The sequence below is a fragment of the Triturus cristatus genome, chromosome 8 (genome assembly GCF_964204655.1).
Source record: "Triturus cristatus chromosome 8, aTriCri1.1, whole genome shotgun sequence".
NCBI classification, from domain to species: domain Eukaryota; kingdom Metazoa; phylum Chordata; class Amphibia; order Caudata; family Salamandridae; genus Triturus; species Triturus cristatus.
This window is the reverse complement of record NC_140591.1, coordinates 659,624,981-659,697,069: the sequence shown is the minus strand read 5'-3', so window position 1 is coordinate 659,697,069 and position 72,089 is coordinate 659,624,981. Positions and strand designations below refer to the sequence as shown.

Here is a 72,089-nt window from a genome sequence, read left to right as displayed (position 1 = left end):
CATTTTGCCACTCAATTTGGTTAATTTTCATCAAACAATCCCCAGTATCTCTTATGAATGAAGGCAAATTGAACTTGTGTGGTTGGAGAAAGTAGTCTACATATCTAGACACAGCCTCTAAAACATTGTTTCGGGCTGAGATGATCGGTCTACTTAGGACAGGGTATACCCCCTTATGTACCTTAGGAATGAAGTACATAATGGGGACAGTAGGAAAATCATTTTTCAAAAAGAGATATTCTTTTTTCGTTAAAAACTCCTTCCATAATAGTAAACTCTTCGTCACAGTATCTTTTACCTGATTCAAATCTGCCGTGCTCGATTTTGCATAGCAATTGGTATCTGCTAGGTGGTGATCTGCCTCTTTTAAATAGTCGGCCCTTGGCCACACAACCATATTGCCACCTTTATCAGCATTCATCACAACAATATATTTCTTATTGCGTAATTTATTGATCAGAGCCCAATAATTTCTAGCACGATAATTACATCTTTCATGCCTGGGTTTAACAGAAATGTGCAGTTTCTTCAAGTCTTCCACAACCATGTCACTGAAAACATCCAAACAAACTTTGGGCATTGGTGGACAAAATGTTGATCGAGGGCCAAAGGGACTGGCAGCCACCATTCCTGCATTAACCCCCAATCCAAAAGTCATAATTATGTTATCAGTTGAATCAACATCATCATTATTAGCCAGGGACTGTAGAACACTTAAAGTTGGAAGGTCTCCAGCTGCAACATTTGATGTAACAGCAATGTTGGTTTGTGCTGTGGTGGGAGATTTATTTAATTGGAAGAACTTTTTGAGTTTGATCTTGCGAATACATTTGTAAATGTCCACTCGAGATTGCTTTTATGAGAAATTCGATTCAGGGCAATAAGACAGGCCCAAAGTTAGCAACTGTGTTTCTGCATTAGTTAGAGTGGTATTTGTGAGATTGATAATAGTATTATCTTGTTGTGCTAGCGGTTGCGCCTCCACCATCCTCTGCCCCTGTTTGATGCGGTGGAGCCGCCACTTGCACCTCTCCCTCCAGGATTGACTGGGGCTACGGACGTGGTATTCTGTTTGTTCCTTGGGCGTAGTATGGCTCGCCGGTCCATTGTTAAAAAACTCAGTTGTTCCCCCAACGTGTGTTTTATGGACTCCAATGCATTCGCTTGCAGAGGTGTGCTACTGGCACCTTCCTCCGAGTCATAGCTAGTCAGAGAATCAGAATCCCCTTGGACAGAATTATTTCCGCTCTCACCGGGTGCTGATTGTGCTGATGTCTGATCAGTCAGGGCATTCTTTTTAACATTATCAAATTTACGTGAAAATGTAAATACTCTTCCGGACATGTAGTCATCCCGATCCCGGGCAAATTTGAAAGCTTTTCGGGTTTTTATTGTAGCTCCAAGATTTTTCAATCTTGACAAGATATCCGCTCGGCCTTTAGCAATTAGTTCTTTTTGTTCACTCGCCTCAAGAATCACAATTAATTCATCAACCTCTTTAACAATCATATCTCTATCAATCTCTGCATATTTAATTAATATATTTACCTTATTCATGGATGCCTCGAGATTGTTTGTGGCCCATTCCGCTAGCATATCTGGGTGCGGATTTTCAAATGTCGGAGTTATCATAACCCGCAAACCCCGCGGCACTCTCCCAACATCCCGATACTTTTCAAGGGATTTTTCCTCCCACCATTTTGTAATTTCGTTTCGCTGGAGTTTTTCAAGTTTTGTTAATAAATCTCTAATGTCATTTATAATATTGTCATCTAATTTTTTGTTGGTTGCCCGATCTATGACCGGCAAATTCACAAAGAGCTCCTCTGCTGCAGCCTTCCGTTCACGCAGCGTGTCTTGCTTTGACATAATGTGTGGTGAAGATTAGAATGTAGCTGTAACCGTCCCCAATGTTACAGACTTGTCTTGGATAATGTTCATAACCAGAATATCTCCCAACCCGTCAGTGTATTTAGCAGGAACGTGTCTCCTTACCACAGAGTGAGGCCGATGTACGGGGTCCTCTGACGCCACAACTACCGCCGACAGACTGCTGCTATATATATGTACACACACACAAACACACACATATATATAGACTTTGAGACATTTTCCATACCCACTGTGGTGTTTTATTTTAATGAAAACTGACATTGCATTTGAGCAGCTCACTGTAGCGTTATTGTGGCACTTCAAAGACCAGCAGGCTCTGGGTGAGCCAACGCCCACTGGGGCAGGTGATAATCATTATAAAATGCCGGTGCTCTTTGCAATGTTAAAAGAAGCCTCTGAAGAAATGCTCGTGGAGCATGAAACGCGTCAGGCAACAAATTCTTTGGACTCTGTTTTCATTGCCCTGCGCTGTTTTCCTGCACATTAAAACGAAGATTTACCTACCTGTAAGCTGGCTCTTCTAAGTGGGAAACTTTTGATGTTGGATATATTACGGCTGATCCCGGTCGGGGAAGAGCCCTGCCACAGAGGTGTGGACCGAGCTGCAGGTATTATGCAAGCAGCACTGAGGGCAGGAAGGTCGTGATGCAGGTCAGAGGGCAGCGCAGAGACTTTGAGACATTTTCCATACCCACTGTGGTGTTTTATTTTAATGAAAACTGACATTGCATTTGAGCAGCTCACTGTAGCGTTATTGTGGCACTTCAAAGACCAGCAGGCTCTGGGTGAGCCAACGCCCACTGGGGCAGGTGATAATCATTATAAAATGCCGGTGCTCTTTGCAATGTTAAAAGAAGCCTCTGAAGAAATGCTCGTGGAGCATGAAACGCGTCAGGCAACAAATTCTTTTGGACTCTGTTTTCATTGCCCTGCGCTGTTTTCCTGCACATTAAAACGAAGATTTACCTACCTGTAAGCTGGCTCTTCTAAGTGGGAAACTTTTGATGTTGGATATATTACGGCTGATCCCGGTCGGGGAAGAGCCCTGCCACAGAGGTGTGGACCGAGCTGCAGGTATTATGCAAGCAGCACTGAGGGCAGGAAGGTCGTGATGCAGGTCAGAGGGCAGCGCAGAGACTTTGAGACATTTTCCATACCCACTGTGGTGTTTTATTTTAATGAAAACTGACATTGCATTTGAGCAGCTCACTGTAGCGTTATTGTGGCACTTCAAAGACCAGCAGGCTCTGGGTGAGCCAACGCCCACTGGGGCAGGTGATAATCATTATAAAATGCCGGTGCTCTTTGCAATGTTAAAAGAAGCCTCTGAAGAAATGCTCGTGGAGCATGAAACGCGTCAGGCAACAAATTCTTTTGGACTCTGTTTTCATTGCCCTGCGCTGTTTTCCTGCACATTAAAACGAAGATTTACCTACCTGTAAGCTGGCTCTTCTAAGTGGGAAACTTTTGATGTTGGATGTATATATATATATATATATATATATATATATATATATATATATATATATATATATATATATATATATATATATATCATGCTCCACCTCCACTTTCACCTCTTGCGGAGCACTCGCGGACGGGTGCGGTTTGCGGTAGTGGACACCGCTAAATATCCAAAGCTCAATTTCCCCTTGTTTCTCGAAGAAATACCGCACTCCGGGTGGACAATCACAGTTGTTGTTTATTCAACGGTAACGGCAAACAAACAAACGCGTATGTAATGTGAGTGGCATGGGATGGTTATAATTTATAACTGATGGTGTTTTCATTGTTTAATATGTAATGACGCTTTGAATTGCATTAACGTCGATTTTCTGTAAGCCGATACACGGCGGGAAGTAATAAGTGTAACCATTCCAAAATGGCACTGCCATTTAGTTAAAAATGTTTGTCCTTTCTTTATATTTGAAGCACTAAGCAAACCTTTTTAAACATGCCTCCTCGGAAGTGTAATGAACACCGAAGAAGGCCTACGCCGAAACGCATTTGTTTGTTTACCGTTACCGTTGAATAAACAACAACTGTGATTGTCCCCCCAGAGTGCGGTATTTCTTCGAGAAACAAGGGGAAATTGAGCTTTGGATATATATATATATATATATAAATTCACTTAAAAAACCATAGGTTTCACACATGTTATAGTTAGCTGGACATTTCACTCGTGAAAAACCATTGAAATTCCCCCGTTATAGTTAGTGCAGGCAACTATAACTCACGCGACCGCAATCCTCTGCTGATGACGTCAGATATTACATCACTGTATTAAGACACTTATTTACCCATGTCTTCTTCCATTAATTTTTAGCTATACATATATTACAAATATTTTTTTTCAGAAAGACACATATGTCATCAGTGATGTAATATCTGACGTCATCAGCAGAGGATTGCGGTCGCGTGAGTGATAGTTGCCTGCACTAACTATAACGGGGGAATTTCAATGGTTTTTCACGAGTGTAATGTCCAGCTAACTATAACATGTGTGAAACCTATGGTTTTTAAGTGAATTTGCAAGGTTTTTTAAATGCTAATTCCTAACTATAACGTGTGTGAAACCTATGGTTTTTTAAGTGAATTTGTACGGTTTTTTAAATGCTAAGTTATGTATTTATTAATATTTTAATTTTTTCTGGTTTTTCACTGTGCGCGCACCGTTCGCGCACCGTGCGCGCGCTGTGGGCGCTTGGTGCGCTCCACGATGCGTTGTTCGTGCCGTGCGAGTACGGTGCGCGCACCCCGCGATTTATCGCAAAAAATTTGTTTTTTATTTTTTACCCTTGGGGATCCTTCAGTGACCCCCCGACAAAGGCTAGGGGGTCAGGACCTGTCCATCCTGCCCCCTTCTCACGTTTTCCCCCTTTGTTTTTCATTGCCTCAGACTGCGAGAGACAAAATGGCGGCCGATACTTCCTGATTTCGACCGATTCGAATGCTTACTGACATCTAACAATCAATCAGAATTGCGCTCGCGCACGTCACCGTGCGCGTACGGTATGCTTACCGAACGCGCACGGTGAGCGCTTATAGATATATATATGCTTTTAACTGCAATTTTCTCAGGAACTAATGAACAGATTTACACCAGACCTGCAAAAGGCACATCCCTGAACTGAGGACTACCTCTCTGCCAAATTTCAAGTAATTCTGTTCAGCCGTTCGGGCTGTAGCTTGGACTAAAGGTCCTATGGAAAAATGCATGGGGAAAACGCGTTTTGGGACCCCCACTTTTTCTCAGCCCCTGCTTGACGAATCCCCCCGAGACTTTCAGGGAAGGAGCGGAGCGGAGCGCCCCACCTATTTTGAAAATTTCGCGAGCATTCGTCAATCGGTGCCAAAGTTATTCCAAATAGAATGTTGCGGATTTCCTATGGAAACACGATCCTAACTATAACTATCTACTGGCGACCGCCAGTAGATAATATATATACATATATATATATATATATTCACTGAAAAAACCATAGGTTTCAGGGGCGTTATAGTTAGCTGGACTTTTCATTCGTACAAAACCATTGAAAAACCCCCGCTATAGTTAGTTCAGCTAACTATAAATCGCGCGCCCGCAATGCACTGCTGATGACGTCACATATTACATCACTCATGACATGGTCAGTGACATCACTCATGACATCACAGATGACATCTCAAATGACATCACTGATGACATCACTGATGACATCATCCAGTGAATGTGTGGTTTTCTGAAAATTACATATGTTTTATATATGTATATCTCAAGGTCGATGGAAGAATAAATGGGTATATAAGTGTCTAAATGGATGATTTGTTTTTGAAAAATTGATTGTATAACTGACTGATTAAGTGTATCTTAGTGAATACATGGCTTAGTGAGTAATGTTTAATTATGTAAATATCTGTATCAGTCTCTCACTTTGTGTATAAGTGGCTGCATGGGTTGGTGAGTAGCTACATGAGTGTCTATATAGGTTATTAGTTGGTTTTTTGAGTATCAGTATGAGTGTCTGAGTGTCTGTATGGTTCGGTGGGGGGTATTACGTAGTGCATAGGTGCATGAATGAGTGACTCACTGTTTGTATGTGTTGAAGACAGCATGTGTGCAGGACTGTATGGGTGGATGAGTGTGTGCATCGGTGTGTTAGTGAGTGAATGACTGTCTCAATAGTGTCTTTATGAGTAACTACATATGTTTTAAGCTAGTATATGTGACTATTGGTGTATATAAGTGAGTATATGTGAGACTGAGAGATTGAAAGAGTTCCTGTATGAATAAGTATGTGTTTCTATAAGTGATTGTTTAAAAGACTAAGTATGTGTAATTTTCTGTAGAAGTAAGTGTGGTGGTGTATGTATAACTGTATATGCAAGTAAATGGGTGTTTGATTCTTTATTAGCATTAGTGACTGTGTGTGTGAGTAACTCTATGGATGAGTGGCGTTGTGTAACAGGATGTATAGGTGTATGAGTACATATGATGAGTGAGTACATGTATGAGTGACTGTATAGGGCTGTTGGTGAATGAGTGGATGTGTATGTGGATCCTAGAATTACTGAATAGGTTGTTGTAACTGGTATTGGTATGTCCATTGTTTTGAAAATTTTATTTTTTATTTTTGAATGTGTGTATCAAAGGTTATATTAGGGGGAGAGGAGGTCTGCCACTCTATCACAAGGATGATGTCATGAGTGATGTCATCAGTGATGTCATTTCAGATGTCATCAGTGATGTCATGAGTGATGTCACTGACCATGTCATGAGTGATGTAATATGTGACGTCATCAGCAGTGCATTGCGGGCCCGCAAGTTATAGTTAGCTGAACTAACTATAACGGGGGAATTTCAATGGTTTTGTACGAATGAAAAGACCAGCTAACTATAACGCTCCTGAAACCTATCGTTTTTTCAGTGAATTTCAAAGGTTTTTTAAATGCTAATTTCTAACTATGCCTACAGAGATAGGACATGTGAAGAAAGAAGAAAAAACGCACAGAAAGAAAAAAAGAAATGCAGAAAGAAGCAACAGAAGTCCTCAAAGACGAAGAAAAGAGCAGGAAGAAGGATAACGTGCAGAAAGAACAAACAGAAGAGCAGAAAGAAGCCTTGTTGCAAAATCATCCTGTACCCTCAACTTTTTCAGACGGATACTGGTGGTTACTGAGTCTGACTAACCAGTCCTAGAGCCAGTGCTATGTTAAAAGACACTCAGAATACAGTGAAAACACCTACATACACTGGGGATCACTATGCTTTGGGGTCCACCTGTGATTAGCATGACCTCCTCTGTAAGCCCCTAGTATATAATAGGGCAGGGGATTAAAACTACCTCTTAAAACGAGCCACAGGGCGTGTTTGCACATGTCACCTCAGGCCCCGTCCCCTCCCTTCACCACTGTGTCAACACGCCCTGTGGCCGTTTTAAGTTGGGAGATTAAGTTCATTTGAATCCTGAGGGTCCCAAGCCCACTAGGTACCTCCAGGAAGCGCCACAGAGCTGCGTTGCAGAGAGGTGTAAAAAGTGGCACGGCCTGGACCACCTCTCTGCAACGCAGCTTAGTGGTGCTTTCTGGAAGCACCTGGTGGGCTAGTTAGCCCCCCGGGGCCATCAGGATTGAAGGGGAATTATTCCTCCAACTTAAAACGCGCCATAGGGCGTGTTTGCACACCTCGCCTCAGGCCCCGTCCCCTTCCTTCCCCACTGTGTAAACACGCCCTGTCGCCGTTTTTGAAGTTGGGAGATTAAGTCCCCTTGAATCCTGAGGGTCCCTAGGGGCAAAATAGCCCACTAGGTATGTCCAGTAAGCGCCATTGCAGAGAGGTGTAAAAAGGGGCATGGCCTGCACCACCTCTCTGCAACGCAGAGCAGTGGCGCTTACTGGAAGCACCTGGTGGGCTAGTTGGCCCCCAGGGTCCCTCAGAATTGAAAGGGATTTATTTCCCCAACTTAAAACACGCCACAGGGCGTGTTTGCACACGTCACCTCAGGCCCGTCTCCTCCCATCACTACTGTGTAAACGAGCCCTGTGGCCGTTCTAAGTTGAGAGATTAAGTCCCCTTGAATGCTAAGGGTCCCTAGGGTCAAACTAGCCCACTAGGTACCTCCAGTAAGCACCACAGAGCTGCGTTGCATAGAGGTGTAAAAAGGGGCGTGGCCTCAGAACACCTGTCTGCAACACAGCTCCCTGGCGCATACTGGAGATACCTGTTGGGCTAGGTGGCCCTCAGGGACCCTCAGTATTGAAGGGGAATTAATTCCCCAACTTACAACTGGCCAGAGGCGCGTTTGCAGAGTGCTGCAAGGAGGGGGCGTGGCCTCTGGCGCGATGCCAGTCTTTTATTTTATTTTTATTTTTTTAAGAAGGAGGGCTGTGTGGCCCCCCTTCTTTTTCTAATTTATTGGCCCTGGGGACGCCATTCCCCAGGGCCTGCACCCTAATTTTTTTTGTTGAAAAAAATAAATTTGGCCCTCCCAACGCCTTAATTGGTCCCGGGGACACCAACCCCCAGGCCATGGCCTTTTTTTAAATTAAATTCTTTAGGAGGGGGGCTGCATTGCCCCCCTCCTCAGGTCACTTATGGCCCCGGGGACCCCATCCCCCGGGGCCGGCCTTTGTTTTTTATTATTTTAAAAATAAATATATTTAGAGAAAAACACCTAGGATATGCTGGACAAACCGTATGTACCTATCACCATGACGATTTGCGTGATATTCATTAAAAGGTGACTATGCATACAATGAATCCACGTGGAATGTATTTACACCGCTAGTGAAGCTCTGACGTGTCTGACGCCCTACCGTGCCTAATCCCAGCGCCCCCGCCGGTGGGTACTCTCCAAGTAGACATCCTTGTCGTTTATTTATACAAACATGGGTAGCTATTGACGGGCACATTTAATACACACGCTCACCAAGCCATTCAAAGGGGATTCGACAAAAATTCAACCAAACTATGCAAGAAACCCCCCTCACGGTTAATAAAACACACATCCACCGCCAGATGTGTAATACTTTTTATTTTACTCTCTGGAAAGGAGACAAACCTCTTTGAGAGTCACAGCGTGCTCCTGGCTGAGCCCAATGCTGTGTTACACCCACCAGCGCCCACAGAGTGCCACACACCTCTGTGTTGTATTCCACCAGCTAGTGCGTGTGCTATGACACTCTCTAGCCCATGTGCACTGTAACACCACCCCGTGAATATATCATGCCACACTTGCGTTCGCACGGGTTATATTGCCCCAGCTAACGTGCCTTCCTCGATGCCTATGTTATAACGCACAGCGCTATCCCATACATATTACAATCTGGGATCCATATCTTTGTCACAGTGCATATGCAACGTTACACTCCACAGCACATATTTTATATTACAACTTTATAGACTAGTTAGTTACACAACACTGCCCTGTGCATATTACACTCCAAGGCGCGTATCGCATAGCACGCGCTAGTGCCTGTGCTATCTCGCGCTCTCCAATGAACCTGTCATTGCGCAAAATGTATTGCATCTTATATTTCATGCCCGGTTCATCTTATATCACACTTTTTGGTGCATAGTTTATACCATATACTATATCTAGTTTTCATTTTCAATCGTGCTCTCAGGACTATGTTCTATATAACACTGCGTCCACCTACCCTTTTCACGGACATTACATTTTGCGATGGGGGGTGGAGGGTCAGGGCATGTTTCTGCCAAGTGAGCCCAGAGTCACAATCACAAACGTCCTCTTCTTCCTGAATAAAAGTGAGATTATGCTGCATACTTGTTCATATTTTATGTAGTTCGCACAGACACACATTTTAAAAACAATAAAGTTCCTAATACCCACCATCTCTGAACAGTTAGCTTGCTGCCCCATCCACCTCCTCCTATACTCTGTTGTCTGAATCCATGGACAAGCCTCCTCCCTCATGCCATGCATGGTCTGATGTGCTGCCACTGCCCTCCATTTAGCATGATGTACCAGTCCACTCCTCCTGCCCTCCATTGTCCAATTCTATTGCCCATCATTGACCTCCTGCTTAGCCTCTGTGCTTAGCTTGCTGCCCCTATTCTCCTTCCCCCTGCCCTCCGATGTCTTTGTGCATGCCCCAGCTCCATCCTTTTTGCCCACCATGTTCCATGGACCTGCCACTCCTATCTACTCTGAGTGTTCTGTTGAGCTGCAACTCCCCTATCACCTGCCTAGCATTGTCAGATGACTGTAACCTGTCCCTGTGACCTCCACCCTGCCTGTTTACATGCCATGCCCCTATCCCCTTCCTCCTGTCCTCCATGGTCCATTTTACTGCCACATACTTCTGCCCTCCCTGGTCTGTTGTGCTGCAACTGCTCCTCCTGCCTGCCCCGCACGGTCTGTTGTGAGGCCCCTTCCCCTGAACTCTCTTTTCTGTGCCCAGGTCCTGACCCTCCCTTCTATCCTCCATGGTCCTTTGTGCATGCCCCTGCACCTTCCTTCTTGCCCATCATAGCCATCGTGCTGCCACTAACCCTCCTGCTTGCCATGCATGGTCTTCTGTGCTGCCATGGCCCCTCCCACCTTCCCTGTGTGGTCAGCTAGCTGCCCCTGGCCCCCTCCCACCTTTCCTCCATGGTCTGTGTGTATGCCATCATAGTCTCACTGTTGCTCTCCATGGTGTGTCTTGTTTCTAGTGCCCATCCTGCCTGACCTCCATGGTCATTTTGCTGCTCCTGCCCTGCCCCCTTGCCCCCATCCCTCTGTTTCCATGTGCAGGCCCCTATTCCCTCCCTCCTGGCTTGTCTGTTCCATTTTAATGCCCCTGATCCGTCCCTCCTGCCCTTTATGGTCTGTAATGCTGCAGCTTTCTCTCCTGTCTGTCCATTATGGTCAGCTAGCTACCATTGCCTCTTTCCCCTCTGTTCTCTGTTGTCCATGTGCATGGTCCTGTCCCCTCCCTATTGCTTTCTATGGATGTTGTGCTGCACTCCTGTGCCCTGTGTGGTGTATTATGCTGCTGCAAACCCCGATGCCTGCCCTGTAGGGTCAGTTTGGTGCACCTCTCCATGTCCCTCCTGTCCTCTGTTATCCGAGTCCATGTCCCTACCCCAATTCCTCCTGCCTACCATGATCCAATGTACCATACTTGTGAACATTTTGAACTTGGTAAGAGGGAGATTTTGAAAAAAAAACTGGGGTATTGATTTTCTCCTTTGAGTTACATTGAAAAAGAGGAGATTGTAGACAGGAGACAGATCAAATAAAGCCCATTTGAGCTTAAAAACATTGGACGTTTCCTGGCTGAAATTGGTCTGTTGGCATGTATGGTTGTACTACCAATGCCTCTTCCTTCTGCCCACAATGGTCTATTATATTGCCACTGCCTCTCTTGCCAGTCCTGTATTGTTGGTTTGTTGCCCCTACCCCCCTTTCAACTGCCCTCCATAGTCTGTTGTGCTGCCACTGCCCTTCCTGCCTGCGCAGTGTGGTCAAATTGTTGCCTCTGCACTCGCCTACCTGCCTTCAATTTTCAGAGTCCGTGTCCCTGGCCTCTGCCTCTCAACAGTATCCCAATGAACAACTAGATTGCTAACATTCTATGGGGCAGATTTATGAAGCCCTTGCGCCTCATTTACGCCGCAGTTGCGTCACTTTTGTGACCCAGCAGCGGCGCAAATCCTGCGCCATGGTGCGGGGTATTTATAACGTGACGCATCTGGGAGATGCGTCACGTTGTAAAGCCCTGCGCCACATGTAGGCGTTCCAGTGCAGGTGGGGGCGTTCCGGCGCAGGAACGCCTCCTAAAAGTGGCTGAGTGAAATCTACAAGATTCACTTTTGAGCCCATGCTGCGTCAAAACCCTACGCCTGCTTGAAGCAGGCGTAAGGATTGACGCAGCATTGTGCAGATAGGGCACCCCCGAGCCTTGCTGGAGCTGCGTCGCGCTTGCGACGCAACTCCAGCAATGCGCCACTTTTACGGCACAGATGCGTGACGCATCTGTGCCGTTTTTGCCCCATGGTGCGCCGCATTATAAATGCGGCGCATCCATGATGGCGGTGCTGGGGCGCAAAATAACTGGCACATCCCTGCTGATATGCAGGGATGCGTCAGTTATTATAAATATGCCCCTATATTTATTACAAAAGTGTGGAACGCCTGACGTCATCTTGATGTAATCAAAACTCTAATACCTAGAGCATTTTCTTTAGAAATTACATATATCAGAGAGTCTTATTTGCATCAAAATTATGGTTAGTGCTCTAAAAAACTAAAATGAGGACATATTTTCTGAGTTTTCAAATAGCGACAAATAACTTTTAAATTATTTGTGATCTTTATGTTTTTTTATCCCGTTGACCACTTGAATAAATGTTGCACCTAGGGGAGAGGATGTGGTGTTACTTCCAGAGCTGCAGACTTTGCAACTGGGGAACCAGGTTGGAGTTTCTGCTTCAGCTCAACATTCTGTGATTCTGGTCAAATCACTTACTCTCCCCATGTCTACAACCAAAATGAATGTGATCTTGTGTGATGTAACCAATGCTCATGTAAAGCACTCCAATACCTGACAAGTCTGCACTATATAAAACTGCAAATACACAAAAAAATAAGTGTTTTGCACACTTCTGTCATTGGGCTACATGTGGGCTACATCTGGGTGATATTTGTGCTACAATTCGGCTCTTTTGTCTCTGGTGGCCATCTTGGGAGATTTATTTGTTATGAAGTTTCCTGATTTCCTCATTTACTGCAGTCTCATCAGTAGGAAATACTTTCAGTTTTTTACTTTGGTTCCATCAAGAAGGCATTCAGATGTGTCACACATATGCCATAAATTCTGAATGTTAGCACTCTAGTTGCTCATTAGATCACTGTAGTAAAGCTACTGCTCACCAGGGAAGTCTGCTGCTGATATTCAAAGTGCATGTTTCAGTCTGCATGTCAGAATTTATTTATGAAATAGAAGAGGTTTTGAGAAGTCACTCAAAATGTGCCCTAATTTTTTTTTCTGCAGCACTAATCATACTTTGTATGGCAAAATAAACCCCCTCATTGTGTTCCTTTTTAAATTAAATGTTTTAAGAGTTACCACTTTATTCCAATCAAGATGGCTTCAGGTGTGCAATACGTTTGTCATAAGTAGGACTGTTAGCGCTCTAGTTGTTCTTTAGAACACTCTGGGAAGCTGCAGTAGAACACAAAGGAATCAACTGACAGTCTCTGCCCTTGTTGGATGTACATGTTTTACTGAGAATGTCAGACTTCCTTCTCCCATGACTGAGAAAGATAATGTGAATTTACAGAAAATATGCTCTCAGTTTAGCTTATAGATCACCTTCCAAACCTCTGTGGGAAAAGCATGAGAGAATAGTTTTCTCTCAAACATGATTCATGATATCACAGCAGAAGGCTTTTTCACATGGTAAAATCACCTTAGAACACACCACAATTCCTAAAATGAGTATGGTACCATCAACAAATGATTTATAATGTAACTAAAGTCTTAAAACCTTCTATTAACTTCAATGCTTTTTAATGAGGTGCTATCATGTATATTGGTCCCAAGATGGTTGCCAACACTTCTTGGATGAAGTACTGACAGCCAATCAGATCTCACGATGAGATTTGTGGTTAGGCTCCGCCCAGATATATCTATCTTTTTAACTCTAATTTTCTCAGGGACTACTGAACGGATTTACAGCATTTAAGCAAAAGGCACGAGTCTGAACTAATGAATACCTCTTTGCCAAATTTGGTGTAATTCCGTTTAGCAGTTCGGGCTGTAGCTGCGTCAACAGGTCCTATGGGAAAATGCATGGGGAAAACGTGTTTTGGGACCCCCCTTTTTTCTCGGCCCGCCTGACGAATCACCGTGAAGTTTTCAGGATAGGAGCGGACCAGAGCTGGCAAAAAGTTTGGAAAATTTCGTAAAGATTCGTCAATCGGTGCCAACGTTATTCCAAATAGAATGTTGCAGATTTCCTATGGAAAATAGGTCCTAACTATAACTACCTACTGGCGACTGCCAGTAGGTAATATATATATATATATATTACCTACCTATATATATATATATATATATATATATATATATATATATATATATATATATATATATATATATATATATATATATATATATATATTATCTACTGGCGGTCGCCAGTAGATAGTTATAGTTAGGACCCTGTTTCCATAGGAAATCCGCAACATTCTATTTGGAATAACTTTGGCACCGGTCGATGAATCCTCGCGAAATTTTCAAAATAGGTGGGGCGCTACGCTCCGCTCCTACCCTGAAAGTCTCGGGGGGATTCGTCAAGCGGGGGCTGAGAAAAAAGGGGGGTCCCAAAACGCGTTTTTCCCATGCATTTTTCCATAGGACCTTTAGACACAGCTACAGCCCGAACGGCTGAACAGAGTTACTTGAAATTTGGCAGAGAGGTAGTCCTCAGGTCAAGGAAGTGCCTTTTGTAGGTCTGGTGTAAATCTGTTCAGTAGTTCCTGAGAAAATAGCATTTAAATCAATATATATATGTGGGCGGAGCCTAACCACACATCTCATCCTGAGATCTGATTGGCTGTCAGCACTTCATCCAAGAAGTGTTGGCAGCCATCTTGGGACCAATATACATGATAGCACCTCATTAAAAAGCATTGCAGTTAATAGAAGGTTTTAAGACTTTAGTTACATTATAAATCATTTGTTGATGGTACCATACTCATTTTAGGAATTGTGGTATGTTCTAAGGTGATTTCACCATGTGAAAAAGCCTTCTGCTGGGATATCATGATTGAGAGAAAGATATTTTCTCATGCTTTTACCACAGAGGTTTGGAAGGTGATCTATAAGCTAAACTGAGAGCTTATTTTCTGTAAATTCACATTATCTTTCTCAGTCATGTGAGAATGAAGTCTGACATTCTCAGTAAAACATGTACATCCAACAAGGGCAGAGACTGTCAGTTGATTCCTTTGTGTTCTACTGCAGCTTTCCAGAGTGTTCCAAAGAACTACTAGAGCGCTAACCGTCCTACTTATGATAAATGTATGGCACACCTGAAGCCATCTTGCTTGGATTAAAGTGGTAACTCTTAAAACATTTAATTTAAAAAGGAACAAAATGAGGGGGTTCATTTTTCCATAAAAAGTATGATTAGTGCTGCAGAAAGAAAAATTAGGGCACATTTTGAGTGACTTCTCAAATCCTCTTCTATTTCATTAAAAAATTCTGACATGCAGACTGAAACATGCACTTTCAATACCAGCAGCAGTTTTCCCTGGTGAGCAGTAGCTTTACTACAGTGATCTAATGAGCAAAAAGAGTGCTAACAATCTGATTTTATGGCAAATGTGTGACACATTTGAATGCCTTCTTGATGGAATCAAAGTAAAAAACTGAAAGTATTTCCTACTGAGGAGACTGCAGTAAATGAGGAAATTAGGAAACTTCATAACAAATAAGTCTCCCAAGATGGCCACCAGAGACAAAAGAGCCCAAATGTAGCCCAAATATCACCCAGATGTAGCCCAAGTATAGCCCAATGACAGAATGTCCAAGAATGTTCTTAAAAACAACTAGAGCACTTACTGTCTTCATTATGACAAAAGTATGGCACACCTGAAGCCATCTTGATTGGAATAAACTGGTAACACTTAAAACATTTAATTTAAAAAGGAACACAATGAGGGGGTTCATTTTGCCATAGAAATTATGATTAATGCTGAAGAAAGAAAATGAGGGCACATTTTGAGTGACTTCTCAAATCCTCTTCTATTTCATTAAAAAATTCTGACATGCAGACTGAAACATGCACTTTTAATACCAGGAGCAGACTTCCATGGTGAACAGTAGTTTTACTACAGTGATCTAATGAGCAACTAGAGTGCTAACATTCAGAATTTATGGCAAATGTGTGACATATCTGAATACCTTCATGATGGAATCAAAGTAAAAAACTGAAAGCATTTCCGACTGAGGAGACTGCAGTACATGAGGAAATTAGGAAACTTCATAACAAATAAATCTCCCAAGATGGCCACCGGAGACAAAAGAGCCCAAATGTAGCCCAAAATCACCCAGATATAGCCCAAATATAGCCCAATGACAGAAGTGTGCAAAACACTTATTATTTTGTGTTTTTGCAGTGTTATATAGTGCAGACTTGTCAGGTATTGGAGTGCTTTACATGAGCATTGGTTACATCACACAAGAACAAATTCATTTTGGTTGTAGACATGGGGAGACTAAGTGATTTGACCAGAATCACAGAATGTCGAGCTGAAGCAGAAACTTCAACCTGGTTCCCCAGTTGCAAAGTCTGCAGTTCTGGAAGTAACACCACATCCTCTCCCCTAAGTGCAACATTTAATCAAGTTGTCAACTAGATAAAAAAACATAAAGATAACAAATAATTTAAAAGTGCTTTGTCGCTATTTGAAAACTCAGAAAATATGTCCTTATTTTAGTCTTTTAGAGCACTAACCATAATTTTGATGCCAATAAGACCCTCTCATATATGTAATTTCTAAAGGAATGCTCTAGGTATTACAGTTTTGATTACATCAAGATGATGTCAGGCGTTCCACACTTTTGTAATAAATATAGAATGTTAGCAATCTAGTTGTTCATTAGGATACTGTTGAGAGGCAGAGGCCAGGGGCACGGACTCTGAAAATTGAAGGCAGGTAGGAGGGTGCAAAGGCAACAATTTAACCACACTGAGCAGGCAGGAAGGGCCGTGGAAGCACAACAGACTATGGAGGGCAGTGGAAAGGGGGGCAGGGGCAACAAACCAACAATACAGGACTTGCAAGAGAGGCTGTTGGAGGGAAGATCTATTACGGGTCAAGGAAGCTAGGGGTGGTCCCCAGAGCCCCGGGAGCCACCACAGAACTGAGCAGGAGAGTGAGTTAGGGACAAAAGGGGCACCTTAATTTGAGCCGGGGTGCCTAGGAACGCTTGCTCCAAAAATGAAGAAAACAGACATATGAGACATGGAATTGGAGGCAGAATACAATGGCAGTTTAATGAGAAGATGCAACTTCAAAGAAACCGCAGAATAGAGACATAAAGTACAAAATACAGAATCCAGATAATCATACAGCTGTCATGATATTCTCTGTATCTCAATTAATGGACTGACAGAGAGAGAGAGAAAACACATCTATAAATGCATCATGAGAAACAAGTTACACCAAGGAAAATGTTACCTAGGGACACTCACATTTACTCTTAGAGCAAGCATTCCTGCAATTACAATACAACATCTTTTAAATGCAAAAGTAAAGAGAACAATGGTTAAACATAACATGACATTTCATATAGGTAAAATAGAATAAGATACTTCAAGCAAAGCAGAGCAAGACATTTTAAGCAAAGGAAGACAAGAGCTCCCAGTTCTTGGGGAAAACCTGCACAGCCTGTTAACCTACATACAGACGGCGAGGTTGTCCGTCGATATCTGTGGGTGCTCCCTTTTTATATCATTTTGTGGGCTCCTTTGCACGCTACATCTACCTACGTATGCTACCCAAAAGCTTCGTCTGCAGATTTTACCAGACATTTCGTCATTTACCCACTTAATGCTGACTATGGACTGGGTGAAAAGGTCAGTCTCTCAGGCCAATCGCTTATCGTAAGTTCCATAGAGCAAGCAGAAAATAATGGGTATTGTACAGGAATTCAATATATTCATGTATAAAATCTCCTCAGTTCTCCTAACTTGACGCTCTGCGGTTGCCACTTCCTTAAAAGCGGGAAACCTGCCCAGGAAGCAAGTACCAGTCCAGGATGCAGCCTACTGTATGTCGACAGCTTCAGGGGGATGTTGAACTTTGATACCGAGCACGGAGCACTCGGGTAGGGTGGGGGCTACTAGTTTGGAGCAGAAGGCCTCGCAGACCTGCCTTCAGAGTGCTATACACTAAAATTGCAGAGCTATGGTCAATTTAACAAAGAGGCCTACATATTGAACAGAAGGGCCTACACAGGGGTTTTATGCTGGCTGAGTGGTAAGGATGTCTCAGGATAATTATATAGCAACACAGGACCCGCTGGTCAATTTAATATGGCCTACAAATGCGGCTGGCAGGGCAAGGACAAGGGTCTCATACTTCAGGTGTGGACAGAACGGGCCAGGGGCCCCCTGTGATACAAAATCTACCCTCCTTCAAGGCTGTGGCAATGTAATAGACCATTGTGGGCAGAAGGAAGAGGCAATGGTAGTACAACCATACATGCCAACAGACCCGATTCAGCCAGGAAACGTCCAATGTTTTTAAGCTCAAATGGGCTTTATTTGATCTGTCTCCTGTCTACAATATCCTCTTTTTCAATGTAACTCAAAGGGGAAAATCAATACCCCAGTTTTTTTTCAAAATCTCCCTCTTACCAAGTTCAAAATGTTCGCAAGTATGGTACATTGGATCATGGAAGGAAATGGGATAGGGACATGGACTTGGATAACAGAGGACAGGAGAGACATGGAGAGGTGCACCAAACTGACCCTGCAGGGCAGGCATCAGGGTTTGCAGCAGCACAATACACCACACAGGGCATGCAGGACGGGAGTGCAGCACAACAATCCATAGAAAGCAAGAGGGAGGGGACAGGACCATGCACATGGACAACAGAGAACAGAGGGGCAAGAGGCAATGGTAGCTAGCTGACCATAATGGACAGACAGGAGAGAAGGCTGCAGCATAACAGACCATAAAGGGCAGGAGGGACGGATCAGGGGCATTACAATGGAACAGACAAGCCAGGAGGGAGGGAGTAGGGCTCTGCACATGTAAACAGAGGGCTGGGGGCAAGGGGGCAGGGCAGGAGCAGCAAGATAGCCATGGAGGTCAGGCAGGATGGGCACTAGAAGCAAGACACAACATGAAGAGCAACAGTGAGACTGTGATGGCATACACACAGACCATGGAGGGAAGGTGGGAGGGGGTCAGGGGCAGCTAACTGACCACACAGGGAAGGTGGGAGGGGCCATGGCAGCACAGAAGACCATGCATGGCAAGTGGGAGAGTTAGTGGCAGCACAATGGCTATGATGGGCAAGAAGGAGGGTGCAGGGGCATGCACAAAGGACGATGGAGGATAGAAGGGAGGGTCAGGACCTGTGCACAGACAAGAAAGTTCAGGGGAAGGGGCCTCACAACAGACCACACGGGGCAGGCAGGAGGAGCAGTTGCAGCACAACAGACCAGGGAGGGCAGAAGGGTGTGGCAGTACAATGGACCATGTAGGACAGGAGCAAGAGGATAGAGGCATGGCATGTGGACAGGCAGGGTGGAGGTGGCAGGGACAGGTTACAGTCATCTGACAATGCTAGGCAGGTGGGAGGGGAGTGGCAGCTCAACAGAACACTCAGAGTAGATAGGAGTGGCAGGTCCATGGGACATGGTGGGCAAAAAGGATGGAGCAGGGGCATGCACAAAGACATCGGAGGGCAGGGGGAAGGAGAATAGGGGCAGCAAGCTAAGCACAGAGTTTAAGCAGGAGGTCAATGATGGGGCATAGAATTGGGCAATGGAGGGCAGGAGGAGTGGACTGGTACATCATACTAAATTGAGGGCAGTGGCAGCACATCAGACCATGCATGGCAGGAGGGAGGAGGCTAGTCCATGGATTCACACAACAGAGGATAGGGAGGAGGGGGATGGGGCAGCAAGCTAACTGTTCAGAGAAGGCGGGTATTAGAAACTTTATTGTTTTTAAAACATTTTGTCTGTGCAAACTACTTAAAATATGAACAAGTATGCAGCATAATCTCACTTTTATTCAGGAAGAAGAAGACGTTAGTGACTGTGACTCCGGGCTCACTTGGCAAAAACACCCCCTGACCCTCCACCCCCTATCGCAAAATGTAATGCCCGTGAAAAGGGTAGGTGAACACAGTGTTATATAGAACATAGTCCTGAGAGCACGATTGAAAATGAAAACTAGATATAGTGTATGGTATAAACTATGCACCAAAAAGTGTGATATAAGATGAACCAGGCGTGAAATATAATATGCAATACATTGTGCGCAATGACAGATTCATTGGAGAGCGCGAGATAGCACAGGCACTAGCGCGTGCTATGCGATATGCGCCTTGGAGTGTAATATGCACAGGGCAGTGTTGTGTAACCTAACTAGTCTCTAAAGTTGTAATATAAAATATGTGCTGGGGAGTGTAACGTTGCATATGCACTGTGACAAAGATATGGATCCCAGATTGTAATATGTATGGCATAGCACTGTGCGTTATAACATAGGCATCGAGGAAGGCACGTTAGATGGGGCAATATAACCCGTGCGAAGACAAGTGTGGCATGACATTTTCACGGGGTGGTGTTACAGTGCACATGGGCTAGAGAGTGTCATAGCATATGCACTAGCTAGTGGAATACAATACAGAGGTGTGTGGCACTCGGCAGGCAATGGTGGGTGTAACACAGCATTGGGCTCTGTCAGGAGCGCGCTGTGACTCGCAAGTGATGTTCGTCCCCTTTCCAGAGAGTAAAATAAAAAGTATTACACATCCGGCAGTGGATGTGTGTTTTATTAACTGTGAGGGGGGTTTCTTGCATAGTTTTGGTCGAATTTTTGTCGAATCCCCTTTGAATGGCTTGGTGTGCATGTGTATTAAATGTGCCCGTCAATAGCTACCCATGTTTGTATAAATAAACGACAAGGGTGTCTACCGGGATTAGGCACGGTAGAGCATCAGACATGTCAGAGCTTCACTAGTGGTGTAAATACATTCCACGTGGATTAATTGCATGCATAGTCGCCTTTTAATGAATATCACGCAAATCGTCATGGTGATAGGTACGTACGGTTTGTCCAGCATGTCCTAGGTGTGTCTATAAATATATATTTTTAAAAAATATTAAAAAACAGTGGCCGGCCCTGGGGATTGGGGTCAAAAAAATATAATTAGGAGACAGGCCCTGGGGGATGGGGTCATCAGGGCCAATAAATTAGAATAAGAAGGGGAACCACAAAGCCCCCCTTCTTAAAAAAATAAAATAAATAAAAGACTGGCATCGTGCCGGAGGCCATGCCCCCTCCATGCAGCACTCTGCAAATGCGCCCCCAACAGGCATCTCCAGTATGCGCCAGGGAGCTGCGCTGCAGACAGGTGTTCTGAGGCCAAGCCCCTTTTGACACCTCTCTGCAACGCAGCTCTGTGGCGCTTACTGGAGGTACCTAGTGGTCTAGTGTGACCCTAGGGACCCTTAGGATTCAAGGGGACTTAATCTCTCAACTTAGAACAGCCACAGGGCGCGTTTACACAGTGGTGAAGGGAGGGGACGGGGCCTGAGGTGACGTGTGCAAACACGCACCATGGCACGTTTTAAATTGGGGATATAATTTCCCTTCAATACTGAGGGCCCCTGGGGGCTAACTAGCCCACCAAGTGCTTCCAGTAAGCGCCACTGAGCTGCATTGCAGAGAGGTGGTCCAGGCCGTGCCACTTTTTACACCTCTCTGCAACGCAGCTCTGTGGCACTTACTGGAGGTACCTAGTGGGCTAGTTGGACCCTAGGGACCCTCAGGACTCAAATGAACTTAATCTCCCAACTAAAAACGGACACAGGGCGTGTTTACACAATGGTGAAAGGAGGGGACGGGGCCTGAGTTAACGTGTGCAAAAACGCCCTGTGACCTGTTTTAAGAGGTAGTTTTAATCCCCATGCCCTATTATATACTAGGGGCTTATAGAGGAGGTAAGGCTAATCACAGGGGGACCCCAACGCATAATGTTCCCTAGTGTATGTAGGTGTTTTCACTGTATTCTAAGTGTCTTTTAACATAGCACTGGCTCTAGGACTGGTTAGTCAGACTCAGTTACCACCAGTATCCGTCTGAAAAAGTTGAGGGTACAGGATGATTTTGCAACAAGGCTTCTTTCTGCTCTTCTTTTTGTTCTTTCTGCACGTTATCCTTCTTCCTGCACTTATCTTCCTATATGAGGACTTCTGTTGCTTCTTTCTGCACTTCTTTTGTTTCTTTCTGTGCATTTTTTCTTCTTTCTTCACATGTCCTATCTCTGTAGGCATAGTTAGAAATTAGCATTTAAAAAACCTTTGAAATTAACAGAAAAAACCATAGGTTTCAGGCACGTTATAGTTAGGAATTAGCATTTAAAAAACCTCAGAAATTCACTGAAAAAACCATAGGTTTCAGGGGTGTTATAGTTAGCTGGACTTTTCACTTGTACAAAACCATTGAAATTGCCCCGTTATAGTTAGTTCAGCTAACTATAACTCGCGCGCCCGCAATGCACTGCTGATGACGTCACATATTACATCACTCATGACATGGTCAGTGACATCACTCATGACATCACTGATGACATCTCAAATGACATCACTGATGACATCACTGATGACATCATCCTTGTGATAGAGTGGCAGACCTCCTCTCACCCAAATATAACCTTTGATACACACATTCAAAAATAGAGACTAAAATTTTCAAAACAATGGACATACCAATACCAGTTACAACAACCTCTTCAGTAATTCTAAGATCCACATACACATCCACTCATTCACCAACAGTCCAATACAGTCACTCATACATGTACTCACTCATCATATGTACTCATACACCTATACATCCTGTTACACAATGCCACTCATCCATAGAGTTACTCACACACATAGTCACTCATGCTAATAAAGAATCAAACATACATTTACTTGCATATACAGTTATACACACACCACCACACTTACTTCTACGGAAACTTACACATACTTAGTCTTTTAAACAATCACTTATAGAAACACATACTTATTCATACAGGAACTCTTTCAATCTCTCACTCTCACATATACTCACATATATACACCAATAGTCACATATACTAGTTTAAAACATATGTAGTTACTCATAAAGACACTATTGAGACAGTCATTCACTCACTAACACACCCATACACACACTCATCCACCCATACAGTCCTGCACACATACTGTGTTCAACACATACAAACAGTGAGTCACTCATTCATGCACCTATGCACTACGTAATACCCCCCACCGAACCATGCAGACACTCAGACTGATACTCAAAAAACCAACTAATAACCTATATAGACACCCATGTAGCTACTCACCAACCCATGCAGCCACTTATACACAAAGTGAGAGACTGATACAGATATTTACATATTTAAACATTACTCACTAAGCCATGTATTCACTATGATACACTTAATCAGTCAGTTACACAATCAATTTTTCAAAAACAAATCATCCATTTAGACACTTATATACCCATTTATTCTTCCATCGACCTTGAGATATACATATATAAAACATATTTAATTTTCAGAATAACACACATTCACTGGATGATGTCATCAGTGATGTCATCAGTGATGTCATTTGAGATGTCATCAGTGATGTCATGAGTGATGTCACTGACCATGTCATGAGTGATGTAATATGTGACGTCATCAGCAGTGCATTGCGGGCGCGCGAGTTATAGTTAGCTGAACTAACTATAACGGGGCAATTTCAATGGTTTTGTACAAGTGAAAAGTCCAGCTAACTGTAACACCCCTGAAACCTATGGTTTTTTCAGTGAATATATATATATATATATATATATATATATATATATATATATATATTACCTACTGGCGGTCGCCAGTAGGTAGTTATAGTTAGGACCTAGTTACAATAGGAAAATGGCAACATTCTATTCGCAATAACTTTGGCGCCGATTGCCGAACCTTTGTGAATTTTTCAAACCTAATTCTTTGTTGAGATCAGCTCCTATGTTGAAAGTTTGGGGGTGATTCTTCAAGGGGGGGCCGATAAAAAAGGGGTTTCCCAAAATGTGTTTTTCTCCATGTTAATTTCCATAGGAAACTTTAGACAAGGCTACAGGTCGAACGGGTGAACGGAATTACCCCAAATTTGGCAGGGAGAAGGGTCTTGGTCTAGAAAGCACGGTTTGGTGTAAATTCGTTCAGTAGTTTTTGAGAATTATTGAAATTTACAGATATCGATATTTGGAAAATCTGCCATCTGATTGGCTGAGGCGTTACGAGCACAAGCTTGCGAGCGGTGCGAGCGGTTGCAACTAGGAAGTGTTGGCCACCATTTTGTGATTCCGTTGAAGCGAGTAAGGTAAAAAAAAAGGGGGGAAAAAGTGGGAAATGGGAGGGTAGGAGCACTGTAACCTCTGTGGGGTGTTTAGGGTGTGCTACAGAAGGGGTGCAAAGTGAAGTATTTACCCCTACCAGTGTGTAAGTGGTGGGCTATGGAAATTAAGTGAAGTATTGTCTGATGCAGGTAAGGTGAGCTGGTGTGGGACTCGGGGATTAAAGCGTGAGCCCAAATTGTGTGTCTTATGCTGTGAAGTCATGTGCCGTGGCCGCTGCACTACAGTTGTGGAAGTAGTGTCCGGATGTGTTTATAACTACTTGGACGAACTACTGACCCGTACTGGTATGAAAGTCCTGGGGTATGGAATATATGTGGCGTATTGTTTAGAGTCATATGCTGTGAAGTCATGTGCTCTGGCCGCTGTGCCACATCTGTGCAAGTAGTGTCAGCATGTAGTTATAGGTACTTGGATGAACTTTTGTTTAGAACATTGTAGCTTGTGTATGGTGCTTAGGTTGTGTTGTATAGGGAGTGCGAAGGTAAATCAATATGGTATTTGTAGAGCGCAAACTACTCACCCCTATGGGTGAGTAGAGCTGGGGATCAAAGCGAGAGGTCTGTGCTGCAAAGTGAGATGGTCTGGCCGCTGCGCCACAGCTGTGTGGAGAATACATTTTGGTGAGGGTACGGGAGCTGGCGTTATATGGCCCTAAAAGAGGAGGCCTAAGTTGTAAGTTATAGGGTGGCTCTAAAAAGAGCCTTTGTGTTCATTAGTTGGAGCTACATATAAGTGCGTATGCACAGCGCCAGGTTATTCAGAAAAACTTGGTTTCCCTGATCTCTGAAGTGTACTCCATCACTTCTGTATATATCCACCATATCAAAACGTATGTTGTTGTTGCATATGGACCCCATTTTGTGGTCTCTGAGGTATGCAGAGACAGCTTTGTTGACTTTTTTCCGAGATTTTTCAATCTGAGGACAAAATTGTTAGGACCATTTCCTACTCTGTCTTTGGCATATATTGGAATACACAAAGACAGTTTGAGGCAAAAGTAACATCAATTGTCCAAAGGTGTCCTTCATAAGCATTTCCAAATCTACCCCAGTCAATGTGCCTAGGTCGTTTCCACCACAGTGCACAATCATGAGGTCAGGGTGTTGGAGATGCAAACATTTTTTATCCAAAGGCAACAATTGGTGCAACTTTAATCCTCTCTTTCCAAACCGTTTATTGTCCACATTTTGTAAACCTTGGTCTAAGTCAATACATCTCTGTTCTGCATACCTCTTGCACCAGAAAACATAGCTATGTCCTACGATCCACACTAGCATTTTGAAGGTATGGAAAGATGTCTGTAGCTCATGCAGTTCCTCCGTAGAATAAGAGATATTTTTAAAGATTGGCAACTAGTTTCTTTTCGCATACAAAATGGTACCTGATTGGGAGATGAAAAGCATTGTTTTTTAAAAGTAGGGTGCACATTCGTTTTGTGGAAAAGTATTTGTGAGTGGTTAAGAAAAAGCAGTTTGCACGTACATATTATAGTTCATATTATAGGATAAAATTTGCTCAACTCAACCACACCTGCTACTTGCATTTGGAAGGCACTGTTCGAACTTAAACAATCGTGAACTTTCAACCTGCACGTGCAGTTAAATGTTCTAGAAAATGTTGCAAAACAATATCGTTAGGTTTAAAAAAATTGATGAACTTTTAACCTTCACGTGTTGTAGAATGTTCTAGAAAGTGTGTTGATAGAATAAGTTGCATTTCTGACTTCGATGTGTACTTGAATATTAAAAAAACTATTTATATGGAAAAGTAGAAATACAGTAATAGAGAGAATTTTTGAAAGCTAAAAGAATCAAGGAACTATTGTAATTTGTTCTTGATTACCTACTGGCGGTTGCTAGTAGGTAGCTATCACTGTTAACGGTCTGTAAGTGAGGTGTTGTTCAGAGTGGCATGGTGGTGATATGATATGGTGCTACACTCGGGTATGAAACCGAGAGTCTAAACCGTGAGGTCATTGCTGTAAAGTGATGTGGTCTGGTGTTTGTAACATACGTGTGCAAGTAGTGTTAGTAGGCGTTTATACCATACAGGGAGTGGGAAGCGAACTACTGACCGCTACTGTGTGTTGATAGTATACCGGAAGCGGGAAGCGAAGTAGTTACGCTTACCGGTGTGAAGACTTGGGGATGAAACCGAGCTGATTGCTGTAAAGTGATGGGCTCTGGGCGGTGTAGGATACTAGCCGCTGTAGTATAAGTGTGTAAGTAGTGTTAGTATGCGTTTATAGTATATAGAGAGTTGGAAGCGAACTACTGGTCCCTACTGGTGTGAAGACTCGGGGATTAAACCGTGAGCCTAAATTGTGAGCTAATTGCTGTAAAGTGATGTGCTCTGGGCGCTGTAGCACACTTGTGGAAGAAGTGTTAGTTTACGTTTATACAAGATAGGGAGTGGGAAGCGAAAGTCTTACCCCTACCAGTGTCAAGACTCGTTGATGAAACTATGAGCTCATTGCTGTAAAGTCATGTGCTCAGTGTATTATTCCATTGTAAGTCATAGTAGAATGTCAGTATGTAATTCTACTAAAATCTAAGGGGCATATTATCAAGGTGTTAAAATTATCACCGCTTTAGCGGCAGAAAACTGCAGCTAAAACGGCGATAATGGGCATCATAATATGCCGTAGAGAATTCCAATAGAAACCCAAGTTAACACGAGAACTTGGACTTCTATTGGAATTCTCGACGGCATATTATCAAGCCCATTATCACCGTTTTAGCGGCAGTTTGCTGCCTCTAAAGCAGTGATAAGTTTAACGCCGTTCCTTGATAAAATAGCCCTCAGTATGTAATGTTATAATGTAGGGATGTCATGAGGGGAACCTTGCGGAGTTTGTACAAGGTGCTGGATTAGACAGTTGCTTTGCTGTTTGCTCCTGTTGGTGGTTGTTTCAGGTGTCTTGTTTTCTTGTAATAAATCTACTTATTGGATTCACTGCAGTCTGCCTCTTCACTACATAAATTTGGCGACAAGTGGGAGAAGGCAAAAAGAAGGCACCACTCAGCAATATTTCAAAATTGCTTGCGTTGAGCTGAGGACCCGTTTTGTTCATGTAGCTGTTTCTACTCATGCCAGGGTTGTCGGCTCATTTTGCGCTTCCTCTGCTTCTTCACTACATTCTGGTCGCTGTACTACACGTGTGTAAGTAGTGTTAGTATGCGTTTATACTCACAAATGCATCATGGTAGTAGGGAGGGCGACCTCTCAGGGGCAGCTCATACAATGTGCGCATTCGCTGGACATTTGTGTTTGCTATTAGAGGGTGGTACATGGCTTCCACCCTGTGATAGCAAATACTTTTTCAACTACTTGAAGCGAGAGGAGGAAAACCTTGTATCGCTGTAATAGAGGGGATGCGGATGGTAAAAATGGAGAGAAAAGAACAAAACAAAAAAAAAGCGGGGTCTCACCCGTTCTTTTAAATGAGGCCCCTGGTGGGTGGGTAATGTTCCGTGGCCAATCCGGTCGGGGGCAGCTAATGTGTGCCTAAGACCAATGTCTCCCAACTGCCTAGTGTCTGATTTGTCAGTTTGGAAAGAGCATAGGAGTTGGCAGAGGTGTGTAATGGCTGCACTGGAACCGAGACACAAGGTGAAGGGAGGCTTGGGAACAAAGAGTATGGCATGAGGTAAAAGACATGTTCAAATGCAACAGAGCATGACATGTATAAGTAGCCTACAGGGGTAGTGGAAAATGCTCCAGATCTGCAGTGAAGCCCTTGTGAGGTTGCCACAGCAGAGTAAGAAAAGGCCATGGCCATACTCAAGGAGTATAGATCAACACATTGCCTGAAAGTAACACCATTCTAGCAGTGAGAAAAGCACCAGATCGGCACATTTAGTATACAATTACAGACTATTACCGAGAGGAAGACAGATGTCATGGGGTTCAATGACTCCCAAAACCAGGGGCCACAGAACATAATCAAGAGCATGATGAAAAGGAAAAGGCAGAGGTCTGGGAGGAGCCACAAAGGTTCCAATGACTTGGTAGGAGAAGAGCCTAAGAGTATAATAGTTATAAGAGGGCACATGGCAAACATTGAGCAGAGCCCCGTTGTGGAACTATAATGGATGAACACATGGCTAATAGAACCATTATAAACGTGTCAAAAAGAATTTTGAGTGACGAAGAGAAACTCCTACTATGTCTAGGTCTTTTCTTCTGCCCCCCACAAGTTTTCAATTATGTAGACACCAGGCTATACATTTTAAAAACATTAGAAAAATAAACCTGATCAAGTGGCATTGCCCCAGACCTACACCACACCAACCCTTTCTTGGCACTCTGACTGCTGATCCCACAATGTCTCATTTAGCCAACACTCTCACTTAGGTAACACTAATACTTTAGCCACATTGCAAGAACTGGCCATTAGGGACAATGACTAGCAACATTGAAGCTTGCCTTGACAACATGGGTATCACACATGATGCAGCTTTCCGCAAAGTTTTTAAACACAGTCTGTTTTCCTCCCTGCTATCCCTCATGATAGTATCAAAACTTTTCAGGACATGATTACTAATGATCTCAAGAGAATAAGGAAACTACCCCAACACAACTAAAACCACAATCAATCTCTTAGTGACCTACAAATAATAGACCCATTGGCCAATGAAGATAATGTCATCATATGCCCTCTGACCAGGGGGCAACATTGTATCCCTGGACAGAGACACATACATTAAGGAGGCAATGAGACAAGTGAACAACAACATCTTTTACAGGGTTATTGACAAATCCGTCCACCGTGACAGCATTGTGGCTCTTTGGGTCAAATTGACAGACTGGTGAGACCATGATTTCATTTATTGTGGCCAGTAGTCTTTTTTAAGGAAAGTATATCCCAAACTGTCCAGCTGTATCTTCTACTGAAGGTAACAAACGTAGCATCAAGCCCGCGGGAAGACCAATAGTGTCCTCAGGGGATAGTGGATTCCATGCTAAGAGATTTTGATACCACCTACCCTCCTATGTCAAAATCACAAAATACTTTCTAAGTAAAATCACTGGTTTGGTGTGGGAACAGGATTTTCTCTTAATGGCGTTAGATGTGGTCTCCCTATACACGGTCATTGACTATGAAAAGGGCATTGCTGCTTGTGAGCACTTCTTAAGAGCCAGACCCATCAAATACCGAGCACACACCAAAATGATCATTGAAATGGCACAACACTGCCTAAACAATAATATCTTTTAGTTCAATGGTGCCCTCTATCTCCAAATCCTTGGTACTGCAACGGGGACATGTTTTACCCCCAGCCTAGTGAATGTTTTTCTGGGCTGGTGGAGGTGAGCAACTGAGTGAGAATACCACTTTGATCCAAAACTGAACAAGGCAGTTCTGTCGCTGATTGACATGGATGACCTGTTTATCTTCTGGATAGGGCTGAGTGCCTCAGCCATGGAGGTTGTGTCCCTATTGAACAGGAACACCCACAAACTGATGTTTACACACAACAAAAGCAACACTAGCATTGAATATCTTGATGTGTTTGTGGAAATTGTGGACTATAATTTACATTCCAGACATTTCAGGAAACGTCTCCTCCATGCTCTTAGTGGGCACCCAGATAACCTGATTTGGATCATCCCATATGGAGAGCTTCCCCGGGCTGGGCGATATTGCAGTACAGATGAGGCATTTCAAGCAGAACAGAACATCATGCTTAAAAGATTCAGAGAGAGGGGGTGCCCGTGGTGGGTTTTGAAAAAAGCAGTCACATGTGTCAGTAAAATCCTGGGGGATCATTTACTGCTCACTAACACCATCACTGAGACTGAAGAATCCACTCCACAACCATGACCGTTGTGGCAAACCATCAAATGACAGTTGAAGATATTTTTGGTTCAAAATGTCCATTAATTTCTAAGGGAAAATAGGAATTGTATCTCAGAGACATGATTTCTGAGAGAAAGAAACTTGTAGACTAATGTTAGTTAAATTGATTGCTCCATAATGGCAAGTCCTCACATTTAGTTTTAATGCTTACTAGCATCTGCTTCTACCCAGAGCATTTATATAGTTCTGACGCACTGCGATTCAGATCAACCAACAGATCTATCAGAAGATATTGAAACTTCATGGGGCTCTGCATTTAGAATGATCTCATTTGAAAGTTCTTTGCTTCAACCCAAGTAATGTCTCAGGAGCATAACTCACCTAGTAGTTCGATAACCATATTGGTATTTTGTTGAACATTTTATTTTATCAAAAGCTTTATTGACAGCTCCATACTTTAGTTTTTGGACGTTAATCATCAAAACGTATTAGGCTGTACTCGTATCACCTATTAACGTTAGTAGTTTGTCAATGATGTAATCAGATTATTATTCATATTGTCTCCAATGTGCTTATTTTGTGTCTCTTGTGATGTCTAAAAACTGTATGATGCCTCCTGTGAATGAAATTAATCCATGCTGGGTTACTTCTTAGACTTGGCTAACCTATAAAAATATGAGCCATTAATTGCTGGAAAATATGTTATTCATGTGTGTAAGTTAACAGCTGAGACTAGATCTTCAGATAGCTTGTGCATAACACATTTCATTCATATCTGCATCCTCTATCTCCACTAGCATAAGTGTAGTCAATATAAGATCAATATTGACTCTTGTGCTTCCTGCACTCCATCTACTCTCTTGCCACACTTCAAAGTGACTTGTTTCTTCCCATCCAGATCCTCACTGTCAAAATGTCTGCCCCTTAAAGACAGCCACATACTTAACCTGCTACAGGACACAATATCAGTCCCCACCCTTATCATCTCTGCCACATGGTGCACAGACATAATATCGAGTTTTTAATATTGACCTACATTAATATCAAGTTTTAAATATCGTGGGGTCAGAATATCAACATCAAGAATATCGACGACCAGAATATCGACCTGAAGGTAAGAAATATCGTTTTTGTTAAGATCGAAGTTAGTAATATCGATAGCAAAAATATTGATGTTAATAATATCGATGTTTATATTAGTGTTATGTATTTTAGTATGTATTTTATATGTATATGTTTTGTACTGTATATTTAAATGTATGTATAACATTTTTAGAAGTTAGTAATTTTTTTTAAAGTAAATTATGCATTTTAGCACTGTAGCGGGTTGTGGGTTTATAAGGGAATATGGTGGGAAGTAATTTAATTATAGTAAATTAAATAACACTTTTTAAGAATTATTAATTATTTTTAATTAAATGTAGCGTTTTAGTTCTGTAGCGGGTTGTGGGTTAATAGGGGAATAGGGTGGGAAGTAATGTAATTGTAATTAAGTAATTATTTTTTTTTTTATTTATTGGCATTGATAATTAATTTATTGTTAATTAATTATTAATTGATAATTCATTTTTATTAATTTATGATTTGATAATTATATTAATTGTTTTAATTTATTATTGGAGCGGGATGTGGGTTTATATGGGAATAGGGTGGGAAGTAATTTAATTGTAATTAAGTAATTATACAGTTTTATTTTTGGGTATTGATAATTAATGTATTGTTAATTATTAATTGGTAATTCATTTGTATTAATTTTTATGTATTGGTATTGATAATTAATGTATTGTTAATTAATTATTAATTGGCAGTTGATATTTCTTATTTTTATTTATTGCTAATGATAATTAATTTTTTGTTGATTAATTATTATTTGGTAATTATTTTTTTATTATTATTATTATTATTTATAGGTATTGATACTTAATTTAATGTTAATTAATTATTTAATTGGTAATTATGTTTTATTAATTGATTCATTGATAATTAAATTAATTGTGTGAAATTTTATGTGGAGTGTGTTGTGTGTTTATTGGGGAATAGGGTTGCAAGTAATTTAATGTTATTAAAGTAATTATTAATTAATTGGTATTTTTAATTAATTTATTGTTAATTTATTAATAAATCATTATTTAATTACAAAAATCATTTTATTTATAAGTATGTTATTTTTAACTCCTACGCTATCTAACACTTTCCCTACTGTTGCACTCTTTGGAGAGGGAATAGTAATGTTTACTCTACGCTATCCAACACGTTCCCTACTGTTGCACTCTTTGGAGTGGGAATAGTAATTTTTACCCCTACGCTATCTAACACTTTCCTTACTATTGCACTTTCTGGAGTGGGAATAGTAATGTTTACCTCTACGCTATTCAACAGTTTCCCTACTGTTGCACTCTCTGGAGTTGGAATAGTAATTTTTACCCCTATGCTATCCAACACTTTCCCTACTGTTGCACTCTGTGGAGTAAGTATATATATCATTTTATATATGTATATGTTTAATTTATTTTAACATTATATGTATTAGTTATTATTTTTAAACATGTTTTAATATTTTTAACTATGTTTCTTTTAATTATATGTATTATTTACTTTAATTTACATTACTTTTTAACATATTTTTGACATCGATATTTTGTTTCCGATATTTTTGTACTTACCATGATATAGATAGGATGTCTATATTCTTGACTCGATATTTTTGTGGCGGTATTTTGGTACCTCGATATTCTGTTTGTCGATATTTTGTCAGTGATCCCTGACACTTACCATGCAATTAGCAACCTGGGAGATTGGACCTATTCTTCTCTCATAAGCAGTCTATCAACTGGGACAGCCACAGTTTCCCAAGACTGGAGCAAAGCTATGATTATACTTATTGGAATTTGATTAAATTAGAATTATATGTGCTTAATATTATCAGTAATATGCAACTGAAATGAAAAAGCTATCCTATGAAGAACTGTATGTACAGCCTAATGTTAACTTGGCCTGTACTTGTGGCTGTCTAGAGGCAATGCACAAAGTGTAGCTGTCACCCCACCTCAGACATTTTTTTGAAACAAGGAAGGCACACATGAGAGCTAGGATCAGAGAAATGTCTATTTTCTAAAAGTGACATTTTTAAATTAGTAACACAGACCCAACTTTACCACTAAAGAGGATTTGTCATTGCCAATGCAATGATATAATACATAAAGCAGCCACTTCTCTACAATCAGGAATTACACTTAAAAAGGAATTTAAGGAATTGCCCTATGAGAGGATCAGGCCTCATAGTAATGAAAACGAACTTGGATGCTTGTCACTACCAAGACATGTAAAACAAAAAGGTGCATGTCCTACATTTCACTTGTTTAGCAGCCTGCCCCTAGGACTACCTAGGGCTTATCTTAGGGGTGATAGATATGTAATAAAAGGGGAGTTGAAGCCTTGGCAAGTAGTTGGTAATGCCAAGTCGAGTTAGTAGTAAACAGTGCACACAGGCCCTGCAGTGGCAGGCCTGAGTCAGGTTTGAAAGGCTACTTCTGTAGGTGGCACAATCAGTGTTGCAGGCCCACTAGTACCATTTGGTTTACAGGCCCTTGGTATATTGTATACCACTTTAATGGGGACTCATAAATAAACCATGTATAGCAATCATGGTAAACCAATTGTCATCACATTATAGACACGAGCACCTGCACTTTAGGACCAGTCAGTGGTAGTAAGGAGCTCAGAGTCCTCAACACAAATTAAACAAGGACCTCTTCTCTATAGCTAATTATACAGTGGGGAATATCTCCACAATCGCTACACAACAACAACCAAGTACCACAGAATTGGAATCACAATTTTATTAATCAAAATATATATATTATTTTTGTATTTATCATTTTATCTTTGAAGACATTCATTTATACATACAAATAGTCATATGTTAATTGGGTCACATCACAATCGAAGAAAACGTGAGACAGAAACAGGACATATATTTTGGCAACAAAGACAAAATTCATGTTTTATATCAAAACAAACAACCAGACAATACAATAACCCTATGTAACAAAAATATACATGTAAAAACAGTGATACATTTCCTAAATATGTACAGTAAAATAGAAATGTAGCCTAGAAGACAAAAACCCAAGAGCGCCGACGCGCGTTTCGGAGTAGGATCAACAGACCCTAATTTCCTTCGTCAGGGCGCAACAATCCTTTAGCAGTTGGAAAGGATGTCAGAATAATTCCAAACTGATTCCATAGTCTCTTCTCACGAGAGAAAACTTTAACAAGGCTTTGAAAATTTATATATTACTTAAAATGCTACAAGTTCCTGAACATTACCACAAAGTCAATTCATATCCGAGCAACAGAATAAAAGAGGAAATACTTGTAATCACTCAGAGAGCTCTGGACAGAGGCTCTATTTGTCAACAAGAATTTGATTACCTCAATAAACCGTACTTTAACATTCCAGTTCTGTATGGAGTACCAAAAATGCATAAAAACTCTGCAAATCCCCCATACAGACCTATTGTATCCACTATTGGTTCCATCACAGAGCCACTATCCAAATACGTAGACAAATTCTTAAATCCACTAATCAGTATCCTCCCAGGATACATCAAGGATACGGGCCACCTCATAGGTAAAATTGAGGGACTTATGTTTAACCCCAACACAGATTTTTTGGTTTCTATGGATATAGAAGCCTTATATACAAATGTTCCTCAGAAAGGAGCATTAGAGGCGGTTAAAAGCTCACTGGAAAAGAATAGCGGCACGGAAGACATACTCTTTATTCTGGAATGTCTAGCTAACGTACTTACTGAAAACTACTTTGAATTTGATAAAACTATCTATAAACAAATCCAAGGCGTGAGCATGGGAGCAGCCTGTGCACCCAATGTAGCCAACACCTATATGGGTTTGTTTGAAGAACGCTTTATCTTCAATGAAATTGCACCTTTTTTTGAAAATATCCAACACTGGAGCAGATTCATTGACGATATCTTTTTTATTTGGAAAGGCCCAGAAGAACAACTCCATGAATTCATTCTTTGGTTAAATCTTTGTGATAGCCATCTCAAATTCTGTGCTAACATCAGTAAGGAACGTATTGAATTTCTAGATATATGGATTTACAACATGGAAGGCAAAATTGAGGTGTCTTTGTATACCAAACCCACGGCAAGAAACACTTTCCTTCAATACCAAAGTTATCACCCACGTAATCAAAAAGACAACATACCATTTAGTCAATTTCTCAGATTACGTAGGAATTGTACCACCATGGCCAACTTTGAAATACATGCCAATGACCTTAGAGGCAAATTACTCAAACGAGGATATCCTCATAGAGTAATAAGAGACGCATACAAAAGAGCCAAGTATTATAACAGAGAGGCTCTCTTGCAACAAAGAACCCATACGGAAGAACAAAAACTGGTATGTGTTACTCGCCACTCTAACTTTGACAACAAATTGCGCCATATCATTGGCTCTCAATGGCATATCCTTCACACAGGCGACCCTAACAATAACATACCCAAACCCATTTTTGCGTTCCGCCGCAACAAGAATCTACGTAATTCCCTAGTGAAATCCCACTTTAGTAACACCAATAAGTGGGTTCAAAAATCCATCACTGGCAGTAATCCGGTGTTAGGTAACCACAGATGTGGTAGTTGCCACGCCTGTGAGTCTGCCATTACATCTAGTGTTCTGGAATGGGGAAATTCTAAATTTAACCTTACAGAAATGACTAACTGCAGATCATCCAACGTCATCTACCTTATCCTCTGCCCTTGCTGCAAAGGATACATAGGAGAGACAGGCGGGGAATTTCGAACAAGATTGAGCGAACATTAATCCTCAATTAGAAATAAACGTAGAGGGGCCCCTCTAGTTGAACATTGGCTTGCTAAAAATCACAAGGTTGAAGACATAAAATGGATCATTGTAGAAAAAGTAATGACTCCTAGGGATAACAACACTGAGGCATTAAGGAAAAAAAGAGAAGTATTCTGGATGTTTACTCTTAAGACAGCTGACTGCGGCCTTAATGAACACATCCCTTGGGAAAATGCGCTCTTGTAAATCTCCTGCTTATTCATTTCCCAGTTGGTCCTTAGTAGGCCGTCTGCTCATGATACTTGGCCCCCATCCCCTGAATCTTATGTATATTTCACATGTCACGAGTATCTGTGCATGTTTTACTTTATTTTGGTTTTCTCTTTCTACTTGGCGGCCGTATGTCTACGGGCAGGTCTATTTTCTTATAACATTACCCTTGGTGGTTTCTGTGGCATATATCCTATTTTTAAGCTTACGGGTGTTGAACGTAGTTCGTTCCATGTGTTTATAGTTATACTTGTATCTTTTTTTCCTCTGTTTATTTTTCTTTACCTCCTCCAATATGGCGGCCTCTTTCTGACGCTGCAACCCATTTACTTTCATCGCGCTTCCTAGTTCTTATCAACTATATGCTGATTTCTCTTTACCTCCTCCAATATGGCGGCTTCCTTCCTACGCTTGTATTCACTTTCCTTCATCGCGCTTCATGGCGTCCATCAGCTGTACGATATTCACGTCCTCTATCTCATATCAATCTTCCCGGGCTTTCTTCAATATATATACCCCTAGTCCTGGCCATTCCAGCCGGAGATTCTTTGGAGACGGACACCGCCCCGGTTGGGTCACGTTTTTAGTTTCGTTATACATCCTGCAGGTAATTAGCATAGCATAGCAGCTACTTAACACATTTATTCTGTTTCTTAGTTAATTGGAGCTTTCGCCTTCATTTTAGGATTTTCCTATTATTACGCTGCATCCACTCCCTGACCTGATTTGTGACCGCATTATGAATCTGCTTTCCGGTCCTATATTTCCTACATCAAGTATTCTTGCGTAAGTCGTAGTCCCCCTTTAGTGCCATTTTATTAGTCTTTATGGTTTTTTCACTCTCTTAAATTAGTTCCGTTCTTTTTCTTCAGCTGATATGTGCACCTTGTCAAGTTGTTTCATTCTTCACCAGGATCTCAAGACCGCCTGTAGCGCCATTACCCTACATATAGGTTGGACTTAATTAAACAACTGTGGCCTTTGGTTCGTATTTGTCTGCATTTAAATAGTCTCCTACCTTCACGGCAGGTCTCTAAGTCTGTCCATTTAGTCTGTTTAGTATAATATATTTTTGCTTTTCCCCCTTTTTTATTCGCAGCCAATTGGAATACTCATTAAGTGCATTATTGCCCTTGACCCTTCATTAAGCGGTGTCTTCATATTACTTGTTGCCTAGTAGGTGCAATTTCAATATTTTTTCTATTTTGCTTTTTTCTTTATCTTTTTTTTTCTATTACTTCTATTAATTCTTTCTTTCTCAGCTTATTCTTTTTAATTTGGTTGATAGCTTTTGCTTCATTGGCACATTCCGGTATAAGACTGACACACTATTTTCCTTGTACACTTGGTGTGACCCATTCTATTCCTTTTCCTACTTTTGGGAACTATTGGCTCTTTAATTGTGTTGCTGGTTCCACTATAGATTGCATCTGGCAGTTTGAATTATTATATTTGTTGTTTTCCTTGTTTCCACAGATTGTTTAAACAAGTACTATTATAAATTTTCAAAGCCTTGTTAAAGTTTTCTCTCGTGAGAAGAGACTATGGAATCAGTTTGGAATTATTCTGACATCCTTTCCAACTGCTAAAGGATTGTTGCGCCCTGACGAAGGAAATTAGGGTCTGTTGATCCTACTCGGAAACGCGCGTCGGCGCTCTTGGGTTTTTGTCTTCTAGGCTACATTTCTATTTTACTGTACATATTTAGGAAATGTATCACTGTTTTTACATGTATATTTTTGTTACATAGGGTTATTGTATTGTCTGGTTGTTTGTTTTGATATAAAACATGAATTTTGTCTTTGTTGCCAAAATATATGTCCTGTTTCTGTCTCATGTTTTCTTCGATTGTGATGTGACCCAATTAACATATGACTATTTGTATGTATAAATGAATGTCTTCAAAGATAAAATGATAAATACAAAAATAATATATATATTTTGATTAATAAAATTGTGAATCCAATTCTGTGGTACTTGGTTGTTGTTGTGTAGCGATTGTGGAGATATTCCCCACTGTATAATTAGCTGTAGAGAAGAGGTCCTTGTTTAATTTGTGTTGCTTTCCCTGCCCTCCTCTTCTCATATCCTTATATCAGGGACCCTCTTATGTTTACTTAGCTCAGAGTCCTCAAGCCAGCAAAATCTAAGTCAAAAACAAAGGAGGAGAAAGGCAAAAAGTTTAACCTTACCCAAAAAAAAGGGCCATTTCCAACAGGGAAACGTTCAGGAAGTAGGGCATAAATTTCACAAAATATTTAATAAATGCATATCCAGTACAGCTATGTGAAGGGCCTACAGTTGAACAAGCCTATTCCATACTGAAAAACCCTACTGGAGAAAGTGCTAATAGAAATACCCTCAAGAACACAATCCAACATTCTGTTAAAAATATTTTATTGAATTAATGATAAGGCAATAGACCAAACAAAAAAGAGCACCGATGAGGTACATTGAAATTTACAATATTCCCTTATAATAATACCTGTACCTATACAATGAAAATTGCAGTATAACAGGAACTACAAATGTGGAAAAAGAGGGAGGGAATCAATAGCTATTTTAACAAGTATATAATAACAGGGCCTTATAATAAAATCCAACAAACTATACTTATCATATAATATAAACCCTTAATAGTATAATGCTATACAATTATCAATTGGTTTCCAAAAAGACTGATCTGTAGATGTGTTATGATTAACACCCAACCTTGTCAGATCAGCTCCTTTTCTGATAAAAATGATCCATGACCACCATGAATGAATTGACAATAATGAAGTGTTTTCCCAATTGGCAGTAATTGATTTTAGAGCAGCAGATAGCAAGAAGTCAAAGAGCTTGTTATTTGAATCTGACAGTTTTGTTGAAAGCAATATTGATTTACAAATCAACATATAGGGGCCGATTCCGATCCTGGAGAAATATTTCCGGATTTTTTTACGTACGGATCGTACAAGTCCCGTACAAACTGGCAAGTACGATTCGTATGTAAAAAACACCATACGAATCGCATTGGGAATATACCCCGACACGTCCTTGGATCGGAAAAAGTGTCCGACACGTCCCCGGACGGTTTTACGTATGACTCGGTAAACCGACGTCCGAACGCGCAAGTACGATCCGTCCCGTCCGTCCGAATCCACAACTGTATGGTAAAAACACCGTACGGAGCGAACCTCCATAGCAACCATGGAGACGTCCAAACATGTGCCCGCATACGCGCCGAACACCCCCCCCATGTCCGCGCCGTACCCCCAGCACCCCATGTCTGCGTCGTACCCCCAGCCCCCCATGTCCGTGCCATACCCCCAGCCCCCCCCGTATGTCCGCGACGTACCCGCACCCCACCCCTGTATGTACGGTGCGGACCCCCACCCCACCCCCGTATGTACGGTGCGAACCCCCACCCCCGAATGGACGGTGCGGACACCCACCCCCGTATGTACGGTGCAAACCCCCACCCCCGTATGGACGGTGCGGACCCCCACCCCCGTATGTACGGTGCGAACCCCCACCCCCATATGGACTGTGTGGACCCCCACCCCCGTATGTACGGTGCGAACCCCCACCCCCATATGTACGGTGCGGACCCCCAGCCCGTAGCGCTGGGGGTCCGCACCGTACATATGGGGGTGGGGGTTCGCACCGTACATACGGGGGGGCTGGGGGGGTGTTCGGCGTGTACCGGGCCCCCTTTTCCGCACGCTTCGCGGCGTACTTAGCTTTTCCGGCACTTTTTGTGTGCCGTAAAAATATAGCCGTCCGAAGTGCTGTCGGTACGAATCGTACTTGCTGGTACATAAAAAGCTGCCTGACTCCATCCGCATGTCGCGTACTCGCCGTCCCGGATCACATTTGTATGTGTTTTTGTGTCGGTCGGTGTTTTGTACGAATCGTACGGAAATGTTGTTTGTATGGTGTTTTTACCGGGTACGAGTCGGACAGAGAAAATGCTCCGACCGAAGGTTCGTACCCGGTTTCTCCAGGATCGGAATCGACCCCATTATAGGAAAGTTTACCTAATAAATGAAATATGTTTATAATAACATCCCAAACCTCTTTCCAAAATGTAAAGGCAATATTACATTTGAAAAATATGGGGCCGATTAGGAAGTCCGCCCGCCACCCTAGGGGTGCAGGGACCGGCTGCCTGTGGTGTGGCGGTCCCGCACTTGCAATTAGGATGCCACCGCCACCGTGGCATCCTCCATTCCCAGCATTGTGGCAGGCGGTGCTCATAGCCCACCCGCCACAATGCTGGGAATGCACTGTGTGCATTGTCATGCACAAGGTGACAGGCAACATGAGGTGCCTACCACCATGTCCATGACAATGCAGGGGGGTACGATAGGTACCCCTCATGTGCACCTCCACCCCCCAATACCCTGGGGGCCCGCAACGGGCCCCCAAAAGCAGACTCCGCATGGCTTTCCATGGCAGGGTCTCCACCATGGAAAGCCATGCACCGCTGCCCATGCTAATATGGCTGGCGCTGTCTAGCAGACACCACCACCATATATAGCCCCTTTTCCGCCCGGTCACCTGTGTGACCGGCGGAAAACTGGCATACGGTCTACCAATACTAATACTAATATGGCGGGGGAAATGGGTGGCAGGCGGGGAAGGATGTAGGGCGAATCGCCACCGCCATGCGGGTGGTGGTGATCCACCCTACATCCTAATCGACCCCTATATGTCTAAATGAACTGAGAACCAACTAACAGTGCCAACAATTAAGCAAATTTAGAAATTTTGCTTGGAAAATTTTTAATGGAGTTCATAAACAATTGAATAGTATGAAAGATCTAGTTTAATATGAAGACACAGGTAAACATCCAGAGACACAATTTATCCAAATTGTACAAGTCCTCAATAAAAAACATGTTGTGCCAGTCCCTAGATGGCAACAGGTCCCTGTAATCATAAATAATGCACGGGTTGCATGGTATGCATTGACACCTCACACCATGGACAAGTAAAGCATGTACCACTGCATCATGTCAGGAGGCACAGTAGTGCACATAGAAAACAATGTGATGATCAGTCAATTGTGCAGTGTACAAACAGTGAATGACACACAGCTAACACAAAACTTGCGGGGTGCACTACTATGACCATTTCCCATCTGACCCACAGGTGATCAAGAACTCACTGCAGATGACATCACCAGCAACCTGCAGAGCCAGTCTCCGCCCCTGTACATGGACTCTCGGATGTTGACTCCCAGGATTCTCTGGACGATGAGCTCGAAGCCGGTCAATCTGGTGTGCCAGGGAGCAACAGGTCCCAGGACCCCATCGTCCCCCACCACATCTGCTGCAATAACAACTTCACTGCAGACCCCTGCTGTTACGGCCTGTGCGTCCACCGCCACCACCACCACCACCAGTGCTGCCTGCAACACCCTCCATGTCCCAGAGGATGACCACCCCACACCACCGACTGAGGAGGGCAGGGAGAGGATGCGGGTGCCCACAGTGGTGAGGCAACAGGTCCGTGGCAGCAGGGTAGGTGGGAGGGGCAGGGTCACCCACAGACACCAGGAGGCTGGGACCCAATCCCTGGACCACATCACCAGAGTTCTTGGCGCATATGAACAGGCCCAGGGACGAAAGGGCCGGTCGGACAAACTGTTACGTGAGCTCATCCTGCTGATGAGGTCCATCGACACCCGCATGGGACAAATTGTGGACCTCTTGGGCCAGAAAGTGGCGGTACTGAGGGACAGGCCTGTGCCACAACCAACACCTCCACCTCCCTCTGGTGGGCCACAGGATGACAGTTCACCATCTTCCCCTGCGCCCACAGAGAGGGGTGAGTCCTCAGACCCCACTGGCCCTGCAGCAGGGCCCCCCCCTGCCAAGCGACAAACGGACCCTCCTAAGACCCTGGGAGTATCTGGAGGCAAAGCACCTGCCAAACGCCAGTCATGGAGCCAGCCCTGATGGCAACCCTCTTCACCACTGCATTGACTTTTTGGACTGTCCTTCCCCACACTACCTTGTGAATGGCATCTGTCTGTTGGACTGGGTCACCACCACTACTCGATTATCTCATTTACCATAACTGTCAACTCACTGCTCCACCACCACCTCAATGTAAATGTACATCCCCTCACATGTCACCATTGTAAATAAAAATCCTCACACACATGTTGTCGTGTCTGCTCCGTCTTTATTGCAGGATGTACAGTCTTCAACATGATTACAATGTACCAGGAGTATGGACTGTATGTAGGCAAGGAGAAGTTGAAGGCCCCTAGGGAAACACAACAGAACAACATTCACTGGTCTGGATGTGGCATCACAGATATCACACAACACCTACCATCAAGATAAGCCAACATGCACACGTCACAATGGGCAACAAGTGTCAACATACACGTCCTGCAGATGTTCCCAAATGACCTGTCCCAAAAACACTGCCAACCACTGCTAAGTCTACAACTGGCTGCTGTTACAATTCTCACATACCCCTTCAGGACAACAGCAATATCATCAGACAATGGGTACGTTGTACATTGTCACCCACCTTCAAGTGAAGTAGCGGGTGATGAGCTGTTGACACAGGTCAACACATTCCTCCTCTCCACTGTCCTCATCACTGGACACAGGTTGGTTTGCAGACGGGGGCCTTGGGTCCTCATCATCATCCAGGAGTGGGGGAATCTCCTTGCGAATGGCTAGGTTGTGGACCATGCGGCATGCCACTACAATCTGACACACCTTCCCAGGCGACTATGCCAGTGCACCTCCGGTCTTGTCCAGGCAGCGGAAACGTGACTTGAGCAGACCAAAAATACGCTCCACCACACGACATGTCCTCCCATTGGCCTCATTGTAGCGGACTTCAGTCGTGGTCCTGGGATTCTGCAGTGGGTTCAGCAACCAGGGACAGTTGGGATATGCAGAGTCACCTAGGTATGAAAAACACAAATAGACATTGCAATGTTGCTGAGGCAGAGGGCAGCAGGTCACACATCCAGCACACCATATGACTAGGCATACTCACCCACAATCCATGCACGCTCGGGAAGCAGATTAGCCATCAGCTGGGGCACACTGCTGTTCTGCAGGATGTAGGAGTCATGGGCTGAGCCTGGGAATTTGGCACACACGTGGGAGATGATCATATCTGCCAGGAACACCACTTGCACATTTATGGAGTGGTAATGTTTACGATTCCTGTAAATGTGTTCACTTGCCTGTGGTGGCACAAGCCCGACATGGGTGCAATCAATGGCACCAACAACATGGGGGATGTGTCCAAGGGGATAGAAGTCTCCCTTCACAGCTGGCAATTCAGCACCCCTGGGGAAATGGACATATCTGTCCTTGTATATCATCATGGCGGACAGAACATCACACAGCACCATGCTGAACATCGGTTGTGAGAACCCACCAGCACTGGCCACTGTGTGCTGGAACGATACAGTGGCAAAAAAATGCAGGGCCGCAATCACCTTATAAGTTGGGGTGAAAGCTGTAGGATATGTCCGGCGAGGCTGCAGGTGGGTCTCCAACATATCACTAAGGGTTTTTAGGGTGGCTCTATCCCTACGGCATTTCCGAATGATCGCCACATCCTCCATGTCCTTCAGCACTGTCAAGTGACGAATCAGATTTAGCCTCCTCCTAGTTGAGATGAAAGTCAATGCAATACATCATGAGATGCGCACAGCATCTCATGTTCTGGATGACACAACAACAACAACAATGACTGCCATCAAAATTGAGTTACAGACCAGCTTACATGTAGGGACACCTTCAGCTACACAAAGGGCACACCTGTCAACTTACACAAAACAAGTACCGCAAACACCACCTTGGTCAATGTGAATGCACATAGGGATATGGCCACATTTCACATGGGCACATCTGGGAGTATAGCATCCAGCATATGTGTAACAAATCAACCCCACTGTCTCCTGCCTAGCTGCTGTACTTGTCACACCTTCATGCGTCATTTCAACCTAGCTCACATCCACAACACAATGACCACAGTCAGCGCAGAAATGACAATTGTGTGCATGAGCAGACATAAGAGGCCATGCAAAAAAGATCATCATTCATTGAGACGAACATTGCTGTGATTGCCACTGCACCTCAACACATTGACATGTGTACACATTGTAGAGTCCAGAACAACACTGTCCTGCCTACACGACCATCAAATTCATAAGTGACATGTGAGGGAGTAGAGGCCAATCTACGAAATCACATACACAAACATGGCATGTGTAGTCACCAGTGGAGTAAATAGAACATTGGCATCATGTGCACAATGATGTGCCATTGACCATGTGGGCACTGTGCACTGTTGATGTTTGCCTTATGGCCATTGCCATTGTATGGCACCCATAGCACAGTAGCTACCGCCTGTCCCCAGCGGTGTGTCACCAGCACCCCCCATTCACACAAGTGTGGTAGTGATAGGCATGGAGACATGGGAAAATGGCGGTAAGCATGCTCCGCCGCCTATATTGTGGTGCCTTGCGTCAATGTATGGCACCCATATTACGGTAGCTACCGCCTGTCCCCAGCGGTGTGTCACCAGCACCCCCCATTCACACAAGTGTGGTAGTGATAGGCATGGAGACATTGGAAAATGGCGGTTGGCATGCTCCGCCACCTAAATCGGGGTGCCTCATGTCAATGTACGGCACCCATATTGCGGTAGCTTCCGCCTGGCACCAGTGGTGTGTCACCAGCACCCCCCATTCACACAAGTGCGGTAGTGATAGGCATGTAGACATGGGAAAATGGCGGTTGGCATGCTCTGCCGCCTAAATTCTGGTGCCTCGTGTCAATGTATGGCACCCATATCACGGTAGCTACCGCCTGGCACCAGCGGTGTGTCACCAGCACCCCCCATACATACAAGTGCGGTAGTGATAGGCATGGAGACATGGGAAAATGGCGGTTGGCATGTTCTCCGCCACCCAAATCACGGTAGCGCACACCGAGCCCCAGTGGTGTGTCACCGCCATGGAGCATGCCCATACAGCCAATGGGAACCTTGATTGTGGTGGCATGATGCAATTTTGAAAATCACGATAGGCGTGCTCCGCCACCGTGGAGGCGGTCATTGGATGCATTTGAAAGATGAACCATCGCGGTAGCGCACACCAGGCCCCAGCGGTGTGTCACTGCCATGGAGCATGCCCTTACAGCCAATGGGAACCTTGATTGCGGTGGCATAATGCAATTTTGGAAATCATGGTAGGCGTGCTCCACCACCGCGGAGGTGGACATTGGATGCATTTGAAAGATGCACCATCGCGGTAGCGCACACCGGGCTCCAGCGGTGTGTCACCACCATGGAGCATGCCCTTACAGCCAATGGGAACCTTGATTGCGGTGGCATGATGCAATTTTGGAAATCGCGGTAGGCGTGCTTCGCCACTGCGGAGGCGGTCATTGGATGCATTTGAAAGATGCACCATCGCGGTAGCACACACCAGGCCCCAGCGGTGTGTCACCGCCATGGAGCATGCCCTTATAGCCAATGGGAACCTTGATTGTGGTGACATGATAACATTTTGAAAATTGCGGTGGGCGTGCTCCGCCACCGCGGAGGCGTTCATTGGATGCATTTGAAAGAGGCAAACCTGGACCACCAATTGCTGCAGCTTTGCACCTTTGAAACGACCCCAGGGGGCTATATATGTGTGGGAGGGAGCCTCACATTTCCACTGCTTCCAGAGCCTGCTGCTAGATATCCCTCACCTGCTGCTGCCTCCAGGGACTGCTGCCAGAGACCCCTCACCACCCAATTCCGCTGCTGTTGTCTCATGTCGACAGTGATGGCAAGGACAGAGAAGATCCGTACCAGTCCCTTCACGAGTGAGGAGCTGGAGGTCCTGGTGGACAAGGTTCTTACACAGTACCCAAGGCTATATGGTGCCCCAAATGTTGTGGTAAGTCCTCAACATGGAGGGGGAGGGCAAGGGGGGAAAACATGTAGTTGGACCGATGCAGTATGTGCCTGAGAGTGTGGGGTTGTGTCATGCACTGCCTAACATGCTGTCTTCAGGGGGAAGGTGTGTGTACCCAATGCCACAGGTTTCCCTGTATGCACATGTATGTATGAGTAACCTGTGTTGTGTTGTCAGCCCTACAGTGACGCAGAAGGTTGTTCATGCAGGAGTCAGGACAGTGATTGCTTGGCTGAATGGCTGCGTGTGCCCCTGTTGTCTATCTCAGTGTGAGCCCAGGTGGCCTGCACAGTCCCTGCCCACAAAGACAAGGACACATCACTCGACTTACATAGTATTACATCAGTCTTTTCTCATTGCACTGCAGCTATGGGCCATCTCAGCACTGTAGATTTCACACAACCGGCCTTGTGATGAGGATTTTGGTTTTGTGAGATCATGTCCCTCAATGTGACATCCATGACACAGTAACCTGTTCACAGGACAGGGACATTGAGGGCTGCGCAGTCTTGTACACTGTGAGTCTACCCCCAAACACAGGTTGATATGTGATGTATGTGTTGCTCAACCCAACAATGGACTGGAGGTGTGGGCAGGCTACATAGGGGTTTCAGTGCTGACATCCTGCATGTGTGTGAGATGTGCAGGGACTGTGTTCCCCCTCACACCTGCATGCATTCATAACAGCTTTTCCCATGCAGATGTACCATGTGAGATGTATTCTAGTCTCTGATCGACAGTTTGTTGGATTTGTGATGAGTCTGTATCTTGCTGCTATACTGATAGGTGTCGGTACATAACACTGTGTCACTGATCATTTTCCTCTCTTGTCTCCCATGGCTGCAGCTCAAGGTACACCAGCGTAAGGCCGTGTGGAGGGCCATTGCGGCCAAGGTGCGAGCTCTGGGGGTCTCAAACCAACGGCGCACCCACTGCCATAAGCAGTGGGACGACATCAGTCGGCTGGCAAAGAACGTGGCAGAGTTGACCTTGGGGCTGTTTCCTCGCACTGGACGTTTGGCACGGCGCAGCATGACACCACTAATGGGCGGCATCTTGGCGGTGACACAGCCTGAGCTGGATGCACATTTGAAGGAGCATCAGCAGCAAGTCAGGGGTGAGCATTCGGGATGGGTGACTTTGGCTGGGAGTGGCTGCATGTGTACAGACACTGTGCCAGTGCTGGCCTATGTGATGTTAGTAGTGTGATGTAGTGGCATGTAAGTGGCTGCTGGGCTGGGTGTCGGTGTTACACATTTGCTCTACCTGTACTTACAATTTAATTTGAATGCTGTGCATTCTGAGTTATGCTCTTCAGGGTTCTTCTGCATTGGGATAGTCTGGGGAATCCCATGGGAGGGAACGGCAGTGTGCCCGATCGGACTGTGCCTTCATCAATGCGTCCATTCCATGCACCCAGATTTGGGAGGCCTAGACATCTGACAACAATGTGCACCAGTCTTTGGGCCCCAAAGTACAACATGGTGGGTGTCATGGGCTCATGGCCAATGTCATGTTGTAGTCTGTGTCTCTGTTGTCCCCTCCTGTTCCATTCAGATCTGTCAGTAGCAACAAGTAGTGCGCCCCCATCATGTCCCTAGGTGTGCTCAGAGCTAGTTGTGTGTCTGGTTGAACGGAGCCACTAGCAGGGTGTTGTGCTGTGTGGTCATCATATGCCTCACTTATGCCTGAATTTCCAGTTTCCACGCACTGTTTGAGTCAATATAATGAGTTAGCACTATGTGATTGCACAGGGTGGTGTGCAACATGTGGATTTCATAATCTTTTGTTATCCATTGCTTGCATATATTTGTTCTGTTGCTGCCACTGAACTGACCCTACATCTCTCTCTCTCATGCAGCATCTCCTGTGGTCACAGAGGGACAGGAGACGGACATCAATGGGGGTGAAACAAGCACAACAGCTGCACAGGAGCCCAGTGACACAGATGTCACCAGCGCCTCAGAGGGTGACAGGTGTCTGCTGGAGGAATGCCAGCCTGAGACACAAAGTGCCACATCATCTGATGCCAGCGGTGATGCATCCATGTTGGCGGGTACAGGGAACGAGGACTCTGCATCATCTTCCACCACACAACAGCCAGTGCCCACCCTCCCAGCCACTTCCTCTGGTGCTGCCCGTGTCTGCCTCAGTAAGAGGGGAAGAGTGTCCTTCACCCCTGGCACCGCTGCCCCTGTCCCACCTGCTGCCATCAGTGCTGAGTCTGTGGACCTTTTGCGCCAGCTGTGTGTAGGCCAGACAGCTCTCCTCAATGCCTTCATAGACCATGACAATAAATTGGCCCAGGTGGTTGCTTTCATGGAGGACATACATTCAGACGTGGGTGGGCTGCACTGGACTGTCCTGGATTTGTCCACCACAGTGACGTCAGCCCTTCAACAGGCACATACTCACAGTCCAGCTCCGGTCCTTTTGTCCACCCCCATGGCATTGGCCATGTCTGACGACAGTGACCACAGTCCCCATACATCAAAGTCACGATACAGCATATGAAGCACACAGCAGCAACAACCCAAGCGGTCTAGGGACACCATCCCCACAGAAGACCAAAGCCATCCCAGAGCGCAGAGGGAAAAGCCCGCCAGTCGACACCAGGGGACAAAAAGCAAAGCAGCAAACCTCAGGCACACATGCCTCAGAGGCAACCCATCCAAGGACTCTCCTGTCCCTAAAGCATCTCACAAAGAGAAGCATACAGTTTCTGTGCCCACCGAGGAGGTGGTGCATGCCAAGGGTACACTTAGGAAGGACTCCAAGGCAGATTCACCCACCACCTCAACTCCCATTCCAAGCCCAGTGAAGCAGGGGAGGAGGGGACTGTAGGGGTGACACCTAGGAAACAGGGGAAGGGGGGCAGAGGCGAAGCCAGGCAAAGCATTCCGTAGGATGCAGCACATCACCAGAGGGGGGGCCAGCGTCTGCACCTGATGCAGCTTTGGTAGTGAGTGTTCCTGTTGTGTCCACACCACTTCCCATTGATCCAAAGTCAGGTAAGCCATTTAGGATCTCCAAGAAGTGGAAAGGCACCCCTCCACAATCTCCCAGCCACAATGTGTCTCCCGTCAGCATGACTCTACCTCCATGTGACACTACACCACCTGGTCCAAGTAGCCCTCCGGCTTGCCAAGCCACTGATAGCTCTACCTCAGCTGGTCCACTCTCTCCCGGGTCAAGTGCCCTGACAGTCCCCGAAACACAGCCAGCTCCCAGCCCGCCTGACAGCCAAGTCTGAGTGGTGGTCACCCTCACACACCTGTCTCTCAAACAGGTGGGCCTGTACTGCACATTGTTACCTCCTGACTATGTTGCTGAACATGGAAAGGTACAGTCACACACATTCTCTGTGCAGCCTCTCCGGGACATACCCTGCACTTAGTTTTTGCCACTGGCCTTGTTTCTCTTTGCTGTGTTCAAGTATTCCATGTGCAGCCTCTCCTGGACATACCCTGTACTTCGTTTTTGCCACTGGCCTTGTTTCTCTTAGCTGTGTTCAAGTATTCCCTGTGCAGCCTCTCCTGGACATACCCTGCACTTCGTTTTTGCCACTGGCCTTGTTTCTCTTTGCTGTGTTCAAGAATTCCCTGTGCAGCCTCTCCTGGACATACCCTACACTTCGTTTTTGCCACTGGCCATGTTGCTCTTTGCTGTGTTCAAGTATTCCCTGTGCAGCTTCTCATAGACATAGTCTGCACTTAGCCCAGGCCACTGGTCTTGTTGTTCACTGCTGTTTTGCCCTTGCCTGTGCAGCCTCTCATGGACATAGTCTGCACTTAGCCCTGGCCACTGGCCTTGTTGTTCACTGCTGTTTTGCCCTTGCCTGTGCAGCTTCTCATAGACATGCTCTGCACCCTGCACTGATGACTGGCCTTGCTGTTTACTGCTGTTTTGCCCTTGCCTGTGCAGCTTCTCATGGACATGCACTGCACCCTGGACTGGCCACTGGCGTTGCTGTTTTGCCCTTGCCTGTGCAGCTTCTCATGGACATGCTCTGCACCCTGGAATGGCCACTGGCCTTGCTGTTCACTGCTGTTTTGCCCTTGCCAGTGCAGCTTCTCGTGGACATGCACTGCACCCTGGACGGGCCACTGGCGTTGCTGTTTTGCCCTTGCCTGTGCAGCTTCTCATGGACATGCTCTGCACCCTGGACTGGCCACTGGCCTTGCTGTTCACTGCTGTTTTGCCCTTGTCTCTGCAGCTTCTCATGGACATACCCTGCACTTAGCCCTGGCCACTGGCCTTGCTGTTCACTCCTGTTTTGCCCTTGCCTGTGCAGCTTCTCATGGACATAATCTGCACTTAGCCCTGGCCACTGGCCTTTTTGTTCACTGCTGTGTTTCCCTTGCCTGTGCAGCTGCTCATTGACATGTTCTGCATTTTGTGCCTTGCTCTTCTCTCCACATGGTGCCTATCTGTGCAATATGTGAATACAGACAGTTGCTCCTGTTGTCTATTTTGTCAGAGTCCTTACTGAATAAAGTTATTTTGCTGTGTGTATATGGTTTACTGTGCCACATGGTGTGTGTGTCACGTCAACATAGTCAATGTTTTGGCTCACTTACTCTATTTTTTACAGGGACGACAGGGTCTTCAGTTTTTCCTGACCCAGATACTTGTGGGGGCAATGGTGTCAATTTTCAATGGAAAGCAGTTGTCATTTTCTTAATTTGTTCATGTTGGCTATATTGTACACATGTCAGGTTGGGGGGCACTGCCAGCACAGAGTGGGTTTCTGCAGACAGTATTGCAGGCAGGCTGGGAAGGCTTATCATTTATGTGTACTCTTCCTTTATGTGTGCCCAGTGGTGTATGTGTGTGGTCATCTTGTGATGGCCAGTCATTCTAGTCCCATGGCTTACGTTCCATGTGCGCTCTTGGATGGTCAGGAAGTGTGCAGTGTGAAGGGGGTGAGTTTGTCAGGAGTGTTGATGTGTGCATGCCCCTGCATTGTCAACTACACGCATGTGTCACCCAGGAGTTGTATGCCTGTTGTTTTGATCGTTCAGCCCTGTGAATGTGGTTGTATGCACATGTGTGAGTTGTGTGTTGTGCAGTGTGTTAGTGTGTCCTTGCAGTTCTGGCTGACTCCTACTTGTTGTTTTTGTCACTTGTGAGTATGCAGAGTGGGTAACTGGCAAGTCAGTGTTGTGTTTTGTTGATCATCCGTGTGTCTTGTTACTGTTTGTGGTGACTGTGCAGACCTGCTGCTCCACACTGCCATTGTGGTTGTGTTTTCTCATGCATTGCTGTCACATGGTGCCTTCTTGCCTCCAGTATGGCATGTTGTGTGTGTTGTCATACCATCCCCTATCTGTGCTTCAGATGCCTACCCATTGTGGATCTGCTCTCCCTCTATTTGTGTATGGTACACTCCTGCCATGTCCCCTACTGACATGCAGTACACTTCACTTTGATGTCAGCTGTCCCCTTGCTTTACATGTGTGTGTGCCTCCCCATCACTTCATTTGTGGCACTGTGCTTTGTGGTGCAGTTCTTTGGCCATGATCAAAGTGTCACTCAGGGCATCTCACTAATTGATTGTATGTGATGTTCTTGTGTTGTTTGGCAGTCATGCAGTTCAACTGTGTGTGCTGCCCAGTCCTGTGGCCAAGTAGTTTCCACCTTTCTGTCCCAGACTTGTGCATCTGTTGGTGTTGTGTTGGATGTATGTGTGTGTCGGCTGTGATATTGCTTCACTTACTGGCTGTGCTGTGGTCTTTGTGCTGTGCTGATTGGTTGGTGTGCACACACTGCTGTGGTACTTTAAATTCTGGACCCGTGTTATAAACATCGTCGTATCATGACGATTTTGGTATCAGCAGACCGCAAATGATTAGGATACTAAGCACAAGCATTTTCGCCATATTCGGGTGAAGAAATCACCCTGAAATCATAGTTTCCGTTCTGATCCCTCGTTTTCCATTGTACGGCAGTCATTTTTTGATTGCCCTCACATAGGCCAATGACTAGGCCAAAAATCGAGTATGAAGGACACATACACCTTTGCTGACTCCTCTGTGACCTGGGCAAGCTGACTCCACTGCCTGAAGCCAAACCTGTTCAGCCAGTTCCTTTCCCAGTGGCCGAATGAGATTAGTATCAAGGCACAACATATCATAAAACCTTTCATCACACACAAACCATGCCTAATCTTACACACACCTGTCCCTGTTTCTTACTTTATGACTTGCTTTATGAGGAGGAGGTGCCCGTTTTTATTGGGGGTCCGTCGATATCTGATGAAAGCACCGGGCCTTGCCGGGTAATTGATTGAGGGCTGGACAAACTGAAATATGAGGTTGTCATCATGACTCTGCTTTTTCTTTGTAGTGAAAATATGTGAATGGTCAACTGTAAAATAAGGAATGTTTGCCTAAAGCACAATATTTTGTATAAAAGGAGAAGGCTGGCTTTGTAAATTTGAGCAGTCTCCTTTGAATATACACCGTGTTGTACTTCTAGGATACCTGTTACTGGTTGCAGCCAATAAATACGATCTTTGACTAACACCAATAAGACTCTGTGTTTCTGTAGTCTGAAACAGGAAGAACTCGAAGTCTTAGGGTGTGTTCCCTGGCACCACTGGGTTCTGAAAAACCCAGTACTTCAGTTGGCGCCCATCGTTGGGCGATTTCAGCGGTACCGGTCCAAGCCAGAGGTTCATGAGGAGCTTTGTGTGAAAATTCTGGAGGAAGGCCGCCACTTCATCGACCCCTGCATGTCGACGTGGTCCGAAAGTCTTTGCTGCGAGGTTCCCCGCTTCCCGACGGCTACGAAGGACTGCTGCCCTGACTATCGCCCTGTTTTGGACCCTTGATGATTGGTAGAGCGAAACGATAGACGAGTCTTCTGGTGACGTCATCGATATCTCAGTTAAGTATAAGTGAAGCGTCTCCCAGTCCTTAGTTTGGTTCTTAGTTTGGTATCCCCTTGGGATCTTTGATTTGGAACTTGCAAGTACCAAAGCCGAGGGACTCGTGTATTCACGAGACTATTGTATTCGATAATCCTTTGAAGTTTGAAGCTAGACTAGAGAGCGAAGATGCCTGGTCTTAGCAGACTTGGAAATTTGTTTTGTCTTGGTTGTCATAGGGATTCCCGATTGGAGGACTCGTGTCCGGTTCCTCCGATTGGAACTCCAACCTATGAACTATATGTAAAACATGGCGTAGGCCCTATCACATATAATGAAGTATGGATCCGATACACCAGGAAAGATGGTGCTTTAAAATGGCCCCAATATGGTAGTTTTGACACAGAGATACTGGATAATCTGGAGGTTAAACTTTTTAAGAAGAAAGCCCGGCCGGCGATGTTTGACTCTTTCCGCCTATGGCGTAAGGAAGCCGAACAGAAGGAAATTAAATTAGCAAAGAGGAATAAGAGAGAAAAGGGTATGTCGATAATGCAAGCTGCTATGCAGTTTAAAGATAATGAAGAAGAACAGATGAGTGAGCAGTTGCACAGGCAACGTAAAATGGTGATCGATAAATGTTATCCAGTTTTGCTGCTTCTTCAGCAAGATGCAGCAAAAGAAATTGAGAAAGATCCTTTAATGTCACACTTGTTGAGTTTGCCACCCCCTTATGCGCAGAGTGCTACAGCACCACCGCAGCCTTTGGTTGTGCAACCCCTAAATATTGTGCCTCAGGTTCTTCCACAGCCGCCAGCTCCTCTTCAGTTGGCTCCTACTCCTATGGCGCAGCCCCCTCAAGGGTCGCCGACTTTGCTACCTGCTTCATCTGTATTTCCTACGACTTTGCCTACTACATCGACTGCCTCTTCTGGTGTTCTTCCTGATATTGCCTCTGCGTCTGCATCTGCATCTGCTTTGCCTCCCTCTGTTTTTTCTCCTGTTCTCTTGTCGACTTCTCCTTCTATCCGACAGAGAATGACTGACACTGTTGCTAGCATTATATTTCCTCTCTTTGGGTCAGCTGGTGTGACCCCTAATTCGGACACAAGCAGTCGCGTAGTCAACTGCCTGATTCTCGAGAGAGAGAAGCATTTGACCATATGGCGCGTAAATGGGTTACTTACCCTTTTAAATATGATGTGGAGTCTGTTATGGATGTCTTTCATCAATGGGAAGCACCGAAACAAAGATACGTCTTTGAAAATGTGTACTTTCCTTTGTGAGGAATTGGAGGATAATGAGTTAGAAACAAATCCGCCTGAGTTGTGTCGTGTACGGTTTGAGTTTTCAAAAGGCACGATTGTGGGTTCTGATGTTGAGAAAGCACTCACGACGCTGTTGTCCTTTAGAAATAAAGATCTTTCCCAGTCACTGTTTGAACCTGACTCCTCAGTTAGGAAAAATGTGCGAAAGTACCCAATGAGAGAAGTCCCTCCGGTGTGGAAGGAGGCCGTTGCGGCTGATGCCGCTAATCAAATTGTTGCTGCTCCAGCTCATTTTCAGCGTGTTTGGGTACATGTTCCTTGGAAGCGAGCTGAAGTTTTAGCCCTTAAGCAGACTTTGCCTGACCCCCGTAAAAACCCTGCAGGGTATTATAAGGAATTATCACAGACTGCAGAATCATGCATTATGAATTTAGCCGACATAGACATGTTATTTGGGAATGTTGTTCCACAGCCTTTGTGGAGATTGATTCGCCATGCAGATCACGCGCAAGAATTAGGTGACACATGGGCTAATATTAGTACTGCAAATGATAGACAAGTTGGTGGTGCCAAGCCTGAGCCTTTGGTAGCAGAACTTCCTTCTAGGATCATTACTTACATGAAGACTTTAATGCCTGCGATGCGTGTGAATTGGGATAAATTGTCTGCGTGTAAGCAGAAGAAAGATGAAACAGTGTCTGATTTCTTCACCAGGTTTGAGGAAACGTTTATCGACCATAGTGGTCAAGATATGAGTACAGAAGGTGGTCAACGGTTGTTCGTTGACAAGTTTGTGCACGATTTGCTTCCCGAGCTGTGTAAGAAATTGAAAGATTCAGAGAGTTCTTGGGCCGTTTCCTCTTAAGCACAAATATTGGCTACTGCACAGTACTATGAAAATAGGGATAAAGATGAGAAGGATAGAGCAGAAAAGAAAACTAAAGAATTAAAGACAAAGGTTCTTTTACAACAGGCGTATCCGCCACGTGGTGGTCAGAGTAAGTATCAGCAGCCTCAACAGTTTCAGAGAAACTCGCAAAGGTTCGGGTATTATCAACCACGTGTTCCTGTAGGTCCCAATCAGTGTTCATATTGTAAAGAAGAGGGTCATTACAAGTATAGTTGTCCTATTTTGTTGCAGCGTACAAATGGTGTTTCTGGCGCAAGAGGTCGAGGTGTTCAACAAGCTCCTAGAGGTAGAGGACGTGGAAGTTTACCCCAGAACACGCGTCCCCTTCCGTATCAGAATTCAATGAATCGTTTTGACGAGCAAAATAACGCGTCTGGTAGGACGGCTCAGTACTATGCTGATGACTACTATGCAGAAGATGAGAATATGGAAGGTAATGATTGCTAGGACAGCCATAGACAAAGAGAGGGAGTTGTTTCAGTTCCAGTAGATCAGAGTGGACCTTATGTTAAGGTGATTACATCAGGTGTGTCAGAGCCTTTTCTGTTGGATACTGGTGCTACAAAGAGTTCTATTATGCACTCAAAACTCCCTGGCGCACCTTTGTCTGGCGAGATGAATGTTTCAGTAGGTTTTTCTGGCGCCCCGGTTAGGAATCCGATTTCTAGTCCTATGTCCCTTTCTGTTGGACCTTGTGAATTGGAAGCACCCCTTATTCTGACGACAGGTTGTGGTGAAAATTTGTTAGGATTGGATTTGTTGAAAAGATTGTATGCAACATTATATTGTTCTCCTTCGGGAGTACAACTTACACTGGGTAGGAAAGTGATCTCTCCAATGTATTTGTCGAAGGATAAACTTCCGACAGAATTGTCGTTTCTTCCTGATATTCTTTGGGCTACTGGTCCTAATGATGTGGGTCTTTTGGAAATACCGCCATATGTTGTGACATTGAAAGCCAATGTTAAATTGCCACGCATTCCCCAATACAAGATCTCTAGTGAAGGTGAAAAAGCGTTGCTAGCGATCATTTATGATTTGATTGAAAAAGATGTAATTGAAGAGACAAGAGGCAATGTTTGTAATAGTCCCGTTCTGCCTGTTTTGAAACGTACTGACCCTTCTCAGCCACCTGTTTACAGGTTCGTGATTGATCTTAGAGAGGTCAATAAAATAGTTGTGCCACAGTTTCCAGTTGTTCCTGATATCACTGCCCTATTGACTATGATTCCAGCTTCCGCCACCTGGTTCTCGGTGATTGACTTGAAGAGTGCTTTCTTCAGCATCCCGATTGCCGAGGAGAGCAGGGATATTTTTGATTTCAGTTTAGGAGGCCGAAGCTTCCGCTTCAAACTCGCTCCTCAAGGCTACTGTGAAAGTCCATCAATATATAGTCAGGCTTTAAAAACACAGCTTGATGCAATTGTTTTACCTGATGGCGCTACCCTTATTCAATACGTCGATGATTTGCTAATGGCCGCAGATACTGAGGAAATTTGTAAAGAAGCCACCTTGTCGTTGTTGCGTCATTTGTCTGATTTACATCACAAAGTGTCACTTTCAAAACTGCAATATTGTCGACAAGAAGTGACCTACTTAGGTCATCTCTTATCGAAGGAGGGAAGGAAACTGACCCCAGAAAGAATTCAGGCAATTGCAAAATTGAGTGTGCCAAGAACACAGAGAGAAGTACGTGCTTTCTTGGGCATTACATCCTACTGTAGACAATGAATACCTGGGTTTTCTCTGCTGGCCAAACCTTTGATAGCATTAACATGTAAAGATACACCGAATCCCGTTCCATGGTCTGAAGATTGTCAGAAAAGTTTTTCCGAATTGCGTGATGCATTATATTCGGCTCCTGTGTTGGGTACCCCCGACTACAGTAAGCCCTTTACACTGTATGTCCATGAGAAAGAGGGTTGTGCATTGTCAGTGCTGACACAGTCTTTTGGAGACAAGCAGCGTCCAAGCGCGTATTTTTCGTCGACTTTGGATCCGGTAGCTAAAGCATTGCCGAGTTGCTTGAGAGCCACAGCGGCAGCAGCTGTTTCTATTCGACAGTCTGCTGGGTTAGTGATGAATAATATGTTGATTGTGATGGTTCCACATGCAGTGGACACGTTGTTAAACAGGACCAAGACACAGCACTTAACTAGTGCTCGATTGTCAGGTTACGAGTTGACACTGTTGGCGAGTCATGTGCACATAAAGAGGTGCAATACGTTGAATCCACCCACGTTATTGCCGATTTCAGTAGAGACAGATGATGTTGAACAGCATGATTGTTTTCTCAGGACAGAAGAAGAAACGAAAGGGAGAATAGATCTTAAAGATACTCATCTTGTAAAGTGTGATGGTACCTTATGGGTGGATGGTTCATGCTTCAAGCTTCCGAATGGTGATACGACTGCAGCATATGCTGTCACGACTTTGCATACGATTGTTGAAGCTGCACGTATACCACATAATTCAGCCCAAGCAGCAGAGTTGATTGCACTTACGAGAGTGTGTGTGTTATCGAAAGGAATAAGGTCACCATATATACCGACAGCCAGTATGCGTTTGGTGTGGCTCATAGTTTTGGACGATTGTGGAAAGAACGTGGGTTCCTGACTTCGTATGGAGCTAAGATTCAGCATGGTTAGTTGGTGAATGAGCTTCTTGAGTCACTGACCTTGCCACTACAAGTTGTGATTGTGAAATGCAGTGCACACAAGAAGGTGACTGATGATGTAGGTCGTGGTAATGCATTTGCTGACGAAATCGCAAGAGAAACAGCAAAAGATGTGATGAATCAAATGTATGTTGCAGGCCCTGCAAGATGGGTTGGTGACGTTGGAATGTGTGAAGATACGATAGAGAGTGCGAAGTCTCTTCAAGCTGAAGCTTCAGAGAAAGAGTTGAGTGTGTGGAGAGAAAGTACGGGTAAATTGAATAAAAATGGTTGTTGGGTTGAATTGTCAGAACATCAGCGATGGTTGTTACCCGATGCGTATGTCCTTGCAGTGGTGACAATGGCTCATGGAATGGCCCATATCAGTGTGAAAGGGATTTGTAAGTTGTTTGCTCCAGTATGGCAAAATGCTGGAATTCCTAAATGTGCAGAGAATGTGGTCAAGAATTGCATGGTGTGTCTGAAATACAATCCTGGTAGGGGAACCCCAACTCCAGCTGGTCATTTTGCGCCTCCAACGTATCCGTTTGAGGTTTTGCAGCTAGATTTCATCCACATGGAAAGGTGCAACAATTTGAAATACGTACTCGTTGTTGTTTGTGCCTTTTCAAGATGGGTAGAAGCATATCCCTTAAAAGACAACACTGCCTTATCCACAGCTAAAGTCCTTGCCAAAGAATTCTTCCCTAGGTTTGGAATGCCGAGAATGGTCTGGAGTGATAATGGGAGTGAATTTGTGGATCGAGTGATGAAAAAAGTGTGTGAGGGGCTAGGCATTCAGCAGAAATTCCATGCTGCAAATCACCCCCAATCAGCTGGACTAGTAGAGTGCTATAATGGCACTCTCAAATTGAAGTTGGCAAAGATACAAGCGAGCTCTGGTCTTAAATGGCCTGACGCTCTGCCTTTGGCACTCCTATCAACAAGAATGACTGTGCATTCGCGAGTGGGACTTAGTCCCTATGAAATTGTGTTCGGCCGCCCGGCTAACATATGGGGAGTGCCAAGGCCGACAAAATGCAGTGAGATCGAACACCCTGTACTGCTTGATTATCTGTATGAATTGACGGCTAAATTGCGTGTTTTACACCAACAGGTTCACGATACTCTGCCTCAGGTCTCTGAAGCTCCAGGACATCTTATCGATCCTGGATCATGGGTGCTGGTCAAAAATTTCCAACGGACAAGCAATGGCCAGCCCCGCTGGACCGGCCCCCATCTCGTCCTTCTCTCAACAAGATCAGCTGTTCGAGTGGAAGGGAAAAAGAACTGGATCCACGGCGTACACTGCAAGAGGGTCCCTTTGCCTCTACCGTATGACCGGTGGGTCCAGGAGGGGATCGCTGACTCTGAGACTGAGACCGTGCCTCGTTTTCTGCCTTTTAGTGACGCACGTGTAAAAGGAACACTTTCTGAGCAAGAAAGTGACAGTATTTTGCAAGAAGCTGTGCCACCGTCAATTCGATTGAACACTACAGAGCTTGAACTTTTGTTCCAGGACCAGACAGTACCAGGAAAAACTCGCTACAATCTGAGGCCGAGAACTACGGACAAATAAAAAACTCCTTTTCTTTGCTATTTTTGAAAGTGCAGCTCTCTCATCTGGGAAACTTTCTTATTTTTGATTTTTCGAACCGCCATCCGGGTTCAGCTGTAGGGTCGTGGTTGCCCAAGTCTTTGGAGTGCAGCTGAAGATGTTAGGTCAACAGTTCTGGTCGGTCTAAGGGAGTTGCCCTGGACTGACAGAAGCATTCCTTAGCATAGAACACCCTACCACCACGAGCAGCAATTAGAGAGGATGGAGTTTTTCGAGAATGAGAGGCCTGCCAAACAGATGAACTTTAAAGCCAGAATGTGTATAATGATGACAAAGAAACAATTTTTGATATTATGTATTTTCATGTTGCTTAGTGTAATGACGTTTTTAATAGGATATGATTTATTCTCTTTTCAAGTGACATTTGCACCCACTACACAGCCCATACCTCCTTCTACTGTTTCCTCGCATTCTTTTCACCCTCTGCCTGAACACGAGTCTGCTAGAAGATTAGAATTTGTCAATAATTCATTCATTCAGCTTCTACACCAACACCAATTAGTAGTGAACACAACTAACTGTTGGGTGTGTGGTCCTATGCCTCATACTACTGATAGAGGTATCCCTTATCTGGTCTTGCCTTTCAGCCATAATGGTTCTGTGTGGGCATATAGAACAATATTCATATACGCTCATGAAGCCAACCCCCTACGTTCTGTGAAAGATAATGCTAAGAATAGTGCTCTAGTTAAGGGTATAGTAGATATGATTAGGGAAAATATTTCCTATGAGACTATCCCGAGAGATGAGACACTAGCATATATTGGATGGAACATAACAGGATATGGAGTTACTCTGAGTGAGAACCAGCGAGCAAAGAGATCCTCCCCGATTTGGATTGTACCCCATCAGGGTCACCTATGTCTGCAAGGTAATGGCAAGAATCCCAGAGCTCAGTTAGGGAAAAGTATCTGCACTGAAACATATGTTTTTGCGTCTCAGACTTCTCCTTCGTTCTTAGCAGCTAAGGGTACCTATTTCATCTGCCACAATAGAGACTATACATCTTTGCCCCCTGACTTCTCAGGCACATGTTTTGTTTCGTTCCTGTTGCCTCCCACCTAGGCAATTGACAAGGGTGGTTGAATCCACGGTAGATGAAACCGCCGGTGCCCTTGGTAATTTGACTGCTGAGCTCCAGTCGGATCGCCTTATGACTCTTCAGAACAGGGTCGCATTAGACGTCATACTTGCAGACCGAGGTGGGGTATGTACAGTGATCCAATCAAGTTGCTGTGTTTTCATTCCAGATAACGCTCCGACAGTTTACCAGGCCATTTCCAAATTGCATAAGATCTCCGAATCTATCCATGTGGATGAAGGAGATTGGTCATTGATGGGGTGGTTCTGGGATCTGATATCCGCCTGGGGATGGAAGATTCTGATAGTCATTGGGATGATCTTAGCCATTCTTTTCCTGTTCTGTCTGTGTGTACAGTGTGCTCCTGCAATATGTGGCCTCTGTGCTACATCGTGTGTAAGGAAACCTGTATCAAGAGACAAGCTAAGTAATAGGATGATGCTACAGCAACATCTCAACGACTTTGTGAAAATAGACCTGGATTCAGACCTAGACTCAGATTAACGTGAGGATAGGTTATTGCCTATGTAAGGGCAAAAGGAGGGTCTGTGGTACTTTAAATTCTGGACCCGTGTTATAAACATCGTCGTATCATGACGATTTTGGTATCAGCAGACCGCAAATGATTAGGATACTATGCACAAGCATTTTCGCCATATTCGGGTGAAGAAATCACCCTGAAATCATAGTTTCCGTTCTGATCCCTCGTTTTCTATTGTACGGCAGTCATTTTTTGATTGCCCTCACATAGGCCAATGACTAGGCCAAAAATCGAGTATGAAGGACACATACACCTTTGCTGACTCCTCTGTGACTCCACTGCCTGAAGCCAAACCTGTTCAGCCAGTTCCTTTCCCAGTGGCCGAATGAGATTAGTATAAAGGCACAACATATCATAAAACCTTTCATCACACACAAACCATGCCTAATCTTACACACACCTGTCCCAGTTTCTTACTTTATGACTTGCTTTACGAGGAGGAGGTGCCCGTTTTTATTGGGGGTCCGTCGATATCTGATGAAAGTACCGGGCCTTGCCGGGTAATTGATTGAGGGCTGGACAAACTGAAATATGGGCTTGTCATCATGACTCTGCTTTTTCTTTGTAGTGAAAATATGTGAATGGTCAACTGTAAAATAAGGAATGTTTGCCTAAAGCACAATATTTTGTATAAAAGGAGAAGGCTGGCTTTGTAAATTTGAGCAGTCTCCTGAGAATATACACCGTGTTGTACTTCTAGGATACCTGTTATTGGTTGCAGCCAATAAATACGATCTTTGACTACACCAAGAAGACTCTGTGTTTCTGTACTCTGAAACAGGAAGAACTCGAAGTCTTAGGGTGTGTTCCCTGGCACCGCTGGGTTCTGAAAAACCCAGTACTTCACTGCTTGTTGTGCATGCAGTGCTGTGTTTGCATGTTACCTTGTCATTGCCTGGTGTGCATCCCCTGATGTCCTGCTGTGTTTGTGATTTTTCTGCCTGTGCACCTGTTGTTTGTTTGATGTGGCGGTGTTGTTCTGTGATGGTGCACTTGTGTGTGTTGTGGTATGTTGTCTGTGCATTGTTCCTGAGTGATGAGGCTGTGAACTCCTGTTATTTATGTGCTCCCATTGCCTTTCCACAGCTTAGCTGCACAGGGCATGTCTGTTCTTGTTGTGGTTCTGTGTGTGTTTCTGTTGGGTTATGTGTTTGTGTGTTGTTTTTGTGCAGACATTTGTTCTGGCATCCCTGTGTGTGTGTGATGTTTGTGGTTACCCCCAGGGTGTGTGATTGTTTGTGTATGTATTGACTGGCAAGTATTGCCAGCCTTCTGTGTGTTTGACACTGGTGTGGTGTGCTGCTGGTGTGAGTGTGGGTATGTGTGTGGATTCCTACTGGTGTTTGGTAGTCATGGAGTGTGCAATGGCCCTGTGTGTTGTGCTGCTGATGTACTCCTGTAAAGTAGTTGTATACATGTGTGGCTGTTCACAGTTTGACTTCAGGACCTTCCTTTCATCCTTGTGCCTATAAATGGTTTGCCTTGCTGTCTCCCTGTGTTGTTGCACTGTGATGTCTGTGGTTTGACTTCAGTGACTGTACCAGCCATGTGTGATTTGATGGTCTGAGGGTATTGTTCTCTGTTCCTTGTCTTGCATGTGATGTACACATGCTTGTTGTTTGTCTCCATGGCCTTCCATTTGTGTGCCCCCCCTTTGACTTTCCTATTTGTTGTGCTCCATTGCTGTTTGCTTGTGGTGTTTGTATGTGTCAGTGTGTCAGTATGGTGTATGTATGTGTGACTTGGCAGGCTGTGAGTCCATTTGGATGTGTGTTCCTTGTATGTGTTCATTTGGTGATTGTACTCATTTTTGTTGCCCAGAGTGTGGTGTTGTTGTGGTGTGTGTGTTCCCCTGGCCCTGTGCTACTGTGCTGTGTGTTCCTCTTTAGCCAATCCTGCAGTGGCTGTCTCCCTGGTTGTTTGTTGTGTGGTGCAGGGTGTGGATTGACCTAGCTTGTTGTTGTGCATGGGGGTGCACAGGAGGGGCACATGGCATGTGCCTTCAGGGGGTGTGCTAGTGTGTGGTGGGTGGAGGTGTGGCTCTGTGGTCTTTGTGCCCTGCCTATGCCTGGTGCTGGCCCTGCCTTCAGCATAGTGCGCATGTTTTTCCTTGTGTTCACCACTGAAGTGACGTGACCGGGACATTGCTGCATGGTCGCGGAAGATGTGTGTCCAGGATACGGAGGGGTGACTTGGTGGCAGGTGGGTCATGTGTGGGTGCCCTTGTGGATATGTTCCTGTCCCCACCAGGGTGTCTGATGTGGATTTGGACCCTGTGTCATCCCATGTGTTGTGTGTTGTGTTTGTGTTTTTGCGTACCTGCAGCGGCGTTCGCAGCGGTCCATGAGTTGCTGGTGATGTATCAGGTACAGCACCGGAAAAACGTGTAGAGCTGGATCCATGGCGGTTGGGACCGGGTGGTGTGGACCGGGATTCTGGTTTCGCACTCCCCTGTCGAGCTTCTGCCATCTCTGGTTGGGCGGTTTCTCCGCTGCAGTGCATCTGCTTGTTTGGGGCATCCTAATTTGTGGAGCGGGGCGGACGTCATTCCGCACGGTGGTGAGTCTCCATTAGAATACACCGCCGCGGTGGTGGGCGCACTTTGATGGCGGTGCGCGTCGCACCGCGGCGGATGGGAAATGGGCTATGTTTGGCCATACTAATATGGTGGATGTGTCGTACTTTAGAATTTGGGACCACGTAGGAGGCAGGGCCCTACCCCTGTCTATCTCGGTAATAGTGAACCGCGAATGGTTAATGCGGTATGTACAAGTGCTTTGTGTAACGTTTTAGCTATGAATGCACTGTGTATACGCTATTATACATCACTACGCGGGTTCCATTTTGTATCAGTGGCCATCTTATGGTTGCCCGCACATAGACTATACAGCACGAAGCGAATACGGGCCTTTTTGAGCACATGTGCCTTTCCTTGACTTTTCTGTGACCTGGGCAGCTCGGCTCTGCTGCCCCAGGTCAAACTGGTCTCACGAGTTCCCCGTCCTTCGGCCACCTGTGATTAGCATCAGGGCTTGACACACCATAAAACCTTTTCATCCTACACAAGCCTCCAGCTAATCTCTTTCACACCTGACTGTTCCTGTTTTATGGCTTGCTTTCCCAAACAGGAGATGCTCATGTTTATTGGGGCCTATCGATATCTGATGTGGGATCTGAGCCTTGCTGGGTAAATAATTGCGGGCTGGCTTAACTGGAATGTGGGATGGTCATCATGACTCTGCTCTTTCGTTTGTAATATATACTTTTGAATGACCATACCATAAACTGAAGAATGTGTGCCTGAGGCACAAGAATCTGTATTTTTGTTCTGCAGACTGCCTCATTCAGTTGCTAAGGCTTCTGTGCGACGTAGTCTCACTCATTTGAGTTTAATAAAGATGTCTTTTCATATTTCAGCTTCTGTTGCCAAGTTCTTTGTGATATTATCAAGATATGCAGAATTTTATAATACCACATCAGGAAGTACTCGAAGTCATAGGGTGCTACCCCTAGCACCTCTGGGGTCTCAAAAATTGGAGTACTTCAGTTTGGCGCCCACCAGCTGGGCCTCATCAGAGAAGTGACTTTCTGTGGGAGTGATCTTGTCAGGAGACTGAAATCTACTGAGGAGGACAGAACGGGATTCTACCAAAAAGGTATTCTGTGCACAGGGATTTTGGAGATTCTTTGATTATGTAACCCGGTATATTTCTGCTCTTCCTGATTTTGATCCTCCACATGATGTCACTCAAAAGGTGAGAAAAAGAACCCTTTTGGTGTGAGTATTATAAAAAGAAGTTTGGTTATGTAGAACTTGACAATTAGAATTTGGATAACCTTTTGATTATTAAGAATAAGTATTAAGTATAAGTGGGTCGCTCCCAGTCCTTTGGTTCTTTGGGTCTTAATTTGGTTTTCGCAATTACCAAAGCCGAGAGGTTGGTTTCTTGGTTTCTGATTTGGTCATTGCAATTACCAAAACCGAGGGTCTCGCATATTTGCGAGTTTATTGGTAGAGATAAACCCTTGAAGTTTGAAGCTAGATTAGTGAGCTATAAGATGCCTGATCTTAGCAAATTTGGAAATGTAGCTTTTGGTTTGTATAGGTTTGGATATGCGAATTGCAATTTGTGTAGGCAGGTAATGAGGAGATATTTCTTCATTTGGTTTTGATTATAATACTTGCGTTTTCCGCAGTATTTTTGGCATGCCTGTTTGTAAGCTCACATGGAAAAATGTGTTGCTTTTTGTTTTGAAAGGTACCATAGTGTGGGAAATATCTAAATAGGTTAGATTTAAAAACATATTTCTTCCTTGGTGATTTTGTATCCCCAGGGAATTAAAATATGACATAATACAAAACAAGGATCCTTCGTTCTGCGCAGTTTCACGAATGAAGATATGCACAACGATTTTGTGTGGTGTTCTGCTAGGCAGAGCTAGTGAATTGAGCGCATTCACTACTTCTTGGACATGCATCTGTCTGTGGGGCTGTTCATGCAGCCTTTTGGAACACTATTAAAAAGCGTTGCTTGTAAATATGACCTACAACCAGTATTTGCAAATGGTTTGTTTCAAGTATAGTCTGTGAGCTGTTCTTTCTTTCTGTCATGCGTATTGATTTGTAAGTCAACTGTGTGTTTAAATTTCTGTGGTTTTTTTATCATTAGTGCAACTTCTGTAAGTAAATTGCGACGGCGCTATTTATGAAAAATGGCTAAAGCGCGCTGTATTGCCTGTTTAACCCCTTTCTGTTTATGTCTGAAATGAGCTCAATACGTGTTTGTGGGTCTTCTGATGTTTCCAGTCTGTTAAGTAGATTGTTGGTTAATTAATATCAAGTAGAAACTTAAAACAAAAATCCAGAAATGAACAATGTGATGTGCTACAATAGCTATGTGTTGCTCTTTAATTTATAGAATGAGCAATTGTGCACATATACAAAACTGCCGTTAAATGCTTAAAGGATAAAATTAGAAACACATTCAATAGATATAAATCAGGCCCCAAAAACGAAATTATCTATTTTTGCAAAAGTAAATAAATTTACATCATTTTCCTTAGATACATTGTATTAGATGTTCACAGGCAAACTTTTCAGCTGCAGTATATTTGATAGAAATGTTCATTCAGCCAGCACCTTCCCAGTTGAACACAGGTGGAATTTGGCAGGACCATCCTTTTAAATGAAAGTGGCGCAAAAATGTGACGTGTTTCAAATTAGGCTTATGCACTTAGGCTTGTGAGTTAATGTGTCCAAAATGATAGGCAAGGGATGCAGCTTGTTTTTTATACATGGAATTATCACAAAAACGAATAATTGGGATATTTTAAAAGAAAATTATTAATCATGGGAAAAATTATTTTAAAAAAATAAGTGCTTTTCAAAATCGTTTTTTGATATTTATAAAGCTTAATACTCATACTATGACCTCCTAGCATTAAAATTTGATTTAAGTTGTGTTGCATCACTAAAATGACAAGCATTCGCGCGTACAATTTTCCCTTGTGCAGGCGCAAACAAGCTCATTTTTATAAAGTATAAGTTATTATTTCCAATGCCTGACTCATGGGTTATGTAATAGACATTCTGGTAATGCATATTATGCAAGAAAATTGTAGGATATTCATTTTTTAATGCTTAAAATATCAAAGTCGAATTTGGGTAAAAAGACTGTTTCAATTGCATTTTCTTTCATTCAGAGTACTGTTTAAAGTGTCCCAGGCTTCAGTAAATGCATACGTTTAGGTTTTGATATATATTTACAGGTTGTGCCTTCTTATGATTCAATGAGTCAATGTGCCAGTACAAAGGCTTGTTTTAATATCAGGGTTGAAGGTTCTAACTTTAGCTGTGTCTGTCACGATACTACTGAACACGCTATGAAAAACAAGACCTTTTTAAAAATTTGGGGAAATTAAATAAAATATGGTGTCGCAACCCGCAACTATTTGATGTTAATAAAAAACGGCCTTAATGAAGTTAGCACCCACACAGAGAAAGAGAAATGGAGAATTGTTTTTTGATGAAGGAAATAGAGGATGTTTGTGAGCAGGTACGTGATGAAGTCAGTAATGATAGAGGGGTGGAGAAACGTAGAATCACGGTTATAGGAACTAGGTAATGCGTAGGAAGGAGAGGAACAATTGGGAAAATAGAATGCCGTGGAGGGAAGAGAGATGATGAAGGGGAGTAATAAAGACATGAAGAGTAGCGTGAGGAAGGTTGTATTGAAGAGGGGAATAAAAAGGAATGTGGTATCGGTTTGAGTAAGTAGGAGGGGAAAGATGAGATTGCAGGTTCTAGCAGTAGGGGTGAAAATATTGTAATTACCTAACGGGAGGCACTGATTTACATATGCTGATATGAAAGGGACGAACGGAGCTTGAATAAAGGCAAGTGACTAAATGATGAAGAAAATATCAAAACTCATTGCAAATGCAATTCGCAGTGCCAGTGGACTGGGGCAGAAAGCGGTCCCAATTGCTGGAGTTCAGTCTAACTTTAGCTGGGCCTACTGAGAAGGTTATTCATTTAAGGTTGATGAAATGTGTACCATTGCATAGGATTGCAACAAGCATTTATTCTAAAAACTGGTATGCGTGTCATTAAGTTTTGTGACTTATTCACAGTACATGTAGTTTAACAATCTGGGAATAGGGATAATTTTTTTAGCGCCTAAAAAAGAGAAATTATTTTTCAAAATAGAGTAAATTATTGCGAATTAGGAGGAATTAGGAAGGCCTTCTGGCTTTGAAGAATTCAGAGTGTCAGAAGCTGGGGGTTGGGAGAGCTGCAGAGGCTGGCTCGGTCACGCTGCTGAGATGCTATCTTTCCCGTAAACAATGGAGTTGACATTTATGACCTTTTAAATTAGGGCCTTGCCTCTGTGGAATGCAGAATGCCCTTGCTACACGGGCCTCTAAAGGTGGGGTTTCTGGTTTCTCCATAGCATCACTAAAACTAAAGAACTTAATTTCAAAGGGAAAATATAGCAAAGGGGTTTTCTTTGAAAGTCCAAACATCATGTTAAGGCTTTGCTGATACATTGGTGCTCTAAAAAAGAAAATAGAATGATGCCTGCTATAGTTGCTCTTCTTTAACAGAAAACGAAGTGTTGCATTAAGTCTTAGACAGACAAAAAGATTCTAAAGTTTTTTTAAGGCTACATGCCTAAATGGGAACAAATTGCTATCATGAATTGTTCTTGCTGGTCCTGTATGTTAGAAGAGAAACAGTAGAGTTATGTTTGACAGCAGATTTCCATTGCCTGGTGATCTACTGTCAAAAAGGAGGGTAAGTATTTTAAACCTGACAAATTAAACAGGCCCAAATATTGGGTTTTGGGCTGCAGTTTTACAGTGCATAAAGTACATGACATGGTGTTGTGTGTCACCGCTTTTTACATATGCTATTGTTTTGTCTATGCTTTTTGTGCTTGATATACAGCAAGTATATCTGATGGCTTGACGTTTTGTGCGTTTTTATTATTTTTTGCATGTTTTCGTTGTTTTTGTTGCTGCTTTTTATACTATTACAAGTTTACCTGTGTTGTGAAGGGGATGGTCATGACGATGCCCATCGCTACGCAACAGTTGGTTGAACTTGTTCTGGTTACTAAATTCCACAGCTAATGATATTTCATGCTGTGAACATGAGAGGCAACACTTCACCAGTGCATGTCTAAATTGGCTATAATGGTATTACAGAAAACTAAAAGAGATCTACAGGATCAAAGTGTGTCACCTGTCACCTGTCACGTTACTGCCCTTCCCTTAAAGGAACAGGCAGCCCTACATTTATGTATCCTTGATTGGACCTAAGGATGAAATTATAGATCTGTGACTCAAGGTGGCCTAATTTCTATATTACATGAGGTAATGGTGTCCTGTCTCCTAAGTAGCATATGGCCTTTGCTTCTTGAAAGAAAACTAGGTTTTCATTTTTCCCTGCAGAAGGAACTGGAACATTAGCTAAGATTACCGTATATGGTGTAGTCGCCAGCGGTAGAGTTAAAATGTATGTAACTTTGGCCTTTTGTGTATCACCCGTACTCTTGGTGTAGTTCCAATTCCCTTTCCCGTATTTCTTTCACCAGTCAGCCCATTTATTATTGTAGGTGTATTGTTCAGGTACACACTTCCAGACTGTAGTGATGCACCAGGGACCCCTCATATTATGTATAATTCCCTTTTGCATGACCAGACTGATCTTCAAGAATTTTCCTTAAGCATGCTTCAATGTTTTCCAGCCTGACTGTCAGAGTAGCGATAGACTGGTTAGCTGACTCAATATTATAGTAAGACAAGTTTTCCATACCAATAGGAGATATCTTGCGTTTACCCTTTTGAACATGACGAATTTTCAATGTCTATTTTTAATGTGGTTTTTACCCTTTTTGTTCCTGCTGCTTTAATTTTCGGTGGGATCAGAAGTTTCTAATCATGCAAATATCAGGACCCTCTAGTTCTTGTCTTTTGTTTTCATATCTGACTATTAGCCTGTGTATTGCCTAGTGCACCTGATATGAAAGGTTTCTACATGCCTATGATAATCTGTACCATGTGATTTCTCTATTGAAATGTCCTAGATAAGGAATTTAGAAACACTTATATGTAATCATTCAGGAAAAAAAAATGTGTTTGCCCTATTAGACAATGCCACCATATGTGAAGACATCCATTTTAGATAGAATTCTCGTGTAGTTATCTACCCTTAGATGATGGAGGCTCTCACACGGAAACCCAATTGAAAAGCTTAGAGGCACTGTTTTGCCTACTGCCTTTTTATTTGTATTGCTTCCTGAGAAAGACAGTGTATTCTGGACCAAAATTGTCCCATGGTGTGTGGCCACTCATTTGAAAATCACAGGCCACCTGTTTACAGTCCCCTTGTTACACAACGAACTGGTTAAAGCATCACACTTGCTTCGTCAGAAGGCGTTCAACATCAGAAAAGATGGAGGAGTTGGTTTTGCCACAGAACCAGAATTTCAGTGCACAAGAGCGCCTGTCATGTGCTGGTAACCTCTGACAGTGTGCAGTCCCTTGAGCCCCTTGGCCTGAGTTTTTGGCCACACATCCCCCTCTTTTCCCTTTGCTCCAATGGAAGTGCAGTGCACCGGCGGATCCAAGATTGACAGAAGGCACTACATTCCAGTGCCCATGGAAGAGCAGCCTGAGCGTCCTCTGACACTGAGTGACGAGTGTTGGATCCTGAGAATGGTCCCGGGTCTGCACAAGATGATCTGTGCCCATGACCAATGGAGAGCATATTATTTGTAGTGTCTGCAGCAGAGGAAAGACACAGGTGCACTGCCTTGAAACATTGAGACCCTCGAGTGAGCTGTGAGTGTTTGCCAGGAGGGCACTCCAACTGAGCAGTACTTTCTTTTCTCATGAAAGGCTTGAATGAAGAGGCCCATGCAAAAGAAAACAACAGAAGAAGATTTGATGGACAATAGAAGCCTGCCAGAGAGGCTTTTTGAACGGACTCTGGGCATAGGTGGTTTCACGAGAGGTCTCCGTGTGATTGTATAGACTAGGTGTTAGAAGACTGTTTGTTTTGCTGGCATTGTCTAGTATAAGCAGAATAAAATCCATTTTCTGTGGAAGGGTACCCCCTTTTCACCTCAGAGCATTGATGAGGGTCACCACTGTTTCACCTGAACATAAAAATTATTGTTTCATTTGTAATAGTGGTTACTACTTTCTCCCGTTGTCTCTATGTTTTTAATAACGAGTTTTCTAGTGTTTTTTAAACATGACGTTGTCATTTATGGGTGGGATTGTTTTTCTCTACCCAATTGACTTCTGCACCCGCTTCTCAACCTATGTCTTTTCCCACTACTGTTTCTTTGCACTCTTTTCACCCTTTTCCTGAACATGAGCAGGTTAGAAGATCAGAATTTGCAAGCAATTCTTCTATACAGCTTCTGTATCGACACTAGTTAGTAGTGAACATCACTAATTGTTGAGAGTGTGATCTTATGCCACCTAGATAGAGGTATTCCTTATTTTGTCCTGCCATATGTGGCCTTTGTGCTACTACATGTGTAAGAAGACGTGTCCCGTGAGAGTCGCTAAGTAATAGGATGATGCTACAGCTACAGCAACATCTCCATGACTTTGTGAATATTGACCTAGACTCGGATTGAAATGAGTATAGTTATTGCCTATGTAAGGGCAAAAGGAGGGTCTGTCGTACTTTAGAATTTGGGACCACGTAGGAGGCAGGGCCCTACCCCTGTCTATCTCGGTAATAGTGAACCGCGAATGGTTAATGCGGTATGTACAAGTGCTTTGTGTAACGTTTTAGCTATGAATGCACTGTGTATACGCTATTATACATCACTACGCGGGTTCCATTTTGTATCAGTGGCCATCTTATGGTTGCCCTCACATAGACTATACAGCACGAAGCGAATACGGGCCTTTTTGAGCACATGTGCCTTTCCTTGACTTTTCTGTGACCTGGGCAGCTCGGCTCTGCTGCCCCAGGTCAAACTGGTCTCACGAGTTCTCCGTCCTTCGGCCACCTGTGATTAGCATCAGGGCTTGACACACCATAAAACCTTTTCATCCTACACAAGCCTCCAGCTAATCTCTTTCACACCTGACTGTTCCTGTTTTATGGCTTGCTTTCCCAAACAGGAGATGCTCATGTTTATTGGGGCCTATCGATATCTGATGTGGGATCTGAGCCTTGCTGGGTAAATAATTGCGGGCTGGCTTAACTGGAATGTGGGATGGTCATCATGACTCTGCTCTTTCGTTTGTAATATATACTTTTGAATGACCATACCATAAACTGAAGAATGTGTGCCTGAGGCACAAGAATCTGTATTTGTGTTCTGCAGACTGCCTCATTCAGTTGCTAAGGCTTCTGTGCGACGTAGTCTCACTCATTTGAGTTTAATAAAGATGTCTTTTCATATTTCAGCTTCTGTTGCCAAGTTCTTTGTGATATTATCAAGATATGCAGAATTTTATAATACCACATCAGGAAGTACTCGAAGTCATAGGGTGCTACCCCTAGCACCTCTGGGGTCTCAAAAATTGGAGTACTTCAGATGTGAGTACCGCTGCTCACGGGTGGAAAAATGAAGTTATCCGCACCACCAGCACCACAGTGGTGCCACCGCCCGACATCCTGATGGACCCCTAAGGTCTAAAGAGCAGAGTGGAAGGTCCATCGTTCAATTGCCTGACCTCTAAACTTTGGAACACTCTATCCTTCAGCTTTGTATTAGTCTTAA

General features: G+C 43.9%; 1 protein-coding gene across 1 annotated transcript; it reads left to right on the top strand.

Moving 5' to 3' along the window:
* The first annotated feature begins 35,115 nt into the window (after positions 1-35,115).
* On the top strand, positions 35,116-59,170 carry LOC146802520 (uncharacterized). Its single transcript, XM_085623766.1, has 2 exons — positions 35,116-35,271; positions 58,709-59,170. The coding sequence occupies exons 1-2, from the start codon at positions 35,116-35,118 to the stop codon at positions 59,168-59,170; spliced, it is 618 nt and encodes a 205-aa protein (XP_085479892.1).
* The last annotated feature ends 12,919 nt before the right edge of the window (positions 59,171-72,089 follow it).

Bases quoted from the DNA above. Each gene is read 5' to 3' on its own strand.
- LOC146802520 (XM_085623766.1), top strand. From the start codon at position 35,116: ATGGCCAACTTTGAAATACATGCCAATGACCTTAGAGGCAAATTACTC. The intron at 35,272-58,708 runs GTATGTGTTACT...TTACACCAACAG, and splicing joins ATACGGAAGAACAAAAACTG to GTTCACGATACTCTGCCTCA.